Source organism: Dipodomys merriami, unplaced genomic scaffold (assembly GCF_024711535.1).
Source record: "Dipodomys merriami isolate MVZ:Mamm:240054 unplaced genomic scaffold, mDipMer1.0.p SCAF_347, whole genome shotgun sequence".
Lineage (NCBI taxonomy): Eukaryota > Metazoa > Chordata > Mammalia > Rodentia > Heteromyidae > Dipodomys > Dipodomys merriami.
In genome coordinates this window covers 205,771-277,859 of record NW_027205015.1, presented here as the reverse complement: position 1 = coordinate 277,859, position 72,089 = coordinate 205,771, and the positions used below count along the sequence as shown (strand labels likewise).

General features: G+C 36.9%; 3 non-coding genes across 3 annotated transcripts; all 3 read left to right on the top strand.

Moving 5' to 3' along the window:
• Positions 1-43,506: 43,506 nt before the first annotated feature.
• On the top strand, positions 43,507-43,616 carry LOC138803728 (U6 spliceosomal RNA). Its single transcript, XR_011365027.1, has one exon. It is a non-coding gene; the product is annotated as a U6 spliceosomal RNA (small nuclear RNA).
• A 9,119-nt stretch (positions 43,617-52,735) lies between these two features.
• On the top strand, positions 52,736-52,845 carry LOC138803740 (U6 spliceosomal RNA). The gene has a single exon (XR_011365033.1). It is a non-coding gene; the product is annotated as a U6 spliceosomal RNA (small nuclear RNA).
• A 9,124-nt stretch (positions 52,846-61,969) lies between these two features.
• Positions 61,970-62,079, top strand: LOC138803739 (U6 spliceosomal RNA). Its single transcript, XR_011365032.1, has one exon. It is a non-coding gene; the product is annotated as a U6 spliceosomal RNA (small nuclear RNA).
• The last annotated feature ends 10,010 nt before the right edge of the window (positions 62,080-72,089 follow it).

Here is a 72,089-nt window from a genome sequence, read left to right as displayed (position 1 = left end):
TGTGTGTTTGTATGTTTGTGTGTGAGTGATGTGTGTAGAAGTGGGTTGTAAAAAGGAGCGCTGGGCCCTTTGGTAACTTCTAACCACTATCTTTGCGGGGAAGGTGCATGGGCTTTGTGGCTGAAGTCTGGGGGCCTGGAAGGGTGAGACACTTGAAGGGGACTCAACACCATTAAATTATAAGACCAAGGGATCTTTGTTTCCTGAAAGTGTCTACTCGCTTGGGCCTGGTGGTGGCAGAGGGAGCTTGGGAGGACCTGGGGGTGGGCCCTCAGGGGGTGGCTCCCCAGTGGGACAGAGAGTGTGACCAGCATTTAGTATGGATGTGAACCCTGTTAGTATGGAGCGTATTGGCATTGGTCAGACTCTGGTCTTCTGATCATGACGTCTGAGGGGCCAGGCCAACCTTATTTTAAATCTTGACCTGTATCTCCAGATTTTAGCCTTCTGAGTAGCTAGAATTATAGGCATGAGCCTCTGGCACCAGACGTCTGATTCTTTTTGGTATATTAGAGTTTGAACTCAAGGCCTAGGTTTTCCAGTCAGGTCTTCTACCATGGGAGCTAAATCTTTCTGTCTTTGGCATTTAGAGACTCAATATATGCTCAGACTGGGCTGGATCATGGTCCTCCTGTGACAGGCATGGGCCACCATGCGTGTTCATCTGTAGTTGGGATGGAAGACATGTTGCGCCTTGCTCACTCAATGGTTTAGATGGATTATCCCAAACTCTTAGTCCATGGCAGCCGATTCTTGACCAAAGTTGAAGCTCTGGGTTGGGCCTGGAACCATCGGACCTCAGTCTCCTCACAGGAAAGTTGTGAGGAAACAAAGGATCAATACAGGAGCATCTCTGGGCAGGGCCAGCATAGAGGGAGCGGTCGTCAGAGAAGGTTCTTGGCAATTCTGTGAGCATATGACAGGAAGATAGCTGGAAAAGGCTCAGATGGGGCCTGTTATTTATCATGTATGGATTATGAAACAAAACATGGCTCTCTTTCATCCTTACCCTATCCCCATGAGGAAAGGGATCCTTCACTGTGTTAAGTTTTGCATCTGGGGAAAACGAGGAATGGAGAAGCTGGATGGCCTACTCATGGCCCCCAGCTTACAGGAAGCTTGGCAGGACTTCTCTGCCATGCTCCCTAAGACTATGGATGCTAATCAGTCCACTCCTTGTGGTAGGAAGTCCACTTCTTGTCAGTCATGGGGCTTGAAATCTGGGCCTGGATGCTGTCCCCAAGCTCCTCAGATCAAGTCTAGCATTCTACCACTTGTACCACAGCACCATTCCCGGTTTTCTTGTAGTTCTTTGGAGATAAGAATCTCCCCCTCTCTGTCTGTCTGTCTGTCTGTCTGTCTTCTTGTCTCTGTCTCTGTCTCTGTCTCTGTCTCTGTCTCTGTGTCTGTCTCTGTGTCTGTCTCTCACTCTCTCTCTCTCTCTCTCTCTCTCTCTCTCTCTCTCTCTCTCTCTCTCTCTCTCTCTCTCTCTCTCTCTCTCTCTTATAGGAACTTGTTGAATGGGTGCTGCAGGAGGTGGATTAGTGTCCCCATGTGGCTGGGACCCAAGGTGGCCCTCTCATTCTGGAGGTGAGCTGTGGGTCAGGAGCTGTCTTGCTCAGCCTGTTGAACTAGCTCCCTGAGGTAAGCCCCTCTGTGCCCGGGCTAGACCAAGATGGTTATTCATTGTCAATCTGTCTGATGAGTCCTTCTCCACTACTCTCTTCTAAGGAAAGTGGATGAGGAGACATCACGTTGTCCAACCGCACAGCACTATCCTGGGCCTCTGATCCTCACCACCACATATCAGGCCAGACACTGATTATCAGAAAATGAATTCACTCTATGTCTACTTTCGCTTTGTGTCATTTTGGGGAGAGGGGGTGGTGTACAGAGGAAAGACCCCAGGCCTGACACCTCCTGGGGGACATTTGTTCTTGTGTCAGAGCCAAGTCATTGCTGTGGATAAGAAGGAAGCCACTATCAGACTGACCCAGAAAAATGTTCAAAGGTAGGTAGGCTGTTGAAGTATCAAACCCACCCATGTCTGATTCCCACAACATGGAGGGTGCAGTGTGGGTGGCCTAGGACTGGCCCTAGGGGATTATAAATGGATGGTGGTGAACAGGTGCTGGTGGCTCTTGCTCATCCTGGCTGAGGTCTAATGGTTGTGACTCAGAGCCAGCCTAGGCAGGAGAGTCTGTGATATTCTTATCTCCCATAAACCACCTCCCCCGCACCAGAAAAAAGTCAGATGTGGTGCTGTGGCTCAAGTGGTAGAGCCTCAGCCTTGAGTAAAAGAAGCTCAGGGATGACACTGAGGCCCTGAATCCCAGCCCTAGGACTCACAAAAAATAAAATAAATGAATAGTGGGCACCTGTTATGTTACTACCAAAAAGGATGGATTCAGTCTTCTCTCTGGTACTTGTAAGGGGCTTCCCTTGATGTTCCTCTAAACCTCTCCTTCTGTCTTATTTTCTCTCCCCCAGATTGAACTACAGGATAGAAATCAGATCATCCCTCTTGGTATGACCTTAAGTACCATCCCCTACCTTCCCTCCTTGGGATGGGGATCCTGGATTTACTCACCACTGGAAGGATGAGGCACTGCAGACATGGGAGTAACTATCCCTGAAACTCATACTCTCACACACACACTCACCTAGGCCAACTCAGAGTAGCCTTTTTCAAAGACACTTTATCTCCTTGGACTAACTGACCTAGGAGAGGAACTTGAACACCTGTAAAATGACTATTTTAACTAGGGCTTGCTAGTTGACATGAGATAAACAGAAGCTCAAAAGAAAGGCTCTGGTGCCTGTCACCTCTGGCTCAGGCTCATGCCTGACATCCTGGCTACTCGGGAGGCAGATATCTGAGGATCAAAGATCGAAGCCAGCCATAAGCTGGAAAGCCAGTGAGACTCTACTCTCCATGGAATCACCAAAAAGTTAGAAGTGGAGCTGTGCCTCAAGTGATAGAGCACCAGCATTGAGCACAAAAACTCAGAGAGACAGCTCCCAGATCCTCAGTTCAAGCCTACATGAAGAAATGGTCCCATGTGTTGCCCCCAGACTGCCTGAGCCTTGAGTGCTCTCTTCTGAAGTGTGATACAGTACTGGTCTCTGGGTAGTGTATCAGAGCCTTCAGAAATTGGGTGGTAAAAGCCAGACCTTCCACATTGTGCTCTCTGAACACACACCAGCTGGTAGGCCAAGCTTGACAAGGCCAGCAGCCTGCAGAGCAGAGAAGATCCCTCTCTGCCGGGGTGATTGGAGCAGGCTTCTTAGAGGCAACACTTGAAAGGGGGTCTTGCTTAACAAGGAGGATCTGACAGGAAGCACAGAGAGCAAAAATGCGGTAGATAAAGGACAACATAGCTGAGCATGTTCATTTCCAACCAGAGCTAGTGATGAAAAACTCAGTAAAGATGTGCAGGTCTTGGGCTGGGAAAGTGGCTCAGTGGTAGAGTGCTTGCCTTGCATGCATGAGGCCCTGGGTTCGATTCCTCAGCACCACATAAGCAAAAAGAAAAAAAGCCGGAAGTGGCTCCGTGGCGCATATGGTAGAGCACTAGCCTTGAGCTGAAGAGCTAAAGGGACAGCGCCCAGGCCCAGATTTCAGGCCCCACAAGCGGACCCCCCCCCAAAAAAAAGATGTGCAGGTCTGTCCCGAGACAGGCCCAACGTGTCACAGAAGAACAGCTATCCAGGGTTGGGATTGTGTCTTAGCAGTAATGAGCTCACCTAACATGCAGGAAACCCTGAGTTTGATTCCTAGGTCCTGCATACACAGAAAAAGCCGGAAGTGGCACCATGGCTCAGGTGGAAGAGCACTTGCCTCGAGGAAAAGTAGCTCTGGGACAGTGCCTGGGCCCCAAGGTCAAGCACCAGGACTGTCAACATATAACAGCACTCCAAGGGACCTGGATGACAGGTGGATGGCCATGCCCTGTAGCTCTTAGTAGATCCATCCATGCTTTGTGTCTCCTTTGACAGATGGGATTTGGACACTCCTTCTTCCCTGGGCAACCCTGGACCTGGTTATCAGCAAACCTCTTAATGTCTTCCACATGGATATGGAGTAGCTGGCTCCAGAAATCCTCAGGTACCAGTTGGTAGGTGCGGGGGATACAGGACATCCACCAGATTTCCTAGTGGATCTGATCTGTCCCAGATGACCAGGCCATCCAGAGGAGGTGGATGGGAGCTTAGAGACGGGTAGTGATGTGAAGGAGCCCTTTAATGCCCATGGTCCTACCCAGATTCCGAGCCTCACTTTGCTGTCCCTGAGGGAGATTAAAGAGTGTCTAGGTGGTACTATCTAGAGGAGGACTAGGTGGAAATTCTAAAGAATGAGAGAACATAATCCCTGTGCTGGTGGCTCACACCTGTCATCCTGGATACTTGGGAGATTGTGATCCAGAGGATCTTATTTCCCAGCCAAGGCAGGAAAGTCCCATGAGAGTCTCATCTCCAACCTCCAACTGGAAGTGGGCCATGGCTCAAGTGGTAGAGCAAGTAGCTGAATCTGGGAGATGCCAGTGGCTCACAACTCTCATCCTATCTACTCAGGAGGCTGAGATCTGAGGATCACAGTTCAAAGTTAGCTTGGGCAAGAAAGTCTGTGAGACTATCTTCAGTGAACCACCAGAAAACCAGAAGTGGTGCTCTGGCTCCAGTGGAAGAGCGCACACCTTCAGCTGAAGAGCTGAGGGACTGTTTACAGGCCCATAGTTCAAACTGTATGACCGACAACCAAAACTAAGGTGGCTGAGTTTTCTTCACAGCGTTGTGTACAGTAGGAAATGCTATGTTGTGTTAGGAGCCATTCCAGATGTGTGAGAGGCTCTGAGTTTTGTCTACATTTGGTCTGAGGACAATAGTGCCATCTTCTCTAGGTTTGGGATATTCATGTGCTCAGGGACTGCTGAGGCCTTGGACTACCCGTTTTTGTGTGTGTGTGTGTGTGTGTGTGTGTGTATGTGTGTGTGTGTGTGTGCGTGTGTGTGTGTGTGCATGCGTGTGTGTGTGTATTTTTCTCTCATCTTTCTCTGTCCACTTCCTGAGTGCCTGCCTGCCTATTCCTAACTCATATAGTGCCCCTCCTCCATGGCAGCCTTGCCTTTAGCCCCCTATCAGGAACTATAATGAGTCCTAAATTGCCAGAGACCTGAATATTCCAGTTTTTCCTTGGGGCCCAAGTTCGACTGTCCATATCTTTGTCCACTTCCAGAGGATTCTGGGTCAGAAGGTCCAGCTAGCATATGTTCTCCCCTGCCTCTTGGGGGGGCAAGTTCAGTCATCATGCGATGTCCTGTCCGTTTCTTCAGCTGGGCCTCTGACTGCATATCCTACTCCCAGCAGGCTGGCAGTGGAGCAGTGGAGTGGAGGAAGGCTGGTTGCCAGTGGCTCTGGCCAACTCGAGCTTGATGGCTGACTGAAGGCTGACCCAGCAAGGATGATCAGGGGCTACATGAGACGTGAGGCCAAGGTGGCTTGGAAGTATTGGCCAATGTCTTGTCGCAGTCAAGTCTATCTTCTGGCCCTAGCAGGGCCTCTCAGGTCCTTCTAAACAATTCTGGATGTCCAGAATACAGGGACACAGATTTTGAACTGTAGGGCAAGGCAACTGGGGGATGAGAGAATGGTTTGGCCAGTACCTCAATGTTCTGGGGCATTATCCTTGACCTGGCTATGTCCTCCTTGTGTAAGTTCACTTCTTAACCCAGTACAGGCCACTTGTGCTGTGGAAGTGGCAGGAGCGGAAGTGAGATCTAGAATGACCAAAATCTGGATTTATGGTCTTATTGGGGTGCAGGGTGTCTTTAAAAAAATCTTAGAGCTGGAACTCAGACCTTGGCACTGTCCCTGAGCTTCCTTTGTTCAAGGCTAACACTCTAACACTTGAACCACAGCTCACCTTTCATCTTTTTTAGTAGCTTAGTATACAGAAGTGTCTCACATATTTTCCTGCTTGGGTTGGCTTCAAGTTTCTGCACTAAGAGCTCAGCCACTTGAGTATCTTGGATTGCTAGAATGAGCCACTGGCACCTGCTAAGGATGTGTGTGTGTGTGTGTGTGTGTGTGTGTGTGTGTGTGTGTGTGTGTGTGTGTGTGTGTGTGTGTGTACCAGGGCTTGAACTCAGAGCCTCTGTGGTATGCTTTAGCTTGTTTGCACAAGGTTGCTGCTGTACTATTTGAACTACAGTAGCTCTGCTACCCATCTTTTTGGTGATTCATTGGAGAGAAGAGTCTGCCCAGGCTTGTAGGGAGCCGAGGGGAGACTCCGCCCACTCCCTTGCAGCTTTGAGGTAACCACCCCAGACGGTGCTTGGCGGGACGCCTGGGCTGTGCGCGTGCACGAGCCAGGTAGAGTCCCCAGCCAATCCCATGACACCTGGTGACGGTGAAAGGCAGGCGACCAACAATAGAAAGACCCGCGTTCCGATTCTCCTATATAAGCGGCTGTGTTTCGGGTGCACGCTCTCTCGCGCCCAAGCTCTCCTACAACTAAAAGGCTCTCCAATAAAGCGTGATCTGAGAAGACTCCTGGTGTGGTGGTCGTTTTTCCTCGCTGGTCGAGTAGACGGTCACTACAACTGGTGCTGAAACCCGGGAACGAACCTGGGACGGGACCCGCGCGAGAGGCCGAACCGGAGCCAGAACTCAACACGCGGAGAGGGGACGTCGGTAAATATCCCCTGGTATGCTGTTCACTGTAGATTTAGATATTTATTGGTTGCTTGCATTGCTTCTTCCTTTGTGGCTTGTCTTTTTGATGGTGCGCACTTGCCTCGAGGAGGGAGGGTTTGATTTAATCCAGGAAGGATGCAAAGTACTAACATGGCATCAGGATAGTCTATCAGATTCAGCATACAGTAAGGGGGAGGAAAATAGGCCTAAAAGAAAAAGGGGAAAAAGACAAAAGGATCCTAAAGAATTAAAGCAAGAGAGGCTGCAGCCCTCACAAAAGGAGAAGGGTTTCAGAGAGGAGGGGGTCTCAAGGAGACCCCCGTGCCCTTCTTTAAAAGCAAACCGGTTCTCAGCCCTACATGTGGAAGGGCGGGACCAAGAATATAGTAATCTTGTGAGTGACACAGAGGAAGAAATGTTAGAGGAGGAGGGAGAGCAGCTCGATCCAGCTGATAGTGAAGAGTTAGAAGAGGCTGTGGCGGAGCATGAGGCAGACAGATATGGAGGGTGGCGCCCCCTAGGGGTGGGAGTACCGCAGCAGCCAATAAGAGGAAATGGAGCTGCCCCTCACCCGTCGGCCCCCCTGCCGTGCCCGCCGGCAGGGAAGAGTCACTTTATAAAAGGCAGCACCTGGTCGCCGTTAGCGGCCGCCTTTCCAGTTTTTGAAAATCCCATTACTAATGAAAGAAATTTTGAGCGGGTTTCCTACTCCCAGTTAAAAGATTTAGCTGAGGCAGTCAGGACTTATGGGGTGACGGCCAATTATACCACTGCCTTGCTTCAAAGGCTAACTATTAATGCTATGATTCTGTGGGAGCAAAAACTGTTCAATATTTTCCTGAATTAGTGGCTAAACAGGCAATTTTGATCTGAAAATAAAAAAAATAAAAATAAAAAAAAGGCAATTTTGGGTATAAAGTATTGTTTAATGCACTTTGCAAAAATTCCAGATAAATTAATTATTCCATACACCCGTGAGCAAGTTGAAATTTTAGCAGCCACAATGGATATGTGGGCAATTCTTGTTTGTTCATTTCCAAATGTAATTGATAATCATTATCCTAAGCATCCTCTGCTTGCCATAGTTAACAAAAATTTAGTGTATTTTCCTGTTGTCACTTCAAAGGAGCCCTTGGTTGATGCCCTGACCATCTTTACGGATGGATCAAAATCTGGACAAGGTGCCTTTTTTGTTCAAGGACACAAACAGCCGGTAGTCTTTAATTTTCGGCCGAATGCCCCACAGGCTGTTGAATGTTTAATTGTGCTTGAAGTTTTTAAAAGATTTGATCAACCTTTTAATTTATTTTCTGATTCATTGTATGTTGTAAATGCCGTTGCTTCTCTTGAAGTTGCTGCTTCAGTTAAGCAGGCCAGTACAGTTTCTAATGTTTTGTTACAGATTCAATCCCTTATCTTAAACAGAAAACATCCTTTTTATATTGGAGATATTCGTGCCCACTCTATGTTGCCGGGCCCGATGGCAAAGTGTAATGATTTGGTGGACCAGGCAACTCGGGCTATGGCTCTGGTCGCTGCTGATCCTGTAGAATTGGCAAAAGACTTTCATAGATTGTATCATGTACCTGCTAATACCCTTAGGAAAAGATATAATTTGTCCAGGCATGTGGCAAGAGATATTGTTAAAGCCTGTAAATCTTGTGTTACCTTTCTTCATCCTCCCCATGTGGGGGTAAACCCCAGGGGGTTGAGACCAAACGCCCTATGGCAAATGGATGTTACTCATCTGACGGAATTTGGTAAGTTGAAATATTTACATGTGTCTGTGGACACCTTTTCTGGTGTCATTCATGCCACACCTTTGGCAGGAGAAAAGGTGTCTCACGTCAGAATACACTGCTTAGAAGCTTGGGCAGCTTGGGGAAAGCCCCTTAGACTTAAGACGGATAATGGCCCTGCTTATACTTCCCATGGTTTTCGCGCCTTTTGCGCACAAATGCAGGTTGCCCACACCACCGGATTGCCCTACAATCCTCAAGGACAAGGTATAGTGGAAAGAGCTAATCGAAGCATAAAAGAAATGCTTCAAAAGCAAAAAGGGGGAGTTGCTGAGTCCGCGTCCCCCAGGGAAAGACTTTCTCTTGCGCTCTTTACCCTTAATTTTTTAATTCTAAATGACAACGATCAGTCTGCCGCAGATCGGCATATGACAAGAGACTCCATGGATACTAAAGACATGGTTATGTGGAAGGATGTTATTAATAATAAATGGTATGGACCGGATCCGGTAATAACGAGATCCAGGGGAGCTGTTTGTGTTTTTCCACAGAGTCAAGAAGTACCTCACTGGGTGCCAATGAGACTGACCAGGCCGGTGGAGACTGCAGAAAAACCCCCTCTTGAAGATGCAGCTGATCTCCCTGCTGTTAGCAACAGTGCTAATAGCAATCCTTGTGATAGCTAAACCAATGATGCTGTGGGCTGTTACAATTTACTGACTGGATTGCCTCTGCAGTGTCCTTTTCCAAAGAGCGGGTGGGAGTCGGAATGTTTTTAGCCTGCTGCTTGGGAGGATGCGTGGTCTGCCTATTGTTGGTCTGTCGCCTTCGAGCCCAAACCAGAAGGTACAAGGTTGTTATCTTGCAAGCATTAGCCGCTTTGGAGAGTGGATCCTCACCCCAGATCTGGCTGTCGGCCCTAAGAGGCAGTTAAGCCTTACCATTCTGCATAGCCTTAGCACCCCGAGGGATCAGGGGATCCCATTGCACCGGGACAGGTATGCAACTTGCAATTTGGGACAGGGTGCAAGGCAAGTGCACTGCACTTGAGGAGATGGTTCTCATCTCCTCAAGAAGAGCATGCTGGGTTGCAAGTGAGTTGATGCCCAAGATCCCACCTCTGCAAAAAAGGCATCGGACGGGCCTGGTCATCACTGGGGAAGGCGCGCCCCTCAGGCGAAGGCCAGTGCAAGGTCCTAATGTTTTAGACAGAGGCCTAACCTCTACTCTTACCTGTTGCCATAAAACAAAGCAGGGGGAACTGTAGGGAGCCGAGGCGAGACTCCGCCCACTCCCTTGCAGCTTTGAGGTAACCACCCCAGACGGTGCTTGGCGGGACGCCTGGGCTGTGCGCGTGCACGAGCCAGGTAGAGTCCCCAGTCAATCCCATGACACCTGGTGACGGTGAAAGGCAGGCGACCAACAATAGAAAGACCCGCGTTCCGATTCTCCTATATAAGCGGCTGTGTTTCGGGTGCACGCTCTCTCGCGCCCAAGCTCTCCTACAACTAAAAGGCTCTCCAATAAAGCGTGATCTGAGAAGACTCCTGGTGTGGTGGTCGTTTTTCCTCGCTGGTCGAGTAGACAGTCACTACACAGGCTAGCTTTGAATCTTGATTGATCCTCAGGTCTCAGAGCCTTGAGTAGCTAGGATTATAGGCATGAGCCACTGGACCCCAGCTGCAAGGCTGTGTTTTCATAATCTCTTCTGTTCTAAAAGCTGTCTTCTTGCCCTGGCCTAGATCTCTGACCTCCACATCAGCTCCCAGCAGCCCCTGACTGTGTGAAGAACATAAAGCTCAAACCAGATCCCATTTCTTTTTCCTCAGGGGAGGAGGTTATGTTTCATCTGAAGCCAGGGTTAGGAGGGGTAGCTGTAGATGGGTGCTCAGCTGGAGAGAGGTAGTCTGTTTTAGCCAAGAAAGAAACTGTGGCCAGATGGTAATAACTCATGCTCTCATATTCATAGCTCCTCAGGAGTCTGAGATATGAGGATTGTCATTCAGAGGCAGCCCAGCTAGAAAAGTCTGTGAGACTCTCTTCTGCAAATAACCACCTGAAAGCTGGAAGAAAAGCTGTGGCTTAACTGGTAGAGTGCTAGCCCTGAATGAAAAAAGTAAGGGACAGAGCCCAAGCGCTGAGATCAAGCCCTAGTCCCAAGATGCTTATGCACACACTCACAGACACACACACACACACACACACACACACACACACACACACACACACACACACAACACAACACACAAAGGAAGGTGGTTATGATGAGCTGAACTAGAACTGGGGGCAGTCCTGAGGCAGAGTCACAGTAAACTCTCAAGAGATACATCCATGTTCAGGGCCACAGGACCACGGGATGGACAGTACGGATGCTCGTTTGTAGTCGGCCCATGATTGCAGACCTTCATCTGTCCCTGAGCACTGGTGAGGTGAGGAAAGCATGCCTCTAAGCCCTTGGACTCCAGGGATATCGACTGCTACAAGCAGCAACCAGGTGGCTGTGAATTCCTGAGACAAATTCACACTCTTGTGATACCCGCATGAGTGGGCATTACCTGGTATGATATCTTGCAGCTTCTGCCCCTCCTGGCCCAGAACCGTTGACTGAGATGTAAATTTACTGCTCAGATATACATTACACCCACGATAGATGCCATTCTGATTATCTCCATGCCCCAAGGCTCAACCCTTCTCTGGTACTGTCGCTTGCTCTATAGGTAATGGCCTCCAAACAGGCTGCTCTCAAGACTTGTAGGACACCTAGACATTGGGAGACACTCAGTGGCCCACTGGAAAGTAATCTGCCTAGAGCAACAGAGGGAGGTCCAAGCAGGCCAGGTGTTGGTCATGGGGCTTGAACTCTGGGCCTGGGCGCCGTAACCAAGCTCTTCAGCTGATCACTGGAGCTACAGAGCCACTTCCAGTTTTCTGAAGGTTCCTTGGAGATCAGAGTCTCTAGGATTCCTAATTGGGCTGGCTTTGAACAGTGATCCTTACATCTCAGCCTCCTGAGGAGGTAGGAGGACAGGTGTGAGCCACCGGTGCACGGCTGATCTGGCCTTTCACCACAATAGACTAGGAGCTCCTGAAAGCTTTTCTTTATTTTATCTGTACGCGGGCTTGTACTCACAGCCTGGGCTCTGGTCTCTTAACATTTTCCCTCAAGGTTAGCACTCTACCACTTGAGCCACAACTCCATTTCTGGCTTTTGGTAATTAGTTAGCAAGAAGAGCCTCACAAACTTTCTTTCCCTGAGCTGGCTTGACCCACAATCTCTTTCTCAGTCTCCTGAATAGCTAGGATTTACAGGGGTTGAACCACCACTGGCATTGGGCTAGAAGCTTTTCTTAAGCAAGCTTTCTTCCCTGAGTTTGCCTTGACTCCTCCATGCAAAGGAAGTCTGAGGGTCAGGAGCTGTGAAAAATAAGCATCCAGCCACAGAAAATGGCTGGGGTACCTGGTAAAAAGCAAGCTAATCTTCCCCCTGGGCTCCATTCTGGGACCCGACTGTGTACCCTACCTGTGACTCAAGTACACACCTTCACACAGCCTTGAATGTCCTCCCAAACTTGTCTGAAGCCACAGAACCTTCATCCCAAACACACCATCTGCTCTACACCACACCTCAGGACCTTTGCCCATGTTGGACCTTCTGCCTGAGACCTTCTCTCCTGAATCCACATCTTAGAACTCCTGTGGAATTTTGGCACTGATTATATCACCTCGTGGAGCAAGTCTTTCCTTCCCTTCTCCCTCTTCTTTTTAATATTGAGTTGCTAGAGATGGAACTTTTGCAGGCTTACTGGCAAATGCTCTGTTGGTGTGTGTGTGTGTGTGTGTGTGTGTGTGAGAGAGAGAGAGAGAGAGAGAGAGAGAGAGAGAGAGAGAGAGAGAGAGAGAGAGAGAGAGAGAGAGAGTGTGTGTGAGTGTGTGCCTGTGCATGCCAGTTCTGGGGTTTTAATTCATGGCATGCATGCTATCCTATCCTTGAGTTTTTGTGCTCAATGCTAGCACTCTACTACTTGGGCCACAGCTCTACTTCTGGCTTTTTGGATGCTTAATTGGAGAAAAATGTCTCATATAGACTTTCTTGCTTGCAATTGGGATCCTCAGATCTCAGCCTCCTGGGTAGCTTACAGGGGTGAGCCACCTGCACCTGCCATCTACCCTACCTCTTACCTATAACCTCGGTCCTCCTCTGAGTCCCAGAAGAATATGTCTCACCAGGCTCACTTTTTTGCCAGTCTTTGGGCTTGAACTCAGGTTCTGGGCATGTTTCTGAGCTTCTTTTGCTCAAGGCTAGCACTCTATCACTTAAGCCACAGTGCCACTTTTGGCTTTTTCTGTTTGTGTGCTACTGAGCAATCAAACTCAGGACTTAGTGTGTGCTAGGTAAGCACTCTACCACTAAGCCATATTCACAGACCAAGGCTCACTTCTAATAGGAATTATGAGGGTGAGATTGATTGGCATACCCCTTTCGGCATAGATATTGCTGACTATTTCTTATCTTTGCCAAGATTTGGGACCAGCCTGTGACTCAGCAATGAGGAATGATGAATGAGTGATAGCCACCATGCCCCAGAGGTCTAGTCTCACATTCTACAGAGGGATAGAGAATATGGAGCCAGAAACTTTGACAAGTCCTACAGTGTAGGTATTATGGTCTCCCTGGAAGCAGTGGCTGGCTGCTAGGTGTCCCATCATGCTTCATTTATTAAATGTCAGAAAAGGATGCTATGTTCAAGCTTCCAGCTCAGACTTTGTACAATTCAAGGCTTGTCCCAGCTTGCCCAGGTTGGAGAGTTGGGCATGAGCAACCTGCTGAATACCTTTCATCCATCCATCATCCATCCATACACAGAGACAAGGAGTTATTGCCTCTATTTTTGGGGTGGGGACAGTTCCAGGTTTGTACTATGAGCCTAGACCCTGTCCCTGAGCTCCTTTGCTCAAAGGTAATACTGGGCCCTTGAGCCACAGCCCAATTCATGTTCGTTTTTTTTTTTCTGTGATCTCTTAGAAATAAGAATGTCTTGGACTTTCCTGTCCTGGTTGAAATCAAATTGGCCTTCTCTATATCTTAGCCTCCTGACAAGTTAGGATTACAGGCAGGAGCCCGTGGCTCCTGGGTTTCTTTTCTTGTTCTTTTTTGTAATCATAACAATCTGAAGTTTTCACGCTGTCATTTCAATGGTTTGCATTATAAATAAACTGCCCAAGCCTGGAGTTTGAATGCCAAGACTGCCACCCACAAATTGAAGGTGATCCTGACAAACTCATTCCTATTCATGTGAATGCTAATGGAATGCTATAAAAGTAATTATTAAATTTGAAATTAAATATGATTCTAATTTAGAATGCCACATAAAAATTATTGGATTTATATCTTCGATTCTAGCACCATGGTATGATTCCCCTAATGGAAGGTTATTGACTAATTTTAATTAATGCTTTTATAAATATTCAAACATGATACTTCATTAAATGGAGTCATAATTTGAAAATTGATAATTGTTTATTATATATATCATTTAATATCCTCACATTCCCTCTCTCTGCATATATATCTACATGTCTGTCTATCTATCTATCTATCTATCTATCTATCTATCTATCTATCTATCTATCTATCTATCTATCTATCTATCTATCTATATTGGGTATTCCTGTGGCTTGATCACAGGTCCTCAAAACTTTCTGGCAGCTCAGGTTGCTAGAGGCTTCTGTGCTAAGACTGTGACCCCATTTAAGGATTGGCCATTGTAGGCTATAAGTTCAAATCTCAGCATGTCCAAAAATTTATTCGTGGAGTAAGAAGTCAATTTTGACACATTTTTTTTCCTTTTCTGTGAAAGTCCGGGGTCTCAGTATGATGTATAATCCATATGCAAATATATCTTATGTGATATGATGTAATAAAAGAACTGTTATATGTGTAATAATACTAAATAAATAAGGGTAATAAACATCATATGCACTAAACCCATGTATGTAAATAGATCTTATATATTAATATTATTTTTTCCAGTGCTGGGGCTTCATTTCATGCTCTGGGAACTGGTCTGAATTTCTTGTCTTCAAGGATGGTGAGCCTTTCCCCTTCATCCACAGTGCCACAAAGTTATCCAGACCCTGAGTTCAAATACAAGGCCTGCCAGAAAAATAGTGCAAATTCCAAATCCGGGCATTATTATTATTATTATTATTATTATTATTATTATTATTATTATTATTATTATTATTATTATTATTATTATTATTGTTAGCCGAGCACAGGGCTTGCTCTCAGGTCTTGGCACCTCTGCCGCAGCCTAGCCTTGGATCCTAGGACCTGAGTTCAAATCTTGGGGCTGCTCCTTTTTTTTCTTTTGTATTGTGACCATTCTGGATGTAAATGACAAGGCAAAGAAAGAGTACATGACTTTGCATTGCTGATGTTTGGCGGACTATTAAGGAAGCCATAGCTGAAACTGGCAAGTTAGGTGTGGATGATCAGTGTACCCTGATAATGACGTTATAATGGAAAAGGAAAAAAAGTTTAGATATATTTGAAGCTTTATTCCCCACATTGAATACATAGTAATAGACAACGTTGGATTATATACATCAAGAATAACAAGTGGAGAGTTTCAATATCAAGAAATACAATCACATAAACAGGTAGAGACAGTAAAAACTCTAATGTTATTCCTGCAGTCTCTCTAATATATACTCACTTTTCGTGGTGGTATTTTTTCTTATAAGTAAAATTATTTATTTCCAGATTTTGATGGACTAAGATGTAGTTTTCAACTTAGTGTGATTTGTTCAAATAACATTCTCATATAGATACTATTCAATAACCAATGTTTTCTAGATATATTGAGAGAATGTTCAATACAGCTGTATACACATGACATAATTTACCTAATAACACGTACATATCTGTAGTTGCCTTAAAAGGACACAGTTCTTAGAGCCAGGAGCTAAAATTTATTTTTATTTCTGCATGAAACAATTTGTGACTTTATATCAGCAAACTGAATTTGACTCTTTCCTTATTTGTAAGCTAAGGTGGAAAATGTAAGGACTCTTCACTTTTCTTTTTTCTTGCTCTAGAAGTCAACAAATATATTCTTCAATATTTCTGGTAGATTACATCCATTTACAGATAAGAAATGTAAGGCCAACAGTCAATACTGAGTAAATAATGATACTAGAATTTGTGTCTGAACTCTTCACTCTGTGTGCTTACAAGGAGAATAATTTGGTGATGGAGAGGACCAATATGAAAATACTATGGGGAAAAAGCATGCTTTGTAAATAGTTGTTTTAGGACTAGGTGACCAGTGATTAGTACTTGAAACAGGCTTGTGTCAGGGGCATAAAAAGGAGTACATAGAAATCATATTAGTGAGAGAAATTGAGAAAACCTTCATCATACATCTGACCTAATGTACGGGAATAGAAGGGTAAGGAGAAATCTAAAGGGCTTCTACATCTCTGGCCAGGCAACTGTGTGAGTGATATTCTTGGTAATAAGGACTACATGTGCAAATGATGGATGCAGGGGGAAAAACCCTCTGATAGTTCTAAAGTTTTTATTAAACAGATGGAAAAATAGGTCTGTTTTGACATCACGAAAATATCCACCACCATGAATGTGAAAAACAGTAATAAAATCGGGTGAATTATTAAAGGGAAGAGGTAAAGGAAAGTTCTGACACAAGTGTGAGCAATATGAGCAACAGTGTGAACAATTTCGAAGAAAGAGATAAATAAGGAAACAAAAATGTAATAAAAACAGATTTACGGAAGTAAAGAAAGGATAGAATTTGTAAGAAGGTATTGAAGGAAACACACTATTTGGATATGAAAATTAAAAGGATATAAACAAGTTCAATAAGAACAGTGTTTTGGTGAAAGTCGTTTTGATAAAATTTTGGGATATAAATATGAAGACATAAAATTCTTGATCCATGAATTCAACAGAGCCTATTAATTTTACGTGTTGGGAACAAATGCTTTTATCCTGACCTTAGAAAAATTATACAGATATAACTCTCTTGAACTATATTTAGAATGATTTTGAGAATATTTTTGAAGACTTTGTTTAGCCACGAGATTATAGATTGAACTACAGCACAAGTGACCTATGTATTCACATTTGTTTGGGATTTTATTGAAATATCTTTAGATATGTTTGGATATCTTATCAGCCTACTTATTATAAATGTAGAAAAAGAAACACCAAGTATTAGGTTGAACATACAGCTTTACTGATGTTACTGAAAACTCCTCAAGTTGATTTTTCTTTAGAACAGAAAATGCTACAATAGCCATTGACCCATCATAAGTGCCATACACTGTACTTAAGTCATTGTTAGAGATATCTCCATACTGAAATAACTCTGTCAATCAACCTGCCAGAAATTATTATGTGTAGGAAGTGCTCTTATATACTTCAAGTTTTATTGAATGGAAGAGTTCAGACATTACCGTTCCCACTAAGATTAAATGCTTAAAAAGGTAAGACATTTTGCTTTAATGCCTTTCTTTCATTTTCTCATACACATTTGGAAGTAGGGAATGATTCTGATAATACAATGGTGACGTGTATCAACACAACATCTATGATCTAGTCTTAATTTGGTTAGTTACTAATTGGCTCCAAAGTTTGTGGATATTTATATTTCTCCTGGGCAAATTGAACTCCAAAAAATGTCCCAAAGAAGCGTTTCAATTCTAGTATCGCTGTTTGTGTCAAATTGCTTTACATTCTACATTCTCTGATGTGGACATAGGGTTATACTGTGGAAGTTTTCTCCTCAGAGAGGGAGTACTACTCTATTGCTTAATATGGACAAAGTACCTTCTTACATAGACTGGGTGTGTGCAAACAAGAAGTGGTAGTTGAACCATATTCTTAGAAGTTTGTACAGATGAAATGGCAATAGGGCAACTATAAACTCAAAAGGAATGTATAAAAAAGAAGGAAGGCACAAAGTCGAATATTCCAAGGAAATGCTGAAGTGTGAATTCAAATTATGTGCTCAGGTATGATGGTGTTTTCAAAGTACAGCTTCAGAAAATGTAGTTGGATACCGTGAGAAAAACTGTTTTAAATTATTCTGAGTTAATTGTACAAATAGAATCCCCTAACTCTGACTCTATTTAGCCAAAATATCATCAACATAGGGACTATTTCCAAGTGCAAAGTGAGAAAAAAAGGGCTCATTACAGTTAGAGTTTAGGTTGAAGTAATGACAATCACATAACTGTTCTTATGACTTCTTTATTTTAAAGCATTAAAGTAGGAAAAAGCCAAGTAAATATTTTGCATGTAAGTGGGACATATTATATTGGTCTCTTTTTTACTTGGAATTTATAGATTATGTCTTTTTTACTCTAAGTTGGGACAATGATTTGCTGTCAGTTATTTTCTTCTCTCTAACTTCTTTTACCCTTCCACTTACATAATTTTTATTTAAAGAGACATACTTGAACTTGCAATTCTAAATTCTTCAAAATTATCTGAATTTCTTCATACTTCTGGCAGCCTCCTATATTTTTCTCAAGGTAATATTCTTCACTACCATTTTTGTCCTATTTGATATTGGATTTCTTTCTGCCTAATTCAGTCCAAGATATACGTTAGATTCATGCAGATATCTCAACACTTGTACTACCATAAAATCCTATCTTACTTAGAAATCGTGATTTTAGAACTTCTGGAGAAGTGGCATCTGTCATGTTTGAAAGACCCTAAGTGACACTTACATGCAATCATGTTTTATACCAATATGCCACTCAGTCGATGACTGAATTGAGAAAATATGATATATACACACACAGACACACAGACACACAGACACACACACACACACACACACACACACACACACACACACATATATATATGCATATACATATATATATGTACACAGTGGAATTCAATGCTTCTAATTCATAAGGAAATCGAAAGACTTGCAAAAATCCTACTAAGTAAAATAAACAAGAAACAAAGAAACAGATTCCATGATTTCCGTCATTTGTAATAACTAGGAAATGTCTAGGATAGTCCTAGCAGATGAGCAGAACGTATCAATAGCTATGTATATATAACCATATAAGACGATGCTGAGCAAAATGAGCTCCTAGATATGGAAACAGAGTTTTTCCTTTGTGGTTGTTCTTTTTAATGTACTATGTGATTTCTTTTTTGTTTTATGTTTTCCCCTATGGCTTATCCTCTGCTGTATTTGATTTCAGTATCCTGTGTATTGTATATACATTTATCTTAATTTGGCAAGGGAAGAGGAACAACAAAATGGAGAGACAAAGGACAAAGGACAAACCAATACAATAGAAATACTCATAAGACAACATATTGGAAATTTACATTACAACTTCTGAGGGGTATGAGGTGAGGGAAAAGTGTGAGAGAAATGAGGGAGAGGGCAAAATGTTTGACATGTTATGTATTCACTAACTTACAAGTACTGCAACCCCATCTATATATCACCTTGACAATAAAATTAAATAAAAAAATAAGCTACAAATAATTTCACTGTAATGCTATTGGAAATGTTATTCTATGTGTATTAACTTTTTTAGAAAATGAACAATATATGGCTTCTAATTTGAATTAATTACCCCTTTATCAGAGGGTCATCAACTTGAATGTTATCTAACTATACAATATTTTCACAATATATTTGCCATAATTTTGAAAAAAAACATTATTTTAATACTGTGTCACACGGAACAGAAAACAGTTCAATTCTATGGAAACTCCTAACTTTTAAAACTGAATAATTGTAAGAGGATAGAATATACATGTTCTTCAAAATTCCTATGACTACTAACTATTCATTTTCAAAAACTGAACATGCCATATCAGAGACATTCAAAACAGTACCTATTTGCATTTTATTTAATTCTGCAATAGATGCAGTTTCCAATGGGGCATTGCATATTTAAAAGAGAACAGAAAAAAATAGCCACATTCTGGTAGAAGATAAAACTATGAAGTATGTATAATAATTAATTCCTCAAGAGCACACATTCATTCATCAAAGTAAGGTATTATTTCTATGATAATCAATCCCAAGTTTTTATGCAGTAAAGTCAAACTATCCTAACAGGTTCCAACATGTAAGGTACACTTTAAAACCCCTAAATTCACATCATGACTAGCTTATCACTATTGTGAAAAAGTACTACACTTCTGCTAATGGGGCACTGTTCCTTTGGTGGAAAGAACGCTACACTAAACTTTCCTGCATCATTTTCTCCCCAGTGGTATTCTTGAAATCAGAACACTTGCAAATATTATATATACTTAGATATATTTTTAATCTATCATAGATATTCAGGAGGCTAAGATCTGAAGATTATGGTTCAAAGCCCACCGAGGCAGGAAGGTACCTTAGATTCTTATTTCCAATAAACTGCCCAGGAAAAGCCAGACACAAGTGGCACTGAGGCTCAAGTGGTAGAGCAGTAGCCTTGAGCAAAAACAAGCTCAGGGATAGTGCCCAGGCCCAGAGGATAAGCCCTATGACAAACCAAACAACAACAACAACAAAACAAATCCCAAACCTAGCATTTTTTATCATTGTATACAAAGGTACGTAATTAAGGAAATTTCTTCGTGTTAAGTGTAGTTAGGAAAAAAAAGATGTCAAACAATTACACTCTTCATACCATGTTATACTAAAGTCTCAAAAAATTGCTCTTTTTCTAAATTTATAAATTAGTATCATCCATTTGTTGGCAACGCTGTCTAGATTATCACATTATCATACTCTATATGAACTGTTGGAATTATCTATTAACTCAGTTCTAATTATATCTCACTTGAAAGAATATTCTAGGCAAATAGAATGCCAGAATTATTTCTGAATTTGCAAATAAAATCTTTTACTTGAAAACAATTTTGTAATATCCAATAGAATATGAAATTACAAACAAAAATATTTATTTTAAATCTAAATTCCAATTTAGCCATGTCTGCAAATTCCTACATTAGAGGAAGTTCTCTATTTCTCCATGCTTAACATTTTGTAATCCTTCATCATTTCTTTGGAATCCAACCGAATGATACTTACTTTTTCAAATTTTTGGTTGGAAATCATGAACCATTTTGCATCTCATCTAGGAATATTCTGTAATGAAGAGAGTATTTAAAACACAACTGAGGATTATATGTGAGTTACATTTCAATAGGAAACTTGACTTCTCAAATCATAATGACAAACTTCCCAACTCTGTATTATGTTCTTCTTTGGTTTGTTTTATTGACATGAAATTATACTACCTGGTCCAGGGAAGGTATCACTTTGTAATTCCACTCTCTAGCCTCCTGTCTTAGTCTGAGTGCTAGAATTCCATACTTGTATCACATTGTCCTGCTATAGTTAGATGGTTTATTTAATCTAGAAACAGACTAGCAATTCTGAATTTCTCTGATGATCTTATCCACTAGACTGACCGCTCAGAATGTTTATGTACAATTTAAAAATCATGTTCTAACATTTAACACAGGATATGAATATTATCAGATGCACGTGCAATGGTCTCTGATTCTTTCCTCCATGGATGGATCTGATCCCTTATGATAACTTGACTTTCTTACTATCTCTGCGAACTATCTATGTAATATTCTCAACCTTTTTTGGGGAAAGTTTACTTCAGGACTGTTTTATGTTTAGTTTTTGATACTGTGAAACTACCATACAGAGGGGTTACAATTACATGGGCAAGGTAATGAGTACATTTCTTATCAAGCATTGTTGCCTCCTACGTGACGACTTTCTAATATTAAAAATTATCACATGTTATAGTATTCCTCAGGACATATTTTCTATTATTTTCTAACATTTCTATACATTCTGAGAGTTGTTGCATATATGGGTTTGCACATATAAGTGCTTCTGCTTGTATGTGCATGTTTGTATGTATGTATGCAAAAACCTCAAGATCTTATTCAGCAATTTTGCTCATAATTACTACTCCATCACTTGAGTAATTCTTCCAATGCAGCTTTTGGCTGGTTAATGATAGGTAGTGTCTCAAAGACTGTTCTGCCCAGACTGGATGCAAACTGAACTTCCCAGACTTCTTTAAATTCTTAGGTTTTATTTTTACAGGAGTATCAACTTTTAAACTAGAAACATTTTTGTAAGTGCAAAGTCTAATCTGTAGCACAGATTTTTAACAAAAGAATTCATATAAAGTTAGATGAACATATACATTACATATCCTGAATGTACATTGTTAGAAATGAGATCTTAAGCCTGGTGCCAGTGACTCAGGCCTAATCCTAGCTACTCAGGAGGCTGAGATCTGAGGATTGCAATTCAAAGTTTCCGAGGCTTATCTCCAATTAACCACCAGAAAACTGGAATTGGCGCTGTGGCTCAAGTGATAGAGAGCTAGCCTTGAGCTGAACAGTGGAGGAACATTGCCCAGGCACAGAGTTCAAGCCCCACAACCATCAAAAAAAATAGGAAAAGGAAAGAAAAAGAAATGTGATCTTAGCAACCAGTTCATTGCTAGTATAATTCCTGCTCTCTCAACCTGATATTATTTCCAGTAAAGTCCATGCTCTTATATCCAACATTCGTTGGAACCAGAATTATTCTTCCATTCTACTTTGTACAAATTTGCATGATTAGCTACCCTGATTTAGAGCTGGTAGATGAAAGAGAGTAGTCTCATCCTCCATGTTCCACTTAGTAGTAATGTACCATTCCCATTAATCAACATACTGGTCTTGGCATTATTGTTTCAAAGTTGTCTTATATGCAAAGTCTCTATAGTGTATTGAACCATTATACTTGAACACAGAGCTTCTCTCTCTCCTATTATTCCTATTGTTTTTCCTACTGTTAACTTATGTACCCTTGGGAAATAATGCACAACACAGACACTCACCCACAAAATATATTTCTGAGAACCTTCTTCCCATTTAAAATTGGTTTTAATTTACAGAGCATTTATGAAATTTGAACATAATGTGCTCCAGGAAACGGTTTTTCACGCTTTAAAAAAATAGTGTACAGAGGGGTTAGAGTTACATAAGTAAGTTAATGATTACATTATCTATCTAGCATTGTTACCTCCTCTTTTGTTTTTCCCCTGCCATCCCTTTTCTTCTCACCGTCCCAACTCCCCCCTCCCTTCCCCAAGTTGTAAATTTTCTACATAGTGTCTTGTTCATCTCATTTTGACAATGGGTCATACTGTATCCATGTTTCAGCATTTAGTTATTTACCTTCCCCTCTCCACATTAGAAAAATGTATATGCAAGATACAGGTCACTGACATCAAATACAGTGAAAACAGGGGTTATACCGAGTAGGAAGAAAATAGAAGAGAAACAAAAAAAATCACATAGTACATGTTAGATACATTAAAAACAATAGCAAGAAAGAAGAAAACAAGTTTTGTCCCTATATTGGGGTCCATTTCACTTATCATCTTATATGACCATATGTACTTAGATAATGTTTTATAAGCCATTTAAATATCATATTTCTCGTTACGAATTCTTCTCTGAAACATGTGTTACCTCATGTCCAAAAATATACTTGAGCTATTTCAATGAGGCCAGAAAACATTCATTTTACCTGGAAAAGCACTATAGATTGTTACTGGAAGTAAGTGGAAGGAACTGATACTGCAAGTGGAAACTGAATCCAAGAGAGGAATTGAACATAGAAAAATGACAAAGTTCCAATTAATTTGTGCTGTCCCTTTTACTGTACAAGAAAAGAATAGGCTTGAAGGAAACTCTATCGCTGACTTGTTGGGGTGTTGTTGCTCTTTACTCATATAAAACCTTTCTGCAAATTTCTAGTTGAAAGTATTACTAAAGAAAACAATATGCCATTTGAAGGCCAGCATAGGAGAAATGGAAATAACAATGAGATGTACAAGAATTTATGTTGAAAACAAACTTTACAACTTTCTCAGGGGGGGTGGCAGTGGGGATGGGGAGGAATGGGGAAGAGATGGAAAGGGGAAACAAAGGAGGAGGCAACAATGCTTGATAAGAAATGTACCCATTATCTTGGCCATGTAATTGTAACCCCTCTGTAGGGTATTTTCACAATAACAAAAAAGAAAAAGGTGAAAAACAAAACACTCAAACAAAAAAGTGTTCTACTGCAAAGAAAGAAAGAAATGGTGGTTTTAAAGTGTCTTGTGCATGCATATTTCCCTCCTGAGATGATTCTCTTGGTGCAGAAGTCAGTTGTCCATTCCTTTCGTATGTTCCTGAGTTCTCTATAGTAATAAGGATTCCAAAAAACAGGATCCAGTAAGTATTATCAGCAAAATGATCCTCTTTTCAAACCAGTGCTTTAAGGAAGGTCCCAAAGAAATATGTGGGGTTTTTTTGTTTGCTTGTTTGTTTGTTTAGTTTGCGCTGGTTGTGGAGCTTGAACTCAGAGGCTGGACCCTGTCCCTGAACAGTTGTCTTTCCTGCCCACCTGCCCCAATGCTAGTACTCCACTGCTTGAGACAAAAATCCACTTCTGGCTTTTTTGGTGTTTAATTACAGATAAGAGTTTGACAGACTCTCCTTCCTGGGTTGGCTTTGAACTAAGATTGTAAGAAAGCCAACTGACACGAACTCTATAGACTTCTTTTTTGAAACAAGAAATATTAGATGAAGTTTATTATAAAGCTAATATTTGACAATTTTTAAAGAAGGCAATACGTCCAGTAAAAAAGGCATATCTTAAATAACTCAGCAAAAGTAGGTGCACTGAATCATTTTAGAATTATATTTTTTTCTGCCTGGGAAGATTGCTGTTGACCTTGTTGTTCCTTTTGGGGAAATTCAAAGTCATATTTACACATTTTAGTTGGTTATGGGACTTGATCGTTCATCCTGGGCATTGTCCCTAAGCTATTAAGCTCAAATTGAATACTCTACCACTTTAGCTTCAGCACCACTTCCTGGTTTCTGGTGGTTAATTGAAGATAAGTGTCTCATGGGCTTTCCTGACCAGGCTGACATTGAACCACAATCTTATGGTCTCAAATTCCTGAGTAGCTAGTATTATGGGCGTGAGCCACTAGTGTCTGCCTCATATGTCCATTTAGTGCACTTAATGACACTATGAAGACAAAGAATGGAAATTTGAAGCAATGGATCACATTGCAACTTTTTAGAAAAATTGAGGTAGTAATAAGTCCTCCTTTTCCATGTTGTTTCATTAATGACTCATGAGCTATGAGACTCTTACATTACCATCCTCCACTGTCTGTTTATGTGAATATAGTATCAGATATTGTTCATATAGAAATAGAGAAAAACTGAGATTTTTAGAAAACAAAGTAGATCAGGTATGAAAGAACAGCATAAAAGGATATATCATTTATCACACAGAGAACTAGCCTAAGAGATTTAGAATTCTAAAGGCAATGAGGAATAAGCCTAGTTGATAACAAGTTTTTCAATAACCAAAATAGGTTCCCTAGAAGAGTTTCTGGTATGCGTTAGTTATTATTATTATTTATTCCTTCCATCTGGATTTATTCCTTCTCTTCTGTCAAAACTGTTTTTTACCCTCTGAATGACTCTCTTTTTTATATTCATAAGTTTATTTTTATTATGAAAATATTGTACAGAGGGGTTACAATTTCATGAGCAAGGTAATGAGTACATTTCGTATCAAGGATTGCTGCCTCATGTTTTGCTTCCCTTTCCCATCCCTGCCCACGAATTTCCCCCCAATCCTCTTCCCCCTGCCCTGTGCCAAAGTTCTAAAGTTACAATGGGAATTTTTAAGATGGCATTACTTTTTCATTTTTTTACTATATATTATAATCCAGAGCAGGTGGTAGAAAAGGAAGTGGAAAACAATACTAAGTCCAGTAAGGCTGAGATTCCTATCACATAACTAAGGAAATATAGTGTTACAAGCTGCAGGACTCATAGGGCTGTTGTATGTGACATTACTATAGAAAACACTATTAACATCATCTCCAACATCCATTGCATTCTACTTCCACTTTCAAAGTCAAGAGTCAAATATCGTAGCCTTTTTATAGATTGGGTGTGTCCTGGGAAGGAAGAAGGAGATGTGGAAGGTGATGGTGGAAAAATATGTATTTTGGTTCCCTATCCACATTTTTTTGCATTTTTAAAAAGTGCTACTGATGAACTCCCATTTACATCTAATTGACTATGCTCTCTGCACAAGATGCAGATAAATGAAGACATTTATTCTAGTAGATAGTCACATATATTAACAAAAACCAGTTCTGGAAAAAAAAGATAATAGGTAAGAAAATATAAATTGTTGTCTATAAAATGATTTCCTTTCCAGGCAGAACAAAATGTAGTATTAAAATGCTAACTCCAGCTTTCTTAGAGTTTTTTGCTGTCTCAGTATGCAAATGTTCTCTAATTCCTGTAATATCCAAGAATAAAAGGCAGGATTTGAAGATCTCAGTACTTTTAGAAACAAAGGTAAATAATATCTTCCTTCTGGAAGTGACATATTATGGCAAGTATGATTGATTATAATATAGGTTCATTTTTTCCCTCCTTATTTCAAGTGTTGCATATCTTTGCATGTTACTTTATGTCCTCCTTCAGCTTCCAGTAGGTGAGATTTATCTCTCAACTCTGGAGTGTCAAGATGAGTCATGTGACTTACTTCAGGTTACAAAAATAAACCATAAATGGTGAAAGGGAATTTCTAGGGGAAGATTTCTATCTCATTTCTGTGTCAAACAGCTGACTTGTGTTCAATTAGCTATAAAAATAGCATATTTCCAAAGAGAGTCTTCCTTCTACTTATATGCTGGAAGAATATAGCATGTAAAATTGAGGCAAAACTCAAATACAGCCACATATATATAACAGGTAGCACTAAGCTAATATTAGAATTTGATATTAAGAAGTTAGTTGCAGGGCTGGGAAGGTGGCTCAGCGGTAGAGTGCTTGCCTTGCATGCATGAGGCCCTGGGTTCGATTCCTCAGCACCACATAAGCAAAAAAAAAGAAAAAGCCAGACGTGGTGCTGTGGCTCAAGTGGTAGAAGGCTAGCCTTGAGCTGAAGAGCTGAGGGAGAGTGCTCAGGCCCAGAGTTCAGGCCTCACAACCGGACCCCCCACCCAAAAAAATAATAAGTTAGTTGCTTACCATTCTTATATCCCTTTATGATAGTTTACGATAGCACATCAGAATTTAACAAATACTAAGCAAGAACTAAACAAATAGATAGCATTTCCTGTTTGATGCTATTACATATTTTATAAATAAGCATTCTTCGTGTGATCACTTGTGGGGTTATCTTTTTCTTTTTTTAATTTTTATTTATTTTTTTATTGTGAAAATACTGTACAGAGGGGTTACAATTACATGGGCAACATAATGAGTACATTTCTTATCAAACATTGCAGCCTCCTCCTTTGTTTCCCCTTCCCATCCATTCCCAGCCTCCCCCACTCACCCTATCCCCCTCCCCACCAAAGTTGTAAAGCTCGTTTTCGACATGACAACTTGTACTTCTCATTGTTGCAATGGGTCCACCTGTATCCTTATTTAAACGACTTGTTTTTCCCCTTCACCTCCACAAACTATACCGACATCAAATACAGTGAAAGCAGGGGTTATACTGTGGGTGGGGGACATACAAAACAACAAAGAAATAATCTTATAAATGCGTTAGAAACAAATGCATGGAAGAAAAAAAACATTTGAATACATATCTTAGGGTTCATTTTCCTAACATCACCTTATCTGAACTTTTCTGCTTGACTCAGACATATAGTAGATATTGTAAATAAGGGAAACCATGGGACCTATGTTTCTTTGGGCCTGGCTTATTTCACTTAATATAATTTTTTCCAAGTCTTTCCATTTCCTAACAATTGGGGCAATGTCATTCTTTCTGCTGGAGGCATAGAATTCCATTATGTTTTTAATCACTCTAGAGCATGTATCTAATATCCACAATCATTATCCAGACCTTGTGATTGAGATGAGGAAGAACAAAATATCTAGAATTCTCCTTCTCTTTTCCTCTTCTCCTTTTCCTAGTGTGAATTCTCATCCTTTCTCCAAATTCTCCTATTAATAAAGGAAGAATGACACATTGTGGATATCAAGCAAAAGGCTTCACATCAAGAATTTCATTCTTCCAGAAATAGATTAAGTAAATTAGAGTGGCTCAAGGAAGAATAAAAACGTGATTTTTTTTCTCTTTCTGGCTTCCACCACAAAGTCTGAACATGACTCTAAATATCTAATAAACCATTTGCCTTGGCTAGCACTTTAAAGCATAGTTTATTTCTAACTGTTTATTTTCAGTCATGGGGCTTGAAATCTGTGCCTGGACACTGTCCCTCAGCTCTTCAGATCAAGACTACTACTCTACCACTTGGGCCACTGCCAGATTTCTGGTGGCTAATTGGAGATAAGAATCTCACAGACTTTCCTGCCTAGGCTGGTTTTGAACCATGATTTCAGCTCTCAGACTCCTTAGTATTTAGGGTTAAAAGCATGAGCCACAGGCACCTGGCTACATAATTATGTTTTAACATATTTACATTTTATATTTTACATATTTACATATTCATTCATATGTTGTGAAATGTTCAATCTACATCATATCCATTAATTTCTGCATGTAACTTCTATTTTTAGTGAGAATTCTCAAAAACATAGTTTCTGACTCTGATGAAATATCTGTTCTTAACTAAAATCACTTTGCTTCTTGTGGTTTACAATTAACATATTTACTTTTATTCATGGATGTCTGCTAATCAAAATTATATAAAACATGAATTGTAACGTTAAAAAATTCATGGTTCCATTACTTGTATTAAGAAAATAATTATGCCTTTCGTTTTCAATTATATTTCTGTGGGAATGTGTAAAATTAATTGATTTAGCTGTTAAAATTGATAACAGTTACATAATATCAAGATAATTTAAACTTGTATTTGAAAATTTCACACTTACCACAAATATACTTCAACATTCTTCTAACACATACTTAAGATAACAGTAAAGCAAATGTTGGTGTTAGCCGTTTATATGTAGAATCCTAGAAACTCGGGAGGCTAAAACCTGAAGATTTTGGTTCAATGTCAGTCCAAACAGACAAAAATGTGAAAACTTATCTCCAATTATCCAGCAAGAAGGAGAAGATGAGGATGTGGCTCAAGGAATAGAGTGTCATCAGCTAAGAGCAAAAAATACAAGGGAGCCCATTAAACATTGAGCTCAAGCCCTAAAAATGGCATATACACACAAGATGACAACAAAAACGTACTATGGACATCAATAATGAAGACAAAATAGTAGGAAAGATCATGAGAAATGTATAAACAAATTTGAAACAGAAATCATTTGACAGAATTTTGATTCATGAGAGGGAAAAGTCGCAGTCTCATTTGTACAATCTCATTGTAGTCATTTGCGTTGAAACCTGGCTATTGGGTAACATGTGAAAGGGCAGATTGGATTACCTGACAAAGCAGACATTCCTGTGACTATGCACCATCCCACTCTGCAATCATCTAAAATCATGCTTGTTAATTTAAATATTACCTCATGTTAGAGATCATTCCACACAGGCTGGGGTCCTTAATTTGAGGCTTCAGACCAGTGCTTTTGTTTCTAGCCATTCCTGTTTTATTCCCCTTCCCTGGTGCAGATATACCTTACTTAGCTGGTACCAAGCCAAGGCTTTGAACTAGATCCCCCTGCTTAATTCCTCCTTACTCCAGTTACAACTCATTTCACATGCTACCTCTGTCTTAGCATTAGTTGTTTTCGTTCGAATCCCCACCAGAAAACTCTTGTATTCATGTCAACGCACTATAAATAACCTAGATAGAAAAGGGAGTAAGGATTTAGCATTGGGTGAGGCTTTCATCTATAGCTTTCCTTCTTAATAAATCTGTGCTACACTATCTCTTTTTTCTTCATTTCTTTTGTGTCTGACAAATGATTGATGTGGTTTGATGTAATCCCATTTATCCACAATTACATTGAAATTTTTGGCCAGTGCCCAGGAGCCCTCCTATTTCCCCTAACTCTTCCTGCAACAATCTCAAAGTATCTGAACTTACATTGAGGTCTTTGATCCATTTGGAATCGATTCTGTTGCAGGTGGATATATCACGATCTAACTTCAGTTTTCTGTCTACAGACAATTCTACCCAAACTCTTTTTTGAAGAGGCTGTTTTTCTTCCATCCTTTATTCTGCTTCCTTATCAAAGATTATATGTCAGTTTCTGGGTCTGTTGTATTGTTGGTATTCTGTGCTTTCATTGGAAAGAATGACATTACCCCATTCTTGAAGAAATGGAAAGTCTGGAAAAAATGATATTAAGTGAAATAAGCCAGATCCAATTCAATATATGCTGCATGGTTTCCCTCATTTGTAATAACTAGACATGTTCATATATCTACAAGTTAATCCAATAGATAGTAAAAGACAAATAATTACAATTGGACATGCTTAACTAAGAGCACTCTAAGCATTCACATGGCAAGAACAAGGGAAGCTATTCTTAGTAGAGGATCACAATGGCTCAGTAGTTATGTGTATATGACCATATAAATGTTTCTTATTGAAATGAACTCTAAGAATCAATCATACATGTGAAATACATATATTGCTATATAATTTTAAAAGATGTCATAAAAATAACCGACTTCTCTGTAAACTTAAAACCAAAATTCTAAGTTTAGAAGATAAAATTGAGGAAAAATTTCAGCACATAAAAAAAATACATAGGGGTAAAGGTAGGAGAGAAAAGATAAGATGAAAAGTAGAATAGCTAACTATTGAAGAATTAATAAACAATTTCCAAAACTATACAAGAGACCTGCAGGTACAGCTCAGTTGTAGTTCAATCTCCATAAAGGCCTAATAATAAGCTAATAAACAGTAGAAATAATTACTTGAAATAAATACTTTCATATGAGAGAGGCCTGAATCTAAAAACATTAAACAAAATACTCTCAATTCTTGTACCCAATGACATGAAACTACAAGAATGAAGAGGAAATAGTTGCCTTTTTTATCCTTTCCTTTCCTTTTCTGTTTTCTTCTCTTTTTTTTTTCCTTTGGCACTACTGGTGCTTGACATTGCTAAGGCTTTAATCACTTTATATTATTTTTCAGGCCAAGCCTCCCTTAAGCAAAGATCTCTTTCCTATGGCTTCCACAAATGTGAGATAACAGGGAAATTACCCTATATCTAGCTTTCTTTGTTTTTGTAGTTTCTCATGAATTTTCTTTTGTCAGAACTGGCTCTGATATCAGACTTCTAAATCTCTGCCTTACAATTATCAAGGTATATTTCAAGCTTGGTCCCCATTTTTCAATGTAACTTCTGTTTTCTATATTTCATTAAGTTTTATTAAGGTTAGTATGGATCTTTATGATCTTATAAGAACACAGAGAAATCTTTTGAATACTTTTCCAATTTATTTTGATATTTCTAGTATGATATCACAAGTGGGACACTAATATTTCACAAGTACCTTATGAATACTTCAGTTATTTTAATTATTTTCTAAACATATTAAGTCCAATATAATTTTAATCAACTCTATATGAATATACCATATTTACAGATACGTTTCTTTACCAAAAATAAGTCTGTCTCATGCTTCCCTTTTTATTATTAACCCCACTACTTCTCGTTCTCCCATCCCAAACCTCTTTCATCTTGGCAAACAACATATTTTTTTTTCTTTCCGACTTCTTGATCATGTAGTAACTAAGCTTTTAATATTGAATTCAAATCTGTGGTAGATTATTCCCAGTTATTTTATGCTTTAATATTATGTTGTATTCTCTCGAGTTATTAGAGAATGTTGCACAATTCATTTCCCATTCACTTGAAGAAAGCTTGAATTGATTTCCATTTCTTCGACTAGAGTACATAATGCTGCTATAATCCTCTGTGTTTTGGCCTTTGGGTGAATGTTACATTTTATTTCTATGAGACAAAGCCTGAAGAGCTCAATCCCTGGGCTATACTGTGGGTATTTGCATATTCTTCATTCTAGGAACCTGTCAAACATTTTCAGGAGTGTCTTTCCCATTTGACATTCCTGCCAGGATCCAGTTTCTTGATAGCGTTTAGTATGGTCATTATTGTATTATGTGAAGTAATATTCATACATGTCTTATGATGTCATTTTAGTTTTAATGTGCATTTATTTGATGACTGATGATTCTTCTTTTGTGTTTATTTTTCACAACATGTATTTTGTTGGTTTATACTTGGTGTTCGTTTTTTTTTTTGGGGGGGGGATCCAGTCATGGGCCCTGAACTCTGGGTCTGGGTGCTGTCCCTCAGCTCTTCAGCTCAAGGCTAGCGCTCTACCACTTGAGCCACAGCGCCACATCCGATTTTTTCTTTTTGCTTATGTGGTGCTAAGGAATCGAACCCAGGGCCTCTGGCTTGCAAGGCAAGCACTCTACCACTGAACCACCTTCCCAGCCCTTGGTGTTCTTTTTAACATTAAGTTTTGAGAGTTCTATACAGAGTCTAGATTTGAGGCATTCTTTAGGTACAGGATTTGCAAATATTTTGTCCTTGACACTGGGTACCCTTCATCATAATCATCATCATCATCATCACCATCATCATCATCATCATCATCATCACTATTAATTTTGTATATGAATGTATGCTCCTGGGGTGTGAACTCATGGTCCCTGAGATTTCTTGCAATTTGTTAACAATTTACCATTTGAGTCATGCCCCACTTCTAGCTTTTTTGCTGTTTATCAGATGTAAGATTCTCAGGGAGTTTATTTTGTGGGCTGCATTCAAACAGCAATACACAAATCACAGACTCCCAAATAGCTAGGATGAGATACATGAGCCCCCAACTTCCAACTTCTATTCAGTACTTGCATATGAGTTTTCACAGACAAAATTATTTTATACTGGTATTGAGTTCTGCTATATCAAGTTTTCCTTTCCTGTAATTTTAATGCCAAATTTAAGAGTGCTTCATCTCCAAAATTGTCAAGACAACTTTCTTTGCTTTACATTTACATCACTCTTTTTGTTTTATATGCCACATTTTAATCCTGCTTGAAGATAACATTTGAATAAATTATGTTTAAGTCAATGTTCACTTTTTAATTCCTCCCCCCATATGGTCTACCTTATCACCACTTATTAAAGAGAATGTCATTCCACAAATGTTTGCTTTTACCCCTGATTAAGTATCCCTTGATAATATTTATATGGAATTACTTGCCATTTAACAAAGCAGTTTATGTGTACAGTGCACTTAGAATTGTGTTACCACTTCAAAATCTTCACCCCATTTCTCACTACCCTTTCCTTTGTGTATTTCAATTCTGGGAACTATACAAGGGATTCTTGCCTGTATTCTATCCTTTTTCCCTTCAATTTCCTACCCCTCTCACTTTTCCTCCACTGTCCTCTCCTGTAAACATTTACTGGTATTTAATTTGTTGGGCTTTGACTTAGTCTTTTAAGAGAATTATTGTATTTTCACTCTCCATGGACTCTGACACTTCAGATAATTTATTTGTACATCCTTGCATACCATCTAGTATGTTTACTTTTACATTTATAGGCACTTTCTGTGTACCACAAATGAGGAAAATCATGTAACCTAAGTTTCTCTTGGTCTAGTTTATTTCACTTAACATCAGTATTTTGTCTTTCACTTTCGTTAAGAATGGGGAAAAATTATTCTTTCTGATGGATGAACAGAAGTACATTATGTATGTATAGCTGTATGTTTGTATGTATATATATGTATATAAACATACATACACACTTGTAAGCAGGATTCAATAAAATAAAATATATATAAATTTACACATATCTATCTATCTATCTATCTATCTATCTATCTATCTATCTATCTATCTATCTATCTATCTATCATCTATCTATCTATCTATATCTATCAATCTATCTATCTATCTATCTATCTATATGTATAAATTCTTGATCCCTTTTTACAATGAGAGGCATCTGAGTTGATTCCATATTTTGGCTACAGAAAATAATGCAACAATGAACATGATTATGCTGGCAGCTTCAGTGTGGCTTTATTTCTGCTCTATTGGATAAATGCCTGTAAATGGAATTGCTGGGTCATAAGTAGCTCTCTATTCAGTTTAGTGAGCAACTTCCATGGTGTTTTCCAAACTGCATGAAGAATATTACATTCCTACCAACAGTTTAATAGAGTTTCCTTTGGTCGACATCTCTATCAGTATCTGTGATTGTTCATTTTTTCAAAGGACATTGTAACAGGGGTGAGATGAATCTCAGTGTTGTTTGGATTTGCATTTCTTTTATGGAGAGAGATATGTCTATTTGTCTGTTTTCTTCTGAGAAGTTTCTCTTTAAGTGTTTATCCCATATATTTACGGGGTTCTTGTTTATTTTAAGGTTTATTTTCGTTGGGTTTAATTTTTTATCTTTAAATATGGGATATGTATGAAAACCCTTATCTGATGATTAGGTAGTTATAATCTTCTTCTATTCTGTTCTCTTCTATATATTTACCTAACTTTTTCCTTTGCCATGAAGAAAATTTTCGGTTTGATGAAATTCTGTGGATCCAGAAAGAATGATATTACACCATTTATAAGGAAATGGAAAGACTTGGAACAAACTTAATTAAGTGAAGAAAAACAGACTCAGAGAAATATAGGTTGCCTGATTTCCCTCATTTGTTGTATTAGAATGTGCCTCTAATTCTACAAGTAAACACACTTGGACGGTAAAGGAGAAACCATTACACTTGGACATGATAAATTATATAGGATTCTAAACATTTACACACTAAGATCTAAGGAGGATGCCCTTTGGAGAGGATCACAAAGGATCAATAGCTATATGAATATTATCATATAAAATAATGTTCATCCAAATGATCTCCAGAAATGGATATGTAAGGTTTTATTTATTATTTTGCTTTTACCCTTCTGCCTTCTGTTGCTGTTTTCTATTTCTACACCTTAGGTCTTATATGTCAGTTTGGAAAGGGCAATAGGGAACACAGACATAGTGGGACAAAGAGTCAACAAATGCAGCAGTGCAACTCAATAGACACTACATTGAAAATGAACTATACAACTTGTGGGGGAGGGAGGTTGGAAGGGAAAAACTGGGAGAACATTAGGGAAGACGTGCCACTGTTCAAAAAGAAATGTGCTCATTATCTGACATGTAATTGTAACAATTCTGTACATCACCATTACAAATTAAAAATGGACTTCGTAAACAGGCCACAGTAGCCATACTAATATTGGATAAAATAGGTTTTAAATTCAAGTGGTATGAAAGTAAAAAGAGACAAAGAAGGACATTAAATATTGATAAAGAGAACTATCCATCTGGGGATATAACAATTCTAAACATCAGTGCCCTGAATCCTAGAGATCCCAAATTCATCAAACAAATGCGAATTGACATAAAAACATGCATATATCCAAACACATTGTTGATTGCTTGAACACATCATTCTTACCTCTGGACAGGATATCCAGGTCAAAACTTAGCAAAAAACTTCAGAACTAAATAACTGCATTGACAAGCTATACCTAACAGATATCTACAGAATATTTTACCTAGCAGTTTCACAATATATATTTCTCTCAGCAGCCCATGGAATGTTGTCCAAAATAGATCATATCGTAGATCACAAGGAAAATATGTGAAATTCAAAAATAAAAATGAAGTTATTCCTTGTATCCTGTCAGACCACGATGGGACCAAATTAGATCTCAACATCAAAAGGCATCACAGAAAATTGCGAAACTCACAGAGACTGAATAACACATTGCTAAATCATCAATGAGTCACTGAAGAAATATGGAGGGAATTTCCAGCGTTTATGGAATTCAGTGCAAGTTAACACACAAAATTCTACCTCCTCTTTGACACAACAGCACAGGTAATACACAGAGGAAAATTTATAGCATTGAGTATGTGAATTTCCCGTTCTTTTTGATATTTCAAATGGCTTGGAAGTAACATAAAAACAAAATTTAATTTAGCATAAGAAAACAAATAAGAATCAACTCCATAGTATAACCTTTAGGAAAAATTAATTAAGAATATGGCATGTCCTTTGTAACTTAATATTAGACATTAGGGCATATGTCAGAAACACTCTACAAGAAGGAAACAGAAGTCTTTGATAAGGTATATTAAAAACAAGTAATTTTACCTACATTTTGTATTTTATGACAGCATATTTTTGTTTGCTAATCAGAGAAACAAAAATATTTTTAAATATTATATGAAAAATGCATCATCATGAATGAATGAAATCAGGGAATAGATAGCTCAGGAGCTGGGTGGTTCTCTTAAATATTCTCCTTTTTTTAATGATCAGGTGTTTTTGTATATTTGGAACTATAAATGTATTTTATGTCTAGGCAAGAAAGTTTGATTATTAGATCATTGTCTAAGAACCAATATCAGGAAACTAACTCGAGTTGGAGTGGTAAATATATGTGAGTGTGTGTGTGTGTGTGCATGTGCGTTTGTGTGTGTGTGTGTGTACATGCCTGCAATCATGTATTTACAAGGTAGAATCTTCTTTCCATCACGATATATACTTAATTGTATTAGTTATACTACATTAATGACAGCAGATAAAGGTAATTAACATTTTATGCCATATGTTTATGTTCCTATGATTTCATGAACAAACTAAAAAGTTATGTTTGAGGTATGAGCTTTGTGAAAGGTCACCTGAAAGTCCAAATATTTGCAATCTTGAGAAGGATATCAATGACAATGATTTTAGTGTAGGTTAATTTTAGACAACACTTGAAAGGATATGTAATCCAATATGAAAATGCAATATTTATATATCTTTCCATAGGTACACTATTCTATAAATTTGTAGGAAAACCAGTTAAAGTTGTCGGCTGATTCTAATGTAAATAATATACTGTGTTTATGTAGAGAATTTGAGTATCCAAAGTTTTATTATGCCTGTGGTCCTAAAACCAATACCTTACTGATATTGAGTGACAAATACAACTTCCTATAAGTACAGAAATTTTCCTTGTATCTTTTTAATATATATTTTTATTGTAAAGATACTGTACAGAGGGGTCACAGTTACATAACTCATGTAATGAGTACATTTCTTACTGAATGTTTTAAGCCCTCTTTTGTTTTTCCCCCTCCCATCCTTGCCATTTACACCTCCCCAACCCCTCCTCCACCCTCCCTCTGATAGTGTGTCTTGTCGATATCATTGTTACAATGGATCAATCTGTATCCTTTCCATGTATTTAAATGAAGAAATACTGGTTTGATTTAATCTGATTCTACTTGTGTGGACACACCGAAAATCACTCGCCAAGTTCAAGAGCACATAAATGAAACACACATCATTTTTGTCAGTTGCTTTAATTGTGTTATACATATTTCTTGACAGGTTACAAATTATTCTCAAATTTTAATACATTAAAATACTTACTTTTTTCTTATTTTCTTGGTCAGGAAATCAGCAATACCTCAGTCAACATTTCTAACATAGGACTTTTCACATGGGTTGGTTAAATGTTGACCTGAGCTCCAGTCTTCTGAGGACTCACTCATGTGCTTAGGAAATGAAGATGGCTGTTGGAAAAGAGGTCAAGGAAGGATGCCATTTAAAGCCTTATAACTTTATTCTATACCAGGATAATCTCCTGCTGCTTTGGTTGTTGAGAGTGTCTACAAGAGCAAGCATTCCATGCGAAGCAGGGAATCAGCATATGACCTTTACTTACTGAGATTTCTGAATGACTTGCTATCACTTGTACTGAATTTTGCAAGTCAGTTCTGTCAAAACCAACCAGTTTTAAGAGATAAGAGGAGTGGTAAAAGAACTCTTAGAGACAAATACATCTTGAACATATTTTGTTCCAAACATTCAATCTAAGGCATATTCAGCAAGTAGTGAAACTTGTGTTGGCTGTGACTATGTGTCTTTCTCCAGGTGTGCATGTATGCAAGTGTAAATGTATGTGTGTATTTGTGTATATAGTAACATAAATGTGTACATATATAATGGCATATACAAATATACATATATAAATATAGTGCATATATATGAAGTGTTCCGTGACTTAATCTCTAGTTCCCAGCACCTTGTCCTTCTCACAAAGTGTTCATGATAAACTATTCTGAGGATCTGTGCTCTATGATGGGCATCCTTTGTACTTACTTCCCCCATTAGCTTGTTCTTCATCCCTGTGAACAACTTCGGTCTACTTTCCATAGGATAGATTTGTTTTCATTACATGTATTTCCTTACTGATAATAAAAGAAAAATGATGTTTGTAAAAGAAAAAGAACATTTAGGTCACAGTTTAAAAGTATCTTATATGTCCCAATGATTCCTATGAGATAAAATATATAATATTTTATATGAAATATAAAAAATTTATAATAGTAGTAAAAGTGAAAGGGAATTCTTGCCATTTAGAATGGCAAAGAATAATATCACGTCACTGTTACAACTCTCGAAGAATGCAAGGATAACTGATGGTCCCTATCATGTTCCCCCAAAATCAGTGGATCCTGAAGTATAATAGTAGACCAGCAGAAATTCTAAGTAGAAGACATGGAGCCAGAAAGAGAAAGAGAATGAATGAGAGAGAAAAAAGACAGAGAAATATCATAATAATGAAAGTGCATAACAGATAAACAAGAGTTGTATGAGAATATTCATACTGCTATCTTTAGACTCTAAATGTACATTTGAAGGTATCTGATGTATGATAACACATCAACATAAAATATAAAGTGATTTTGATAAAAATAAAAATGACTAAGAAGAAATTATAAATGCAAAAACAATCTTCACAGAAGCAAACTCTCAGAGATATTTCATGACTTTGAAAAGGATTAAGTGGCCGAAGTTAAAATAAATTTCAAAGTATGACAATTCACAAAAATATAAAAAGAGCCTGATGCTGTGGTTCCTGCCTGAAATTCTAGCTACTCAGGAGGCTGAGATTTGAGGACCTTGGTTCAAAGCCAGCACAGGCAGGAAAGTCCATGAGATTCTCATCTACAATAAACCACTAGAAAACTGGAAGTGGCTCTGTGGCTCAAGCGGTAGAGGGGTCGCCTTGAGCTGAAGATCATAAGGAGAGTTCCCAAGCCAAGAATTCAAGCACCATATCAGACTATAGATAGATAGATAGATAGATAGATAGATAGATAGATAGATAGATAGATAGATAGATAGATGATAGATAGATAGATAGATATAGCTATAGATCTATATTCATATTCATATATTTCATTATATAACCCAAAGCAGAAAGCAAATAATTTTTAGATTATTTTTTAAAACAGTCTCTCAGGAGCTGGGAAGGTCGCTCAGTGGTAGATTACTTGTCATGCATGCATGAGGTCCTGGTTTAATTCCTCAGCACCACATAAGTAGAAAAAGACGAAAGTGGTGCTGTGGCTCAGGTGATAGCAGTAGCCTTGAGCTGAGGAACAGCACCCAGGCCCCGGATTTCAACCGCAATGATCAACAAAATCAAAATATAAAACAAAACAAAACACAGTCTCTCACATTTGTGGCCTCAACTCTGTAATACCGCTGCTTCAGCCTAGGGCTAAGATTTTAGGTCTGGACATTTATCAATACTCCTGATTCACACTTTACTTGAAGATTTTTTAATAAATATTTTGTTCTTAATTTTCCTCTTTATAAATTCACATGCACCTATAAAAATGGTTTTGCCATCCCAGTAACCTTCTCAAAGTACGACTTACAAAAAGTTGTATTATATTACAACAAGGGAAACAATAATACAAATAAATAAAGCCAATTATTAAATATTAATGATTAATAAAATATAAAACAAAACAATTACCAGTGTTTTCAGTATTTGATGGTGTACTACATATTAGGTTTTACTATTTTCTCATATTCCTGTATATTTAAAACTGGCTAAGATTATGATGTTCAACAAGAGTTTTATAGGCTATGTGTAGTCTTTAAAGTTACCAACTAAGATGACTATTTATGACTCATCTCATGAATTGTATATGGCTTATATCATCATTTGTTCCTCGCTAAAATATAAAGTAAGGAAGCCCTAAAGTTTTAACATAAGCTGTGTAGTTAACAAAGTCTTAACTCTTCACTTGACTTCTTTACACAAAGACTTTGCAACTTCTCATTAGTAAAGTTTCTGAAAATGAACATACTTAGTAGAATGTCTACTACCGTCAATCTTAAATACTTTATAGAAAAGTTTTATGACCTGCCAAACAGTCCTAATTATGGCATATATAAGCAAATTCCCAAAATTAAATATATTTAAAACATTAAAACTTTTAACAAACCTTACCACTTGCTGCAGTGTCCATTAAGACAGGTGCTTGTATAGGATAATTGTATTTCTCCTCCTACACATCTCTTGAACAACAAATATCTGGACTTATTTTGTTTTTGTCATGTCAAAATTGCCTTTATTCTTAAATGTGTGCTTAGGTAAGAAGTACATGGTTCTAAAATTTCACGACTTACTTTTTGATGAATTGTCTAGTTTCAGAAAATCGTACTTTCTCTCAAATCTCACATATATCCAAAGGCATTAATTGTTCAGGACTTTATCACACTAGATAGATCAACTCGGGAAAAACTCAACAGAGAAACTGCAGACCTTAACAATTGCATAGATCAACTAGATTTAACAGAAATCTACCGAATATTCCACCCAGCAGCATCAGCATACACGTTCTTCCCAACAGCACATGGAACATTTTCCGAAATAGAACACATTTTAGGTCACAAACCAAACTTGTAAATAAACATTAAAATATTGAAGTTATACCTTGCATTCTCCCAGATGACAAGGCAAAAAATATAACTCAACACCTAAAGCCACCAAAGAAATTCCTGTAACAAGTGGAGGCTAAACAACACACTGTTGAGCCACCAGTGGATCATGGAAGAGGTTAGAAATGAAATTCAAGTGGTCATGATATTCAACAAAAATGAACACACACACTCCCAGCTCCTCTGGGAAAGAGCAAAGGGAGTACTCAGAGACAAGTTTATATATTTGAGTTCCTACATCAACTAACTGGAGAGATCTGAAACCAATAATTTAATGAGACATCAAGCATCCTTGAAAAAGAGCAGCAAGATAAAACCCAATCCAGGAGATTGAAATAAATAATCAAAATTAAATCAGAATTAAATGAATTAAAATCCAATAACAACATGGAAAGAATAAAAAAAAGAGTTGTTTCTTCGAAAAAATTAACACAAGTGAGAGACGGTTAGCAAATCTTATTAGAAAAACAAGAGAACACACCCAAATAAACTCAGAGAAGAGAATGGAAACATCACCACAGAAACAAACAAGATTGATAACATTATATGGAAATACTTCTCGAAACTTTTTGTTAATAAGTTTGAGAACTTTGCAGAAATAGGCCTTTTCCAAGCAAATATGGACATGCCGAAACTGAAACAAGATGAGTCAAGCCATCTTAACAGGCCCATATCAAGCCTTAAAATAAAAACAGCCATAAGAGACCTCCCATCTAAGAAAAGCCCAGGATCAGATGGCTTTACAGCAAAATTCTACAAGGCCTTCAAAGCAGAGCTCACACAAATACTCCTCCAACTCTTCAATTAAATAGAAAGAGAAAGTTCACTACCAAACTCATTCTTTGAAGCCATAATCACCCTCATCCCAAAACCAGGAAAGGACTCATTAAAGAAAGAGAACTATAGACCAATTTCTTTGATGAATATTGATGCAGAACTTCTGAACAAAATGTTGGCAAATCGACTTCAGCAATTACTCCAATAAATTATACACCATGATCAAACAGGATTCAATTTCAGGGATGCAAAGCTGGTTCAATATTCACAAATCAATTAACATTATTCATCACATCAACAAAAACAAGGATGAGAACCATATGGTTATTTCAATAGATGCAGAAAAAGCATTTGACAAGATCTAACACCCCTTTATTATCAAGGTTCTGGAAAAATTAGGAATCCATGAAACATTCCTCAATACAATAAAGGCTGTATATGACAAACCTACAGCCACCATTATACTCAATGGTGAAAAACTAAAGCCAATTCCTTTAAAATCAGGACTGAGACAAGTATGTCCACTCTCTCAACTGCTCTTCAATCTTGTATTAGAATGCCTAGCTACAGAAATAATACAAGATGCTAACATAAAGGGGATCTAAATAGGGAAAGAAGAAGTAAAACTCTCTCTCTTTGCAGATGACATGATTTGTATTTAAAGAATCCCATGGACTCCACTCCAAAATTACTCAAGATGATTCAAAACTTTGGCAAAGTAGAGGGGTATAAAATTAACCTTCAAAAATCAATGGCTTTTCTGTATGCCGACAATGAGAAAAGTGTGGCTTGAATAGGAACGTAACTCCATTCATAATAGCCTCACAAAAAAATGAAATATCTAAGAATTAACTTTAGCAAAGAAGTGAAGGACCTCTATGATGAAAACTTAAAAAAACAGAAAAAGGAAATCAAAACAGAACTTAGAAAGTGGCAAAAACACCCATGCTCCGTGATTGGAAAGATCAACATCATGAAAATGGCAATACTTCCCAAGGCTATCTACAAATACAATGTGATACCTATTAATATTCAAACTTCATTCTTCAAGAAAATAGAACAGACAATCCAAAAATTCACATGGAACAAAAGACACGGAATAGAAAAAAACGATATTTAACAGAAAGAACAGTGCTGGAGTAATATCAATATCAAATTCCAAAATCTACTACAAAGCCAAAGTAAACAAAACAGCTTGGAACTGGCACAAGAACAAACCTCAGGACCAATGGAATAGAATTGAAAACCCAGAAATGTACCTACAGACCTGTAGCCATCTAATATTCGATAAGGAATCTAAAAAATAGAATAGAAGAAAGACAGCCTTTTCAGTAAATGTGCTGTCACATTTGGTTAACTACTTGTAGAAAACTAAAGCTAGATCCTTATATATCACCCTGCACAAGAATCAACTCCAAATGGACCAAACACCTTGGAGTTAAAACAGACAGTCTGAAAAAATTACAGGATGGAATAGGAGAAACTCTAAGTATCCTTGCAAATCCCATAATTTTCTTAATAGAGACCCAGAAACACAACAAATCAAAAAAAAATTGGACTTATTAGATTGCATGAAATTGCAGAGCTTCTGCATGGCAAAGGACATAGCTAGCAAGATCAATAGAAAGCCCACGGATTCGGAGATCTTCATTAGCCATACAACGGACAAGGGTCTCATGTCTAAAATATGCCCAGAACTCAAAAAACTATGTTTTCGCAGCATTATTTACCATAGCTAAGATATGGAACCAACCCAGATGCCCCTCAGTAGATGAATGGATCAAGAAAATGTGGTATATATACACAAGGGAATTCTTTGCCTCCATCAGAACGAATGACATTGTCCCATTTGTTAGGAAATGACAAGACTTGGACAAAAGTATGTTAAGTAAGCCAGGCCCAAAGAAACATAGGTCTCACGGTTTCCCTTATTTGCAATAACTAGTATATGTCTGAGTCAAACAGGAAAGGTCAGATAAGCTGATGTTAGGGAAATATACCCAAAGATAAGTATTCAAATGATTTTTCTTTAATCCAATTGTTTCTAATATATTTATAAGATGATTTCTATGTTGCTTTGTATGTCATTCCCCTATGGTTTAGCGACTGCTTTCACTGTATTTGATGTTGGTATAATTTTTGGAGGGGAAGGGAAAAAATATCATTTAAATTGGGATACAGTTGGACCCATTGCAACAATGAGATATAGAAGTCGTTATGTCGTAAAACGAACTTTACAACGTTGATGGGTGTGGGGGAGGATCAGGTGTCAGAGCTAGTGGGAGTTTGGGAAGGGAGAGGAAGGGGAAACAAAGAGGAGGCAACAATGCTTGATAAGAAATGTATTCATTATCTTGTTCATGTTATTGTAACTCCTCTGTGCAGTATTTTCACAATAAAAAGAAAGAAAATGAATTACACTTCATATATAAAAAATGTTCTGTGCTTAATTCAGCAGGAAATACATAACATTGGAATAATAGAGAGAAGATTAGAATGGCCCCTGTGCAAGCATGACATGCAAATTCTTGAAGTGTTCCATATTTTTACAACATGTGCTGGAGGGTATGTGGACAGAAGGGAACCCTACCGAATCCTTGGTGGGGGTGTAAACTTGATCAACCACTTTGGAAAGCAGTATGGAGGTTCCTCAAAAGACTCCCCATAAAGCCCCCCCATGACCCAGCAATCCCACTTTTGGGCATTCACCCAAATGATCACAAATAAGACCACAAAAAAACTACCAGCACAACTATGTTTACTGCCCCATTATTTACGATAGATAAGGTATGGAACCAATTCTGATTCCCCTCAATTGATGATCAAGATAATTTGATAGATAGATAGATAGATAGATAGATAGATAGATAGATAGATAGATAGATAGATAGATAGATAGATAGATGGATAGATGGATAGATAGATAGATAGATAGATAGATAGATAGATAGATAGATAGATAGATAGATAGATAGATAGATAGATAGATAGATAGATAGATAGATAGATAGATAGAATAGATAGATAGATAGATAGATAGATAGATAGATAGATAGATAGATAGATAGATAAATAGATGCATTCTATGCCTCCATCTGAAAGAATGACATCACTCAATTTGTTAGGAAATGGAAAGACTTGGAAAAAAAACATATTAAGTTAAGTAAGACAAGTTCAAAGAAACATAAGACCCCTGGTTTCCCTTATTTTCAGTTACTCATATATGTCTGGGATAAATAAAAAAGGTCAAAAGCTATGTGCATATGACTAGATAAGATGATGTTAAGGAAAATGTACTCCAAGATACTGACAAAAGTGGTTTTTTTCTTGCTTGCTATTGTTTTTAATGGACTTACAATGTATGATGTGATTTTTTTTGATTCTTTATATTTTCCTCCCCCACTTTATAACACCTGTTTTCACTGGATTTGAAGTTGGTGCACCAATATCTTATATATACACTTTTCTAATTTGGGGAGGTGAAAGGAAAAAACATAATGCTTAAATAGGATACAGGTTGACCCATTGTAACAATGAGATGCACAAGACACTATGATGAAAAATGAAGTTTATATTTAGGCAGGGCGGGGGAAACGGGGAGGAGAGGGTACTTGTGGAGGTTAGATAGAAAGGATGATGGGCGAAAATAAAGGAGGAGGTAACAATGCTTGTTAGGAAACGTACTCATTACCTTTCTCATGTAAATCTGAGCCCTGCGCACAGTATTTTTACAATAAAAATGTATGAAAATGATCTGAGAAGGAAAAGTTTATTTTCCCTATTTTCCCTATATAATATCTTTAACAAAGAAATTAATGCAAAACACTGACATGAAAGTGTTTTGAAAAAGTGTGTTTGTGTGTGTGTCTGTGCGCACCCGCGCACATGTGAGTACTCGTGCATTTGTGTTGGCATGCTCAGAGTTTGAACTCAGGACTTCAAGGCCTTGCTAGGCATTTCCTCTCTATATTGATGAGGTATTATATAAGCTACATCACCATTCCTGGCTCTTTGGTAGTTCATTAAAAGTTTTGAAAAATAATCTCATGAATTTTTTGTTTTTTGCTCTGATTGTCTTCCAACTGTTATCCACAGATCTGGTGCTCCTGAGTAGACATCCCAAGTAGACAGGATTACAGGTGTGACCATCCAGCACAAGGCTTTAAAAATAATTTTAAAAATAGAAAAATATTTACTTCACGGGAGCCTGTTTTATTATCTACTAATTTTAAAGCATTTTGAACTGATTATATGTGAATTCATTTTGCTTCTGGATTCTTAAAAACTGTAAGTGATTATATTTGAAAGTTTTATTACTTTTTAAAAAGGAAACGAAATGTGGGACAGAATAAATTTGCCCCTCTTTGGACCTCAATTTGTGCGCTCAGTTCTGAGCATGATAAGCCAATGTCACCAAAACAATCTGGGTTGAAGACAAAATGTGACAGAAAAAAATCACCATGGGCATTGCTATGCTATTATTTCTTGGACAAAATGAATATTGAATTGAGAGTGTAAGAAAATGGAGAGATTTTACTAATCATTTTGTATTGCTGAAAGACTGTTGGAAACTTTGACTCATTTCCTTCCTCACTGTGTGTATTTGGGCCATACAATTTGTGCCTTTAATTACAATTTTTCCCAACATTAAAATGGTAATAACATGAGCATTATTTGCAATATCTAGTATAGGTATGAGTCAAGCGGAAAAGGTCAGATAATGTGATGTTAGGAAAATGAACCCTTAAATATGTATTTTAATGTTTTCGTTTCTTTTATGCATGTGTTTCTAACGCATTTATAAGATTATTTCTTTGTTGCTTTGTATGTCCCTCCCCCACAGTGTAACCCCCGCTTTCACTATATTTGATGTGAGTATCCTTTCCATGTATTTAAATGAAGAAATACTGGTTTGATTTAATCTGATTCTACTTGTGTGGACACACCGAAAATCACTCGCCAAGTTCAAGAGCACATAAATGAAACACACATCATTTTTGTCAGTTGCTTTAATTGTGTTATACATATTTCTTGACAGGTTACAAATTATTCTCAAATTTTAATACATTAAAATACTTACTTTTTTCTTATTTTCTTGGTCAGGAAATCAGCAATACCTCAGTCAACATTTCTAACATAGGACTTTTCACATGGGTTGGTTAAATGTTGACCTGAGCTCCAGTCTTCTGAGGACTCACTCATGTGCTTAGGAAATGAAGATGGCTGTTGGAAAAGAGGTCAAGGAAGGATGCCATTTAAAGCCTTATAACTTTATTCTATACCAGGATAATCTCCTGCTGCTTTGGTTGTTGAGAGTGTCTACAAGAGCAAGCATTCCATGCGAAGCAGGGAATCAGCATATGACCTTTACTTACTGAGATTTCTGAATGACTTGCTATCACTTGTACTGAATTTTGCAAGTCAGTTCTGTCAAAACCAACCAGTTTTAAGAGATAAGAGGAGTGGTAAAAGAACTCTTAGAGACAAATACATCTTGAACATATTTTGTTCCAAACATTCAATCTAAGGCATATTCAGCAAGTAGTGAAACTTGTGTTGGCTGTGACTATGTGTCTTTCTCCAGGTGTGCATGTATGCAAGTGTAAATGTATGTGTGTATTTGTGTATATAGTAACATAAATGTGTACATATATAATGGCATATACAAATATACATATATAAATATAGTGCATATATATGAAGTGTTCCGTGACTTAATCTCTAGTTCCCAGCACCTTGTCCTTCTCACAAAGTGTTCATGATAAACTATTCTGAGGATCTGTGCTCTATGATGGGCATCCTTTGTACTTACTTCCCCCATTAGCTTGTTCTTCATCCCTGTGAACAACTTCGGTCTACTTTCCATAGGATAGATTTGTTTTCATTACATGTATTTCCTTACTGATAATAAAAGAAAAATGATGTTTGTAAAAGAAAAAGAACATTTAGGTCACAGTTTAAAAGTATCTTATATGTCCCAATGATTCCTATGAGATAAAATATATAATATTTTATATGAAATATAAAAAATTTATAATAGTAGTAAAAGTGAAAGGGAATTCTTGCCATTTAGAATGGCAAAGAATAATATCACGTCACTGTTACAACTCTCGAAGAATGCAAGGATAACTGATGGTCCCTATCATGTTCCCCCAAAATCAGTGGATCCTGAAGTATAATAGTAGACCAGCAGAAATTCTAAGTAGAAGACATGGAGCCAGAAAGAGAAAGAGAATGAATGAGAGAGAAAAAAGACAGAGAAATATCATAATAATGAAAGTGCATAACAGATAAACAAGAGTTGTATGAGAATATTCATACTGCTATCTTTAGACTCTAAATGTACATTTGAAGGTATCTGATGTATGATAACACATCAACATAAAATATAAAGTGATTTTGATAAAAATAAAAATGACTAAGAAGAAATTATAAATGCAAAAACAATCTTCACAGAAGCAAACTCTCAGAGATATTTCATGACTTTGAAAAGGATTAAGTGGCCGAAGTTAAAATAAATTTCAAAGTATGACAATTCACAAAAATATAAAAAGAGCCTGATGCTGTGGTTCCTGCCTGAAATTCTAGCTACTCAGGAGGCTGAGATTTGAGGACCTTGGTTCAAAGCCAGCACAGGCAGGAAAGTCCATGAGATTCTCATCTACAATAAACCACTAGAAAACTGGAAGTGGCTCTGTGGCTCAAGCGGTAGAGGGGTCGCCTTGAGCTGAAGATCATAAGGAGAGTTCCCAAGCCAAGAATTCAAGCACCATATCAGACTATAGATAGATAGATAGATAGATAGATAGATAGATAGATAGATAGATAGATAGATAGATAGATGATAGATAGATAGATAGATATAGCTATAGATCTATATTCATATTCATATATTTCATTATATAACCCAAAGCAGAAAGCAAATAATTTTTAGATTATTTTTTAAAACAGTCTCTCAGGAGCTGGGAAGGTCGCTCAGTGGTAGATTACTTGTCATGCATGCATGAGGTCCTGGTTTAATTCCTCAGCACCACATAAGTAGAAAAAGACGAAAGTGGTGCTGTGGCTCAGGTGATAGCAGTAGCCTTGAGCTGAGGAACAGCACCCAGGCCCCGGATTTCAACCGCAATGATCAACAAAATCAAAATATAAAACAAAACAAAACACAGTCTCTCACATTTGTGGCCTCAACTCTGTAATACCGCTGCTTCAGCCTAGGGCTAAGATTTTAGGTCTGGACATTTATCAATACTCCTGATTCACACTTTACTTGAAGATTTTTTAATAAATATTTTGTTCTTAATTTTCCTCTTTATAAATTCACATGCACCTATAAAAATGGTTTTGCCATCCCAGTAACCTTCTCAAAGTACGACTTACAAAAAGTTGTATTATATTACAACAAGGGAAACAATAATACAAATAAATAAAGCCAATTATTAAATATTAATGATTAATAAAATATAAAACAAAACAATTACCAGTGTTTTCAGTATTTGATGGTGTACTACATATTAGGTTTTACTATTTTCTCATATTCCTGTATATTTAAAACTGGCTAAGATTATGATGTTCAACAAGAGTTTTATAGGCTATGTGTAGTCTTTAAAGTTACCAACTAAGATGACTATTTATGACTCATCTCATGAATTGTATATGGCTTATATCATCATTTGTTCCTCGCTAAAATATAAAGTAAGGAAGCCCTAAAGTTTTAACATAAGCTGTGTAGTTAACAAAGTCTTAACTCTTCACTTGACTTCTTTACACAAAGACTTTGCAACTTCTCATTAGTAAAGTTTCTGAAAATGAACATACTTAGTAGAATGTCTACTACCGTCAATCTTAAATACTTTATAGAAAAGTTTTATGACCTGCCAAACAGTCCTAATTATGGCATATATAAGCAAATTCCCAAAATTAAATATATTTAAAACATTAAAACTTTTAACAAACCTTACCACTTGCTGCAGTGTCCATTAAGACAGGTGCTTGTATAGGATAATTGTATTTCTCCTCCTACACATCTCTTGAACAACAAATATCTGGACTTATTTTGTTTTTGTCATGTCAAAATTGCCTTTATTCTTAAATGTGTGCTTAGGTAAGAAGTACATGGTTCTAAAATTTCACGACTTACTTTTTGATGAATTGTCTAGTTTCAGAAAATCGTACTTTCTCTCAAATCTCACATATATCCAAAGGCATTAATTGTTCAGGACTTTATCACACTAGATAGATCAACTCGGGAAAAACTCAACAGAGAAACTGCAGACCTTAACAATTGCATAGATCAACTAGATTTAACAGAAATCTACCGAATATTCCACCCAGCAGCATCAGCATACACGTTCTTCCCAACAGCACATGGAACATTTTCCGAAATAGAACACATTTTAGGTCACAAACCAAACTTGTAAATAAACATTAAAATATTGAAGTTATACCTTGCATTCTCCCAGATGACAAGGCAAAAAATATAACTCAACACCTAAAGCCACCAAAGAAATTCCTGTAACAAGTGGAGGCTAAACAACACACTGTTGAGCCACCAGTGGATCATGGAAGAGGTTAGAAATGAAATTCAAGTGGTCATGATATTCAACAAAAATGAACACACACACTCCCAGCTCCTCTGGGAAAGAGCAAAGGGAGTACTCAGAGACAAGTTTATATATTTGAGTTCCTACATCAACTAACTGGAGAGATCTGAAACCAATAATTTAATGAGACATCAAGCATCCTTGAAAAAGAGCAGCAAGATAAAACCCAATCCAGGAGATTGAAATAAATAATCAAAATTAAATCAGAATTAAATGAATTAAAATCCAATAACAACATGGAAAGAATAAAAAAAAGAGTTGTTTCTTCGAAAAAATTAACACAAGTGAGAGACGGTTAGCAAATCTTATTAGAAAAACAAGAGAACACACCCAAATAAACTCAGAGAAGAGAATGGAAACATCACCACAGAAACAAACAAGATTGATAACATTATATGGAAATACTTCTCGAAACTTTTTGTTAATAAGTTTGAGAACTTTGCAGAAATAGGCCTTTTCCAAGCAAATATGGACATGCCGAAACTGAAACAAGATGAGTCAAGCCATCTTAACAGGCCCATATCAAGCCTTAAAATAAAAACAGCCATAAGAGACCTCCCATCTAAGAAAAGCCCAGGATCAGATGGCTTTACAGCAAAATTCTACAAGGCCTTCAAAGCAGAGCTCACACAAATACTCCTCCAACTCTTCAATTAAATAGAAAGAGAAAGTTCACTACCAAACTCATTCTTTGAAGCCATAATCACCCTCATCCCAAAACCAGGAAAGGACTCATTAAAGAAAGAGAACTATAGACCAATTTCTTTGATGAATATTGATGCAGAACTTCTGAACAAAATGTTGGCAAATCGACTTCAGCAATTACTCCAATAAATTATACACCATGATCAAACAGGATTCAATTTCAGGGATGCAAAGCTGGTTCAATATTCACAAATCAATTAACATTATTCATCACATCAACAAAAACAAGGATGAGAACCATATGGTTATTTCAATAGATGCAGAAAAAGCATTTGACAAGATCTAACACCCCTTTATTATCAAGGTTCTGGAAAAATTAGGAATCCATGAAACATTCCTCAATACAATAAAGGCTGTATATGACAAACCTACAGCCACCATTATACTCAATGGTGAAAAACTAAAGCCAATTCCTTTAAAATCAGGACTGAGACAAGTATGTCCACTCTCTCAACTGCTCTTCAATCTTGTATTAGAATGCCTAGCTACAGAAATAATACAAGATGCTAACATAAAGGGGATCTAAATAGGGAAAGAAGAAGTAAAACTCTCTCTCTTTGCAGATGACATGATTTGTATTTAAAGAATCCCATGGACTCCACTCCAAAATTACTCAAGATGATTCAAAACTTTGGCAAAGTAGAGGGGTATAAAATTAACCTTCAAAAATCAATGGCTTTTCTGTATGCCGACAATGAGAAAAGTGTGGCTTGAATAGGAACGTAACTCCATTCATAATAGCCTCACAAAAAAATGAAATATCTAAGAATTAACTTTAGCAAAGAAGTGAAGGACCTCTATGATGAAAACTTAAAAAAACAGAAAAAGGAAATCAAAACAGAACTTAGAAAGTGGCAAAAACACCCATGCTCCGTGATTGGAAAGATCAACATCATGAAAATGGCAATACTTCCCAAGGCTATCTACAAATACAATGTGATACCTATTAATATTCAAACTTCATTCTTCAAGAAAATAGAACAGACAATCCAAAAATTCACATGGAACAAAAGACACGGAATAGAAAAAAACGATATTTAACAGAAAGAACAGTGCTGGAGTAATATCAATATCAAATTCCAAAATCTACTACAAAGCCAAAGTAAACAAAACAGCTTGGAACTGGCACAAGAACAAACCTCAGGACCAATGGAATAGAATTGAAAACCCAGAAATGTACCTACAGACCTGTAGCCATCTAATATTCGATAAGGAATCTAAAAAATAGAATAGAAGAAAGACAGCCTTTTCAGTAAATGTGCTGTCACATTTGGTTAACTACTTGTAGAAAACTAAAGCTAGATCCTTATATATCACCCTGCACAAGAATCAACTCCAAATGGACCAAACACCTTGGAGTTAAAACAGACAGTCTGAAAAAATTACAGGATGGAATAGGAGAAACTCTAAGTATCCTTGCAAATCCCATAATTTTCTTAATAGAGACCCAGAAACACAACAAATCAAAAAAAAATTGGACTTATTAGATTGCATGAAATTGCAGAGCTTCTGCATGGCAAAGGACATAGCTAGCAAGATCAATAGAAAGCCCACGGATTCGGAGATCTTCATTAGCCATACAACGGACAAGGGTCTCATGTCTAAAATATGCCCAGAACTCAAAAAACTATGTTTTCGCAGCATTATTTACCATAGCTAAGATATGGAACCAACCCAGATGCCCCTCAGTAGATGAATGGATCAAGAAAATGTGGTATATATACACAAGGGAATTCTTTGCCTCCATCAGAACGAATGACATTGTCCCATTTGTTAGGAAATGACAAGACTTGGACAAAAGTATGTTAAGTAAGCCAGGCCCAAAGAAACATAGGTCTCACGGTTTCCCTTATTTGCAATAACTAGTATATGTCTGAGTCAAACAGGAAAGGTCAGATAAGCTGATGTTAGGGAAATATACCCAAAGATAAGTATTCAAATGATTTTTCTTTAATCCAATTGTTTCTAATATATTTATAAGATGATTTCTATGTTGCTTTGTATGTCATTCCCCTATGGTTTAGCGACTGCTTTCACTGTATTTGATGTTGGTATAATTTTTGGAGGGGAAGGGAAAAAATATCATTTAAATTGGGATACAGTTGGACCCATTGCAACAATGAGATATAGAAGTCGTTATGTCGTAAAACGAACTTTACAACGTTGATGGGTGTGGGGGAGGATCAGGTGTCAGAGCTAGTGGGAGTTTGGGAAGGGAGAGGAAGGGGAAACAAAGAGGAGGCAACAATGCTTGATAAGAAATGTATTCATTATCTTGTTCATGTTATTGTAACTCCTCTGTGCAGTATTTTCACAATAAAAAGAAAGAAAATGAATTACACTTCATATATAAAAAATGTTCTGTGCTTAATTCAGCAGGAAATACATAACATTGGAATAATAGAGAGAAGATTAGAATGGCCCCTGTGCAAGCATGACATGCAAATTCTTGAAGTGTTCCATATTTTTACAACATGTGCTGGAGGGTATGTGGACAGAAGGGAACCCTACCGAATCCTTGGTGGGGGTGTAAACTTGATCAACCACTTTGGAAAGCAGTATGGAGGTTCCTCAAAAGACTCCCCATAAAGCCCCCCCATGACCCAGCAATCCCACTTTTGGGCATTCACCCAAATGATCACAAATAAGACCACAAAAAAACTACCAGCACAACTATGTTTACTGCCCCATTATTTACGATAGATAAGGTATGGAACCAATTCTGATTCCCCTCAATTGATGATCAAGATAATTTGATAGATAGATAGATAGATAGATAGATAGATAGATAGATAGATAGATAGATAGATAGATAGATAGATAGATGGATAGATGGATAGATAGATAGATAGATAGATAGATAGATAGATAGATAGATAGATAGATAGATAGATAGATAGATAGATAGATAGATAGATAGATAGATAGATAGAATAGAATAGATAGATAGATAGATAGATAGATAGATAGATAGATAGATAGATAGATAGATAAATAGATGCATTCTATGCCTCCATCTGAAAGAATGACATCACTCAATTTGTTAGGAAATGGAAAGACTTGGAAAAAAAACATATTAAGTTAAGTAAGACAAGTTCAAAGAAACATAAGACCCCTGGTTTCCCTTATTTTCAGTTACTCATATATGTCTGGGATAAATAAAAAAGGTCAAAAGCTATGTGCATATGACTAGATAAGATGATGTTAAGGAAAATGTACTCCAAGATACTGACAAAAGTGGTTTTTTTCTTGCTTGCTATTGTTTTTAATGGACTTACAATGTATGATGTGATTTTTTTTGATTCTTTATATTTTCCTCCCCCACTTTATAACACCTGTTTTCACTGGATTTGAAGTTGGTGCACCAATATCTTATATATACACTTTTCTAATTTGGGGAGGTGAAAGGAAAAAACATAATGCTTAAATAGGATACAGGTTGACCCATTGTAACAATGAGATGCACAAGACACTATGATGAAAAATGAAGTTTATATTTAGGCAGGGCGGGGGAAACGGGGAGGAGAGGGTACTTGTGGAGGTTAGATAGAAAGGATGATGGGCGAAAATAAAGGAGGAGGTAACAATGCTTGTTAGGAAACGTACTCATTACCTTTCTCATGTAAATCTGAGCCCTGCGCACAGTATTTTTACAATAAAAATGTATGAAAATGATCTGAGAAGGAAAAGTTTATTTTCCCTATTTTCCCTATATAATATCTTTAACAAAGAAATTAATGCAAAACACTGACATGAAAGTGTTTTGAAAAAGTGTGTTTGTGTGTGTGTCTGTGCGCACCCGCGCACATGTGAGTACTCGTGCATTTGTGTTGGCATGCTCAGAGTTTGAACTCAGGACTTCAAGGCCTTGCTAGGCATTTCCTCTCTATATTGATGAGGTATTATATAAGCTACATCACCATTCCTGGCTCTTTGGTAGTTCATTAAAAGTTTTGAAAAATAATCTCATGAATTTTTTGTTTTTTGCTCTGATTGTCTTCCAACTGTTATCCACAGATCTGGTGCTCCTGAGTAGACATCCCAAGTAGACAGGATTACAGGTGTGACCATCCAGCACAAGGCTTTAAAAATAATTTTAAAAATAGAAAAATATTTACTTCACGGGAGCCTGTTTTATTATCTACTAATTTTAAAGCATTTTGAACTGATTATATGTGAATTCATTTTGCTTCTGGATTCTTAAAAACTGTAAGTGATTATATTTGAAAGTTTTATTACTTTTTAAAAAGGAAACGAAATGTGGGACAGAATAAATTTGCCCCTCTTTGGACCTCAATTTGTGCGCTCAGTTCTGAGCATGATAAGCCAATGTCACCAAAACAATCTGGGTTGAAGACAAAATGTGACAGAAAAAAATCACCATGGGCATTGCTATGCTATTATTTCTTGGACAAAATGAATATTGAATTGAGAGTGTAAGAAAATGGAGAGATTTTACTAATCATTTTGTATTGCTGAAAGACTGTTGGAAACTTTGACTCATTTCCTTCCTCACTGTGTGTATTTGGGCCATACAATTTGTGCCTTTAATTACAATTTTTCCCAACATTAAAATGGTAATAACATGAGCATTATTTGCAATATCTAGTATAGGTATGAGTCAAGCGGAAAAGGTCAGATAATGTGATGTTAGGAAAATGAACCCTTAAATATGTATTTTAATGTTTTCGTTTCTTTTATGCATGTGTTTCTAACGCATTTATAAGATTATTTCTTTGTTGCTTTGTATGTCCCTCCCCCACAGTGTAACCCCCGCTTTCACTATATTTGATGTGAGTATCCTTTCCATGTATTTAAATGAAGAAATACTGGTTTGATTTAATCTGATTCTACTTGTGTGGACACACCGAAAATCACTCGCCAAGTTCAAGAGCACATAAATGAAACACACATCATTTTTGTCAGTTGCTTTAATTGTGTTATACATATTTCTTGACAGGTTACAAATTATTCTCAAATTTTAATACATTAAAATACTTACTTTTTTCTTATTTTCTTGGTCAGGAAATCAGCAATACCTCAGTCAACATTTCTAACATAGGACTTTTCACATGGGTTGGTTAAATGTTGACCTGAGCTCCAGTCTTCTGAGGACTCACTCATGTGCTTAGGAAATGAAGATGGCTGTTGGAAAAGAGGTCAAGGAAGGATGCCATTTAAAGCCTTATAACTTTATTCTATACCAGGATAATCTCCTGCTGCTTTGGTTGTTGAGAGTGTCTACAAGAGCAAGCATTCCATGCGAAGCAGGGAATCAGCATATGACCTTTACTTACTGAGATTTCTGAATGACTTGCTATCACTTGTACTGAATTTTGCAAGTCAGTTCTGTCAAAACCAACCAGTTTTAAGAGATAAGAGGAGTGGTAAAAGAACTCTTAGAGACAAATACATCTTGAACATATTTTGTTCCAAACATTCAATCTAAGGCATATTCAGCAAGTAGTGAAACTTGTGTTGGCTGTGACTATGTGTCTTTCTCCAGGTGTGCATGTATGCAAGTGTAAATGTATGTGTGTATTTGTGTATATAGTAACATAAATGTGTACATATATAATGGCATATACAAATATACATATATAAATATAGTGCATATATATGAAGTGTTCCGTGACTTAATCTCTAGTTCCCAGCACCTTGTCCTTCTCACAAAGTGTTCATGATAAACTATTCTGAGGATCTGTGCTCTATGATGGGCATCCTTTGTACTTACTTCCCCCATTAGCTTGTTCTTCATCCCTGTGAACAACTTCGGTCTACTTTCCATAGGATAGATTTGTTTTCATTACATGTATTTCCTTACTGATAATAAAAGAAAAATGATGTTTGTAAAAGAAAAAGAACATTTAGGTCACAGTTTAAAAGTATCTTATATGTCCCAATGATTCCTATGAGATAAAATATATAATATTTTATATGAAATATAAAAAATTTATAATAGTAGTAAAAGTGAAAGGGAATTCTTGCCATTTAGAATGGCAAAGAATAATATCACGTCACTGTTACAACTCTCGAAGAATGCAAGGATAACTGATGGTCCCTATCATGTTCCCCCAAAATCAGTGGATCCTGAAGTATAATAGTAGACCAGCAGAAATTCTAAGTAGAAGACATGGAGCCAGAAAGAGAAAGAGAATGAATGAGAGAGAAAAAAGACAGAGAAATATCATAATAATGAAAGTGCATAACAGATAAACAAGAGTTGTATGAGAATATTCATACTGCTATCTTTAGACTCTAAATGTACATTTGAAGGTATCTGATGTATGATAACACATCAACATAAAATATAAAGTGATTTTGATAAAAATAAAAATGACTAAGAAGAAATTATAAATGCAAAAACAATCTTCACAGAAGCAAACTCTCAGAGATATTTCATGACTTTGAAAAGGATTAAGTGGCCGAAGTTAAAATAAATTTCAAAGTATGACAATTCACAAAAATATAAAAAGAGCCTGATGCTGTGGTTCCTGCCTGAAATTCTAGCTACTCAGGAGGCTGAGATTTGAGGACCTTGGTTCAAAGCCAGCACAGGCAGGAAAGTCCATGAGATTCTCATCTACAATAAACCACTAGAAAACTGGAAGTGGCTCTGTGGCTCAAGCGGTAGAGGGGTCGCCTTGAGCTGAAGATCATAAGGAGAGTTCCCAAGCCAAGAATTCAAGCACCATATCAGACTATAGATAGATAGATAGATAGATAGATAGATAGATAGATAGATAGATAGATAGATAGATAGATAGATGATAGATAGATAGATAGATATAGCTATAGATCTATATTCATATTCATATATTTCATTATATAACCCAAAGCAGAAAGCAAATAATTTTTAGATTATTTTTTAAAACAGTCTCTCAGGAGCTGGGAAGGTCGCTCAGTGGTAGATTACTTGTCATGCATGCATGAGGTCCTGGTTTAATTCCTCAGCACCACATAAGTAGAAAAAGACGAAAGTGGTGCTGTGGCTCAGGTGATAGCAGTAGCCTTGAGCTGAGGAACAGCACCCAGGCCCCGGATTTCAACCGCAATGATCAACAAAATCAAAATATAAAACAAAACAAAACACAGTCTCTCACATTTGTGGCCTCAACTCTGTAATACCGCTGCTTCAGCCTAGGGCTAAGATTTTAGGTCTGGACATTTATCAATACTCCTGATTCACACTTTACTTGAAGATTTTTTAATAAATATTTTGTTCTTAATTTTCCTCTTTATAAATTCACATGCACCTATAAAAATGGTTTTGCCATCCCAGTAACCTTCTCAAAGTACGACTTACAAAAAGTTGTATTATATTACAACAAGGGAAACAATAATACAAATAAATAAAGCCAATTATTAAATATTAATGATTAATAAAATATAAAACAAAACAATTACCAGTGTTTTCAGTATTTGATGGTGTACTACATATTAGGTTTTACTATTTTCTCATATTCCTGTATATTTAAAACTGGCTAAGATTATGATGTTCAACAAGAGTTTTATAGGCTATGTGTAGTCTTTAAAGTTACCAACTAAGATGACTATTTATGACTCATCTCATGAATTGTATATGGCTTATATCATCATTTGTTCCTCGCTAAAATATAAAGTAAGGAAGCCCTAAAGTTTTAACATAAGCTGTGTAGTTAACAAAGTCTTAACTCTTCACTTGACTTCTTTACACAAAGACTTTGCAACTTCTCATTAGTAAAGTTTCTGAAAATGAACATACTTAGTAGAATGTCTACTACCGTCAATCTTAAATACTTTATAGAAAAGTTTTATGACCTGCCAAACAGTCCTAATTATGGCATATATAAGCAAATTCCCAAAATTAAATATATTTAAAACATTAAAACTTTTAACAAACCTTACCACTTGCTGCAGTGTCCATTAAGACAGGTGCTTGTATAGGATAATTGTATTTCTCCTCCTACACATCTCTTGAACAACAAATATCTGGACTTATTTTGTTTTTGTCATGTCAAAATTGCCTTTATTCTTAAATGTGTGCTTAGGTAAGAAGTACATGGTTCTAAAATTTCACGACTTACTTTTTGATGAATTGTCTAGTTTCAGAAAATCGTACTTTCTCTCAAATCTCACATATATCCAAAGGCATTAATTGTTCAGGACTTTATCACACTAGATAGATCAACTCGGGAAAAACTCAACAGAGAAACTGCAGACCTTAACAATTGCATAGATCAACTAGATTTAACAGAAATCTACCGAATATTCCACCCAGCAGCATCAGCATACACGTTCTTCCCAACAGCACATGGAACATTTTCCGAAATAGAACACATTTTAGGTCACAAACCAAACTTGTAAATAAACATTAAAATATTGAAGTTATACCTTGCATTCTCCCAGATGACAAGGCAAAAAATATAACTCAACACCTAAAGCCACCAAAGAAATTCCTGTAACAAGTGGAGGCTAAACAACACACTGTTGAGCCACCAGTGGATCATGGAAGAGGTTAGAAATGAAATTCAAGTGGTCATGATATTCAACAAAAATGAACACACACACTCCCAGCTCCTCTGGGAAAGAGCAAAGGGAGTACTCAGAGACAAGTTTATATATTTGAGTTCCTACATCAACTAACTGGAGAGATCTGAAACCAATAATTTAATGAGACATCAAGCATCCTTGAAAAAGAGCAGCAAGATAAAACCCAATCCAGGAGATTGAAATAAATAATCAAAATTAAATCAGAATTAAATGAATTAAAATCCAATAACAACATGGAAAGAATAAAAAAAAGAGTTGTTTCTTCGAAAAAATTAACACAAGTGAGAGACGGTTAGCAAATCTTATTAGAAAAACAAGAGAACACACCCAAATAAACTCAGAGAAGAGAATGGAAACATCACCACAGAAACAAACAAGATTGATAACATTATATGGAAATACTTCTCGAAACTTTTTGTTAATAAGTTTGAGAACTTTGCAGAAATAGGCCTTTTCCAAGCAAATATGGACATGCCGAAACTGAAACAAGATGAGTCAAGCCATCTTAACAGGCCCATATCAAGCCTTAAAATAAAAACAGCCATAAGAGACCTCCCATCTAAGAAAAGCCCAGGATCAGATGGCTTTACAGCAAAATTCTACAAGGCCTTCAAAGCAGAGCTCACACAAATACTCCTCCAACTCTTCAATTAAATAGAAAGAGAAAGTTCACTACCAAACTCATTCTTTGAAGCCATAATCACCCTCATCCCAAAACCAGGAAAGGACTCATTAAAGAAAGAGAACTATAGACCAATTTCTTTGATGAATATTGATGCAGAACTTCTGAACAAAATGTTGGCAAATCGACTTCAGCAATTACTCCAATAAATTATACACCATGATCAAACAGGATTCAATTTCAGGGATGCAAAGCTGGTTCAATATTCACAAATCAATTAACATTATTCATCACATCAACAAAAACAAGGATGAGAACCATATGGTTATTTCAATAGATGCAGAAAAAGCATTTGACAAGATCTAACACCCCTTTATTATCAAGGTTCTGGAAAAATTAGGAATCCATGAAACATTCCTCAATACAATAAAGGCTGTATATGACAAACCTACAGCCACCATTATACTCAATGGTGAAAAACTAAAGCCAATTCCTTTAAAATCAGGACTGAGACAAGTATGTCCACTCTCTCAACTGCTCTTCAATCTTGTATTAGAATGCCTAGCTACAGAAATAATACAAGATGCTAACATAAAGGGGATCTAAATAGGGAAAGAAGAAGTAAAACTCTCTCTCTTTGCAGATGACATGATTTGTATTTAAAGAATCCCATGGACTCCACTCCAAAATTACTCAAGATGATTCAAAACTTTGGCAAAGTAGAGGGGTATAAAATTAACCTTCAAAAATCAATGGCTTTTCTGTATGCCGACAATGAGAAAAGTGTGGCTTGAATAGGAACGTAACTCCATTCATAATAGCCTCACAAAAAAATGAAATATCTAAGAATTAACTTTAGCAAAGAAGTGAAGGACCTCTATGATGAAAACTTAAAAAAACAGAAAAAGGAAATCAAAACAGAACTTAGAAAGTGGCAAAAACACCCATGCTCCGTGATTGGAAAGATCAACATCATGAAAATGGCAATACTTCCCAAGGCTATCTACAAATACAATGTGATACCTATTAATATTCAAACTTCATTCTTCAAGAAAATAGAACAGACAATCCAAAAATTCACATGGAACAAAAGACACGGAATAGAAAAAAACGATATTTAACAGAAAGAACAGTGCTGGAGTAATATCAATATCAAATTCCAAAATCTACTACAAAGCCAAAGTAAACAAAACAGCTTGGAACTGGCACAAGAACAAACCTCAGGACCAATGGAATAGAATTGAAAACCCAGAAATGTACCTACAGACCTGTAGCCATCTAATATTCGATAAGGAATCTAAAAAATAGAATAGAAGAAAGACAGCCTTTTCAGTAAATGTGCTGTCACATTTGGTTAACTACTTGTAGAAAACTAAAGCTAGATCCTTATATATCACCCTGCACAAGAATCAACTCCAAATGGACCAAACACCTTGGAGTTAAAACAGACAGTCTGAAAAAATTACAGGATGGAATAGGAGAAACTCTAAGTATCCTTGCAAATCCCATAATTTTCTTAATAGAGACCCAGAAACACAACAAATCAAAAAAAAATTGGACTTATTAGATTGCATGAAATTGCAGAGCTTCTGCATGGCAAAGGACATAGCTAGCAAGATCAATAGAAAGCCCACGGATTCGGAGATCTTCATTAGCCATACAACGGACAAGGGTCTCATGTCTAAAATATGCCCAGAACTCAAAAAACTATGTTTTCGCAGCATTATTTACCATAGCTAAGATATGGAACCAACCCAGATGCCCCTCAGTAGATGAATGGATCAAGAAAATGTGGTATATATACACAAGGGAATTCTTTGCCTCCATCAGAACGAATGACATTGTCCCATTTGTTAGGAAATGACAAGACTTGGACAAAAGTATGTTAAGTAAGCCAGGCCCAAAGAAACATAGGTCTCACGGTTTCCCTTATTTGCAATAACTAGTATATGTCTGAGTCAAACAGGAAAGGTCAGATAAGCTGATGTTAGGGAAATATACCCAAAGATAAGTATTCAAATGATTTTTCTTTAATCCAATTGTTTCTAATATATTTATAAGATGATTTCTATGTTGCTTTGTATGTCATTCCCCTATGGTTTAGCGACTGCTTTCACTGTATTTGATGTTGGTATAATTTTTGGAGGGGAAGGGAAAAAATATCATTTAAATTGGGATACAGTTGGACCCATTGCAACAATGAGATATAGAAGTCGTTATGTCGTAAAACGAACTTTACAACGTTGATGGGTGTGGGGGAGGATCAGGTGTCAGAGCTAGTGGGAGTTTGGGAAGGGAGAGGAAGGGGAAACAAAGAGGAGGCAACAATGCTTGATAAGAAATGTATTCATTATCTTGTTCATGTTATTGTAACTCCTCTGTGCAGTATTTTCACAATAAAAAGAAAGAAAATGAATTACACTTCATATATAAAAAATGTTCTGTGCTTAATTCAGCAGGAAATACATAACATTGGAATAATAGAGAGAAGATTAGAATGGCCCCTGTGCAAGCATGACATGCAAATTCTTGAAGTGTTCCATATTTTTACAACATGTGCTGGAGGGTATGTGGACAGAAGGGAACCCTACCGAATCCTTGGTGGGGGTGTAAACTTGATCAACCACTTTGGAAAGCAGTATGGAGGTTCCTCAAAAGACTCCCCATAAAGCCCCCCCATGACCCAGCAATCCCACTTTTGGGCATTCACCCAAATGATCACAAATAAGACCACAAAAAAACTACCAGCACAACTATGTTTACTGCCCCATTATTTACGATAGATAAGGTATGGAACCAATTCTGATTCCCCTCAATTGATGATCAAGATAATTTGATAGATAGATAGATAGATAGATAGATAGATAGATAGATAGATAGATAGATAGATAGATAGATAGATAGATGGATAGATGGATAGATAGATAGATAGATAGATAGATAGATAGATAGATAGATAGATAGATAGATAGATAGATAGATAGATAGATAGATAGATAGATAGATAGATAGATAGAATAGATAGATAGATAGATAGATAGATAGATAGATAGATAGATAGATAGATAGATAGATAAATAGATGCATTCTATGCCTCCATCTGAAAGAATGACATCACTCAATTTGTTAGGAAATGGAAAGACTTGGAAAAAAAACATATTAAGTTAAGTAAGACAAGTTCAAAGAAACATAAGACCCCTGGTTTCCCTTATTTTCAGTTACTCATATATGTCTGGGATAAATAAAAAAGGTCAAAAGCTATGTGCATATGACTAGATAAGATGATGTTAAGGAAAATGTACTCCAAGATACTGACAAAAGTGGTTTTTTTCTTGCTTGCTATTGTTTTTAATGGACTTACAATGTATGATGTGATTTTTTTTGATTCTTTATATTTTCCTCCCCCACTTTATAACACCTGTTTTCACTGGATTTGAAGTTGGTGCACCAATATCTTATATATACACTTTTCTAATTTGGGGAGGTGAAAGGAAAAAACATAATGCTTAAATAGGATACAGGTTGACCCATTGTAACAATGAGATGCACAAGACACTATGATGAAAAATGAAGTTTATATTTAGGCAGGGCGGGGGAAACGGGGAGGAGAGGGTACTTGTGGAGGTTAGATAGAAAGGATGATGGGCGAAAATAAAGGAGGAGGTAACAATGCTTGTTAGGAAACGTACTCATTACCTTTCTCATGTAAATCTGAGCCCTGCGCACAGTATTTTTACAATAAAAATGTATGAAAATGATCTGAGAAGGAAAAGTTTATTTTCCCTATTTTCCCTATATAATATCTTTAACAAAGAAATTAATGCAAAACACTGACATGAAAGTGTTTTGAAAAAGTGTGTTTGTGTGTGTGTCTGTGCGCACCCGCGCACATGTGAGTACTCGTGCATTTGTGTTGGCATGCTCAGAGTTTGAACTCAGGACTTCAAGGCCTTGCTAGGCATTTCCTCTCTATATTGATGAGGTATTATATAAGCTACATCACCATTCCTGGCTCTTTGGTAGTTCATTAAAAGTTTTGAAAAATAATCTCATGAATTTTTTGTTTTTTGCTCTGATTGTCTTCCAACTGTTATCCACAGATCTGGTGCTCCTGAGTAGACATCCCAAGTAGACAGGATTACAGGTGTGACCATCCAGCACAAGGCTTTAAAAATAATTTTAAAAATAGAAAAATATTTACTTCACGGGAGCCTGTTTTATTATCTACTAATTTTAAAGCATTTTGAACTGATTATATGTGAATTCATTTTGCTTCTGGATTCTTAAAAACTGTAAGTGATTATATTTGAAAGTTTTATTACTTTTTAAAAAGGAAACGAAATGTGGGACAGAATAAATTTGCCCCTCTTTGGACCTCAATTTGTGCGCTCAGTTCTGAGCATGATAAGCCAATGTCACCAAAACAATCTGGGTTGAAGACAAAATGTGACAGAAAAAAATCACCATGGGCATTGCTATGCTATTATTTCTTGGACAAAATGAATATTGAATTGAGAGTGTAAGAAAATGGAGAGATTTTACTAATCATTTTGTATTGCTGAAAGACTGTTGGAAACTTTGACTCATTTCCTTCCTCACTGTGTGTATTTGGGCCATACAATTTGTGCCTTTAATTACAATTTTTCCCAACATTAAAATGGTAATAACATGAGCATTATTTGCAATATCTAGTATAGGTATGAGTCAAGCGGAAAAGGTCAGATAATGTGATGTTAGGAAAATGAACCCTTAAATATGTATTTTAATGTTTTCGTTTCTTTTATGCATGTGTTTCTAACGCATTTATAAGATTATTTCTTTGTTGCTTTGTATGTCCCTCCCCCACAGTGTAACCCCCGCTTTCACTATATTTGATGTCAGTATAACATGTGGAGGAGATGGGGACAAACAAGTCGTTTAAGGATTCAGGTGGACCTGTTGCAACAATGAGAAGTACAAAATGTCATGTCAAAACCAGCTTTACAATGTCGGTGTGGGGGGAGGGGGGTATAATTGGGTGGGGGGAGGGGGGTAAAATTGGGTGGGGGGAGGGGGGAGGCGGGGAAGGGAAGTGAAGGGTAAACAAAGGAGGAGGCTGCAATGCTTGGTAAGAAATGTATGCATTATCCTGCCCATGTAATTGTAGCCCCTCTGTACAGTATGTTCTCAAATAAAATAAAATACAATTAAAAAAAAAAAAAGAACAGAGATTACGATCAAAAAAAAAAAGCAAATTTTATCTTAAGAATTAAGAAATAAAACTTGTGAAATACTTAACATAAAATTCTATGAAGGAGCTTTGAGTTTAGCCAGCAGTTTTTTAAAATACTAAATAGAATGCAATAAGTATTACAGAAACCATTACATGTAGTGAACAACCAGATGTAATGTAATCTATTGACCATGCTCTGCTTCAAAGGAAGCGAGATGGATAACTTCTCATGCTGTACATCAAATTGATTATCTTATGTCTTGGTAGTTTAAAAATATCAGGGACAGAATCATGAAGGAATGTTGTAGATTGAGGTTAAGTCCATATGAAAATGTACAAACTTGATAAAACATAAACGTATGTCAACAGTATATTGTTTTTTTTACATCATTTAAGTTACATTGTAAAGTTAGGGAAAACCTAGCAGAATGAATTCTCTTTTTGATATATTTTCATAGGTCGTAAGAAGGATGAACTCTTTCTTCATTTTTGTAGAGGCATCATCAGATGAGAGGAAATGTATTTTTTTATTTGCTTCCTTCCATTTATTCTTCAGTTTGAAATCTGAACTACATGAGACTGAAAGAAGCTAAGGGAAATTAGACTCGCAGGCTTTGGAAAGAGCAATCAATGTAAAATAAATAAAATACGTATAGCCTTTTAAAAGGTATAACTAAATTGAGTTATATAGTCTCAAGCATAAACAGAAAACGATTTAAGCAATATCATGTTATTAAAAATTGAAAAATGTTAGGAGCTTAATTTTTTTCCTTTCTACTATACTTAATTAAGTATTGATTTTATATAGAGAGATTAAAGATGAGATTAACAAGAAACGATTAAAAATGGACAAAAGTTCTGAATAGACCTGTTTTCCCAAAATCCTTGAAAATCACCAGTGGGTTTACAAATTTGGGTTTAATACCACTTTTATGTTGGCTTAATGCTTTGTGAACAGAAGTCATTATAGCGAAATGCAATTCAAAATTACTATGATATTACTTCATAACTATTAAAATCAAAGGAGCCAGGTGTGATGGTAAAGGCTAGTAAGTCCAAGCAGTTAGGAGGTTGGAGTAAGAGGATTTGAGTCTAAAGCCAGTCTGGGGTACTGCACATCGTAAAAACTTTCCTTTTTAAAAACTCAAAAGGTAATAATTTTGGTGAGAGTGTAGAGAGATAAAATTTTCTTCACTCTTGGTCAAAATACAGGTTAGTATTCTCATTGTAGAAAGTAGTTTGCAGTTTTCTATAGAAATACAAAGTTGAAATATCATCTGACCCACCAATCATATGATTTTTTCTGTATTAGTAAGTCTTAAGTATATCTGTATTTCATTGTTATTCACATTTTATTCACAACAACAGCCAAGATATAAATCGAAGTTAAACTTTCAACTACAGACTAATAAAACAACTGTGGTACATGAACAAATATACTTTTCTGTTTCATCTTTTAAATAGCAAAATACTTCTCCCATTAGCCACAACTTACAATGACTTGAAAGATGTATTCTAAATGAAGAAAAACATTGTCTTCTGATCTTTGTAAAACCACACACTCTCTCACACACACACACACACACACACAACCTCAAACATTAAGAGAGAATTTTTTTAAAAAGTAAAGCAAACGCGAATTGCTGAGGCGTTTAGTTTACAATGTAAAAGGTAGTAGATAGACGGGATGACCAAGTATAGAGTTGTAATGTACAACATGAGGATAAAGGAGACAACACTGGCCTTACATAGGAATGAAGCTAAGTAAGTCGGAGTTGTTCTTCTTAGTAGCGGTTGCTCTTTTAGTTGTTCTTCCTTCAGTAATGTATAAGATGAACGTAATTCTTTAAATATACCTGCCTGCAGAAATTTTAACAAACAATATAGCACTAATGTTGTATGCTCAGCACAGAACAAAATGTCAAATTAAAATATATGCGATTATCTTTGATGTAAACTATTACAAATAAGGGAAACCATGGGACCTTTGGTTCATTAAGTATAGCTTACTTCACTTATATTTTTCCAATATTTTCCATTTTCTTTCAAATGAGGTGATATCATTCTTTCCGATGGAAGCATAGTATTCCATGTGTGTGTGTGTGTATGTGTGAATGTGTGTGTGTGTGTGTGTGTGTCACATTTTCTTGATCCATTCATCTACTGAGGGGCAACTGGGTTGATTCCATATCTTAGCTATGGTAAATAATATTGTGATAAACATAATTGTGTTGGTAGCTTTAGTGAGGCATTGTTTGTGGTCACTTGGGTAAATGCCCAGAAGTGGGATTACTGGGTAATAGGGAGAGCATTATTTTGTACATCAAGGATAATCTTAGTAAATGAGCAGAATAGTTCAATAGCTATGTACATATGACCGTATAAGGTGATTCCAAGTGAAGTGAGCTCCAAGACATGTTTTTTGTTGTTGTGGTTCTTAATGTATTATGTGATTTCTTTTTATCCTTTTGTTTTTTCCCCACCTATAGTTTATCCCATGTAGTCACTGTATTTGATTTGATACCTGGATATTGTAAATATGTTGATCTGAACAAGGGAAAGGAAAGGGAAAAAAACAAATTGGTGAGACAAAGGGGGAACCTATACAACAGTGATATTCACAAGACAATATGTTGGACATAATCTTGGGGGTGGTGTTGGGAGGGAAGAGGGAAAAAATGGGGGAAAAGATAACAAGTGAGAAAAGAAATGAATTCATTTCCTTTCTTACATAGCTATAACCACTCTGTACATTACCTTGACAATAAAATTTAAATTAAAAATAAAATAAAATACATGAGAGCAGCAATACAGTAGATGGGAGTGGGGGAAATACTGTACTATACAAAGAAGAGTAGAACAGCTATGAGAGCAGTAAATTTACTTTAACATAGGAAGCAATAAACTAGCATACAGATTTTCACATGTTAGTCATTAAAAATGGAAAACAATATGCACAATCAGTAGACCAAGAAAGATAAAATAGAAAAATAAACAATAAAGGTGAAAGAGTGACTTGGGTCAAGAATATCAAATGACACAATTAGGAAACAAATAACAAGCTGGTAAGTTTAAATAATATTGCCCATAATTATATTAAATGTTTTTTACATCACAATTTGTTATAACTATAATTCAATTTAATAGTATATCATTTTAATATTAGGTTACTTATTACTGATTTCTTAATAGTGAATATTTAATATATAATTTTAGTAGCTATAGAAAAAAAGAAAGTGAAACTAATTGTAATAATATATTTCATGAATTGTAAAATTGAGAAGCATTAAAATTTAAACAAATAATGTATCATTATTGTTTCATTTCTGTGAATTAATATAATATTTCAAATTGTATCCTACACTTAGCGCTCATCTTAACATCAAATAATAAATTATTGCACATGACTCTTCGTATTAGTTGGGAGGGTTCAGCACTATGGTAAAATTCACACCACACAGTACACGAGGGTATGACTCCTCTCACATCACTTAAATTATGGAAATTTGATTTCTACAGGCATGTTAAATTCCTGTCTAGGTGACATCTATAAAATTATATACAATTATATAAATGAGGAGTATTTCAGATGATACATAAAGTCATATTCATTAATTAAATTTTTATTATTTTGAACCAAATAAATATTTATAGAGAGTCTGAATTTCTGAGTAGATGATGGTGTATGTGTGCTACAATATACATTGTTTCTACAATTTGATTTAATTTTTCATAAGGGGTTAAATGTATAATATTGGATATATGAAAGTAAACTGAATGTTTATTCCATTAATCCTTGGCCACTTGTCTAATCCCAATATAAATTATCCATGTGTTTGAAGTAATGAAATTAACAACAGATATAAGCCAGGTGAATCAGTATGTAGTAGACAAGTATTTTCCCCTTTATTTTGATAGTTAGTCCTCTTGTACACGACGGAATATTCTTGGGAAAAGGTTCTCCAGGCTGACCACAACTGCAGAATATTATGGTTTGATCTATCAAAAGAGAAGGAAGAAAGGGGAACCTTCCTTCCAAAAGTCTGCTCCAAGGGATATGATCAGTTTTATGGTGGTGACTTGGAAATGAACATCTTTCACAGTCAACCTTGAAAAACCAACTTGATAGATCATTTCTGTAAGTGGTTACACAGGATCATTTATGTCTTTGCAAGGAAGCCAGATTGCCTCATTTTGTGACAAATAAAACAGCAATTTAGTCAGCTATTCTTTGTACCCTTAGGAGAAAAAAACCCTTGACTCTAAGCCAGGGAATCACTGAGGCCCAGAGAAGCTACTACATTGAATAGTAATCCTAGACCTCTTAAAAACAAAAACCAAAAAAACCAACAACAAACCAACAAAACAAAACAGAACAACAACAACAACAAAATTCCAGTAAGCACAGCCAGGCAGTGCTGCCATCACAGCGTACATGAAGTCAAGCAAAAATCAGAAGCTCAGAGTCATGTAGCAGATAACTAAATATTTTTATGAGGCAGACTGAAATGAGACTCCAGAGAGAGGGTCTGAAAGACTAATCAGAGAGACTAAAATTGGACACTCAATGATTAAAAATAGAATTCCTTGTAGAACAAGTAAATCATAAAAAGCGTGTGTATGTAAGAACAAGACAACAGACCAAATTCCAGAAATGCACATTTTCTTAGAGGTCAGCTTAATGAATTATCAATGGAAATCTTTGAATTCTTAAATATTTGACCATTTGTGAGTAATGGCCAATTGCTGAAGAGAAAGAAAATGTCATCACTCTGTTAGGAGGTCCAATATCAAATTAGGAATAATCAAGTACATATTTGCAATAAAAAGAGAAAAATAACTTTCCAAATGAGGGTTTCATTTGTTTTTATGTAACAGTTCTTGATTTATGTGCTAGCCAATGCCATACAATTGATCCAGTCTCATAGCTGAATTGATATTTACTGCAGTATTCTCACATGAAGGTAAAGAGGAAATTTACAAATGTCTGATGAAATAAGTTGAGAGTGAAGTGTTCTAATAGTGATATCTGAGGTTTAGACACAGGTGAACAGGTGGATTTTATTTTCTAAAAATCCCCCATTTTTAGCCTGGTACCAGTGGATCCCAGCTGTAATCATAGCTACTGAGGAAGCTGAGATCTGAGGATTGTGGTTCGAAGCCAGCATTGGCAGGAAAGTCCGTGAGACTCTTATCTCCATTTTACTACAAAAAAACCAGAAGTGGCACTGTGGCTCAAAAAGTAGAGCACTCACCTTGGGTTGAAGAGCTCAGGGACAGTGCCCAAGCCCAGACTTCAAGCTCCTCGACAAACAATAACAACAAAAAAATCTCCCTTTTCTTGGACTGCCTACATCTTTTCCTAATATTCAACAAAGAGGCCATTTTATCACCCACTACATTTAAGTCCTATCCTAGCTACTGTAATACAATGAATTGGTACCTTATGTCAAAAGTTTTGTCTTTGCAAAAACAAATAATAGTAGTGGTAATTTTTTTCCAGTCCTTAACTTTGGGCCTGAGCCCTGAACATGGTTATTCTGGTAGCTTTAATGGGAGCTTGTTTGTTATTTATTGGATTACTGCCCATGAAGGGAATTACTGGGTCAAATGTGAGACCTATATTTAGTCTTTTGAAGAAACTCCATACTGCATTCCAGAGTGGTTTAACAAGTTTAATTTCCCACCATCAACGTAATAGAGTTCCCATTTGGCTACATCCACACCAGCTTATGCTATTGTTAGTTTTCTTGATAATGGCCATTCTAACTGGGATTATACTTCTCTTTCTTTGGTGAGTTCCTCTCTGATTTGGGAATGAGTCTAATTCCAGCTTCATAGAATGTTTAATAATTCCATTTACCTTTCTATTCCATTGAAGACTTAGATCTGTGTATTGTAAATTCTTTGCAGGCCTTAATTTCATGGTACATTCATTGAGTCCTAGATTTTTCCGATATGGGAAGTACTTTATTGACATTTCATTTTCATTACTTCTTGTGTGTCACTTCTTAGTTCAGATAGAGTACAGGAAAGGATTAATTTCTCTAGGATTCTCCAGGTGATTGGCATAAGGTTTTCAAAGTACGCTCTTATAACGTTCTCAATTTTGCTTATTTCTGTTGTGATATCTCATTTTTGTCTCTAATTTTCTCTATTTGGGTGAGTTCTCTTTTTCTATTTTGGATTTTATATTATGAAGGTGATATACAGAGGGGTGGGTTACAGTTACATAAGTAATGAGTACATTTTTAACAGTGTTACCTTTCCTCATTTTCTCCTGCTTCCTCCAACCCCGACAACCCACTCCCCCAATTTGTAAAGTTCATTTCTAACATAGTGTGTAGTGTATAGCACTGTTGCTTTGGTTAAACTTTTTCAAGCCATTTCTGTGATTTCCCTTCCCTTCCCCAAATCATATTAACTTATGTATAAGAGAAAGGATACAGAAATCAAAAACAGTGAATACCAAAGGGTAAAACTAAATATACATAACTAAAAACAGTTCACTATACAATCATCTTGTAGCCATTTTTGGAACTAATTTCTATAAGCATCATTTTATATGGTGATATGCATATAGCTATTAGAGCTATTGCGATCTTTCCTAAGAATATCCTAAACATATTCTAGTTTTTCCAAATGAATAAAAACATGTACTCTTATGATTCTTTGGGGCTGACTTGTTAAACTTATCATGTTTTTAAGTATTTCCATTTCCTAACAAATGGGGCAATGTCATTCATTCTGATGGAAGCATAGAGTTTTGTTGTGAATATATACAAAATTTTTTGATACATCATTGCTGCGTCATAGGTGAGCACTATTGAGGAATCTCTCTACTTCTTCACAGATTATTTGAAAAAGTGTAGTAATGTTCCATTTTGGCCACATCCCCACAAGCCCAGCATCTGTTATTATTAGTTTTCTTCATAAAGGTCATTCTAACTGGGGTGGGGTGGAATCTCAACGTTGCCTTGATTTGCATTTTTATGGCTAGAAATGTTGCATATTTATTCATGTGTCTATTGGCAATTCATATTTCTTCTTCAATTAGATTCCTCTTTAAATCTTTATCCCACTTATTAAGAGGGTTGTTGTTTCTGTGAGGATTTGTTTTTTTTTTGGGGGGGGTTAACTTTTGGGGCTTTAAATGTATTTGAGAACCATTACCTGTTGCAGAGCAAGTAAAGATCTTTATCTGCTGGCTTTCTATTTATCTATCTATATAATTTCTCTTCTTATATTTGGTAAGGTACTCTCAAGTCTGTTAAGTTATTGAAAGATACAATTCTGTTTTGTTGATTCTTTTTAAGTTTTATTTTGTCTCTATTTAGTTATTTTTGA